Source organism: Diospyros lotus, chromosome 11 (assembly GCF_014633365.1).
Source record: "Diospyros lotus cultivar Yz01 chromosome 11, ASM1463336v1, whole genome shotgun sequence".
Taxonomy (NCBI): domain Eukaryota; kingdom Viridiplantae; phylum Streptophyta; class Magnoliopsida; order Ericales; family Ebenaceae; genus Diospyros; species Diospyros lotus.
Genome location: NC_068348.1, coordinates 17,361,313 through 17,433,401, shown reverse-complemented (window position 1 = coordinate 17,433,401; position 72,089 = coordinate 17,361,313). Strand labels below are relative to the sequence as shown.

Below are 72,089 nucleotides of genomic sequence, written 5' to 3'. Positions count from 1 at the left end.
AATAATTAGAAAGAAAATTTAATAAACAGCTTTTTTATATTATTGTATCAAATACTTTACAAATTTCTCAAAAATACTTATACATTTAAACTTATACACTATTTACATTTAAAATAAAAACTATTATATATGTATCTATCTTTGTGTACTATTAATTAATTATAAAAATAATTTTATCATCTCTCTAAATACAGTAAGAGCAATAGTTTAAAAGCATTAAATATACTTATTTGTCAGATAATATGTATTTATTATATATTATTTTTAAAAAATATATTTATTTTAGTATAGACTAATAAAAAAATTTAAACTTAAAAATGAGAGTGATTAGTTAATAAAATATATATAATCAATATATTTAATATATTTTTAACCATTATAATAGTCAGCGTTGCCCTTGTGATCTTCAATAGAAATTCTTAATGAAATAAAAGTTCCATCTTTTGTTTTCCGGAAATTTTCAAATTGTTGACCGTTGAACCAACGGAAGCCAGTCTACCTTCTTCTTCCTCTTCGTCTTCCTTTTCGTTTCCACATGCATGCCCATGCCCTATATAACTGCAAATCCCATTCCAGCCCAAGTTAATTACAGATAAAGAAATCTCAGAAAACCGATAACGCCATGAAGAAGACTGCTTCATCGTCGTCTTTGGGACCGGGAGGCCTGGACATAGCGCAGGCCTTCTTCAAGCCAATCAAGGACACGGCGCCTCCGTCGCTCAACAAGCGGCAGACCAAGATCTCCGTCGTCGGCGTCGGAAACGTCGGCATGGCCATCGCCCAGACCATCCTGACCCAGGGCCTGGCCGACGAGCTCGCCCTCGTCGACATTGACCCCAACAAGCTCCGTGGTGAGATGCTCGACCTGCAGCACGCCGCCGCTTTCCTTCCCCGCACCAGCATCCTGGCCTCCGCCGACTACTCCGTCACTGCAGACTCCGACCTCTGCATTGTCACCGCCGGCGCCCGGCAGAACCCCGGCGAGTCCAGGCTCGGCCTTCTGCAGAGGAACGTGGCTCTCTTCTCGAAGATTGTGCCGCCTCTGGCCCGGTACTCGCCGGAGACGATCTTGCTGATTGTTTCGAATCCGGTGGATGTGCTGACGTACGTGGCCTGGAAGCTTTCGGGGTTTCCTTCCAACCGGGTCATCGGCTCCGGCACCAATCTCGATTCCTCGAGGTTTCGCTTCCTCATTGCCGATCATCTTGATGTCAATGCTCAGGACGTACAGGTAATTAATTAATGAATCCCTCTGGGCCTCTACTTCACTAGTACTCTGTCACAACATGAAGAAAATGTATATTCTAATTATGAACATTTTGTACACACACACACACACGGCTGGGGACTATGATGGGTTGTTGTTGGTAGTCTTACTCTTGCTAATCAAATTCTCTTCTTATGGTTACGGCAGGCGTACATTGTCGGCGAGCACGGTGACAGCTCGGTGGCGCTGTGGTCCAGCATCAGCGTGGGCGGAGTGCCGGTTTTGAGCTTCTTAGAGAGGGAGCAGATCACCTACGAGAAGGCCACATTGGAGCAAATTCACAAACAGGTGGTCGACGGTGCGTACGAAGTCATCAGCCTTAAAGGTTACACTTGCTGGGCAATTGGGTACTCAGTCGCCAGCCTCGCCCGAGCCATCCTCCGGGACCAACGCCGGATCCACCCCGTCTCCGTCCTCGCCAAAGGGCTTTACGGCATCGACGCCGGCGACGTCTTCCTCAGCTTGCCGGCGCAGCTCGGAAGGAGCGGCGTAATGGGCGTCACCAACGTTCATCTCACTGAAGAGGAGGCGACGCGGCTCAGGCACTCCGCCGCCACGCTCCACGAGTTGCAGAGCCAGTTGGGCGTTTGAAGGTGATCACTATTGCGGGCATTTATTATGAATAATTTGTTTAACTTAATCTGATCACTTGTTTGGCGAAGTTGGATAACAGCGATATGCAATTAAGATTTTAAGCAGACTAGTTTGCAGCTCTTATATAAGGGAATAACTTAATTTATTTGCGGGTTTAAAGTTGATGTAAAATTAATAAATTCTTCCAGATTGTTTTTTTTTTTTTTGTAAATTCATGGCATGCATGCTATGAGAGATAGAATCAAATTTTTATAATTATGAGGATATGCTTTGTGTTCTTTGTTTACTATCGTTACATCTCTTTTTATCAAATTTTTATAACCATGAAATTGTTTTCCATAAAAAAAAAAAAAAAGAAATCAGTTGTAATTGTACAGTCCTAAGTTTTATACCAAAAATGTATTTAATATGAGTGAGTCTAAAAATATATTTTTTAAATAGAAAACTTCACCCCTGTACCTCTAGGTTTCGAGTAATTATGAAAAATGCTCTTTTAAGTTTGAGAAAATATAAAAGAGTACTCTTGAATTTTAATGTTATTTAGTAATTTTTCTTCTATTGTTAACTAATTAATCACCATTAAAATTTATAAAGTGACTAAAATATTAAATCCATTATCCTTTTTTCTCATTTTCCTTTCTTTCTCTTCTCAAATCCTTAATTTATCTCTTCTATTTCTCTCTCAATCATTGATAAACGACGAATAATGATGACAATTGTGGTCGTTCGTTTTCTCTCTTTCTATTTCACAACAAAAAAATTAATTTTTTACGATGATTTTTTTGCAACGGTTTTAAAAATCGCCACAAAACACGATATTTTACAGCAGTTTACAAACAGCTGCAAGATATGTTTTTTGCGGCAGTTTTTTAACATTTTACAGTGGTTTCCAAAAATCGTCACAAAATTTATTAAAAAAATTAATTTTGCGGTAATTTTTAAAAAATCACTGTTAAATTTAAAAACTAATTTAATAACTAAAAATTAAAATTAAATTTTGTGGCGATTTTAATTTTACTGCAATTTTTTGAAAATTGTCGCTAAATTCAAAAATTAATTTAATAATTAAAAATAAAATTAAATAACATTTGTGGCGGTTTTGAAAAACAGCCGCAAAATTCATTAAAAAATTTAATTTTTCAGCGATTTTCAAAAAATTGCCACTAAATTTAAAAAAAAATAAGTAATTAAATAATTAAATTAAATAACATTTGCAACGGTTTTGAAAAATCACCACAAAATTCATTAAAAAATTTAATGTTAAGAAAATAAAAAGAAATTTAACAAAATTTTAATATATAAAATTTTAATAATTTTACAAAGAAATTTTAAAAAATATATAAAATCTTTTTTTTATTTTCTAATCAATTAATTTATTTTTAATTTATTCCATTATTCTTTTAAAAATAATCAATTAATTTATATTTTTCAATTTATAGTAAAGAATATAAATTATAATTCTGAAAAATATTGGTTGTATTAGTATATAATTTATATGCGTGAAGATTTAATAACAAGGCTTCATAGCTTAGCTGGTTTCGCATATGTATGTGCATAAGGGAGGTTTCGAGTTCAAGTTTGGGGAAAGGGAATGATTCTAGCATCGCCACATGGCACAGTGTGCTTGTGCGCGCGTGAGCCCATGCTGATGGGCAGATGGGCGCGCGGCCTGGCCGCAGGCGTGAGGTTTGTAGAAATTTAATTTTTTTGAAATTTCAAAATTTTTTAAAAATCTCTGGAAAAAATATGACTTAACTGTGGTTACTTCAGTAGTTGTTGAAAACTATCGTCAAATGCTCTGCGACGGTTGATATAGCGACAGTTTTCAAAACAACTACCGTTGAATTACTTAGCGGCAGTTAAAAACCATAGCTAAATACAAAAAAATCGCTGCTAAATGCCATTATTTTTTTGTAGTATCTCTCGTTCTCGGTCTATAATAGTGAATATTGGTCACGGCAACGATCGATGGGGGCATCCGCTCAAGGTGACAACGATGAAGACTTTCATGATAGCCGCAATAATAATACAAGGCATCTATTTTCCCTTTCTTTCTATTTCCTTCTTATTTTTTTTCTTCTTTCTCTTTATTTCTCTTTGAACCTAGGTTTAAATTTGAGATGAAATGTTTCACTTTTTGTCTCTTTTTAATTTCTTTTTCTTCTTATTTCTCTCTCTTTCTCCCTCTCTCTTTTCTTCAAACCCAGATTTTAGTTCATTGTGCGTCTTGAACCCATATTTGGATTCAAGATAATTAAAGTGTTTTACTAACTCTCTTCTCCCATCTTCTCCTTCTTCTTCTTAGCTCTCACTCTCTCTCTCTCTCTCTCTATTTTCTTTGATCACGCTGGCAATAAACCCAAATTTGGGTTCATCATGTCATAAAGCTATTGGGTACATCGAGAGCATTGACACAGAAATGGGTTTTGCACGTGGGTTATTTTTTATTTCTTTATTTTTCAATATAAGATGAAAAGAGAGAGAATGAAGAGTAAATTAATCATTTCATCTCTATATTTAATAGCATAGTTTGGGAAAATAGCATAGTGTTCATTCTCGAACATGAGAAACTTTCTTGAAATTTCTCAACACCCCACAGGTGTTCTTTTTAATAAAGACATTTGAGAAGTGAAAAAAAAAAAATGTTTTCTCCTATTATAAGACAATTTTTTTTTAAATAAAAGCGTGTTGTGAGTTGTTTTTTTTTTTTTTTTTTGGGTAGTGCTTGGCCAAAATAAAAAAAAGGTGTTTGGGAAAAATAAAAAAATAAAAATATTTTTTGCTATGCAACTAATGGTATTTGAAGCTTCTATTGTGAAAAAAAAATTAAAAACTGAAAATAAAAAAATTATTTTCAATCAAAATTATCCCATCAACATTTAAAATTACAAAAATCACATTTACTAAGCAGTATTAACTAAATAAACATTTTGTAAGGATATATAATTTCTATATATTAACTTTATTGCTAAAAGTATATATCTAAATAGGCATAACAATAAAATGATTCTTCTTTAATTTGGACCATTTGGTCAAATGATAAACTACTTTTCTCAAAAGTAATTGTCCTCAAAGCACTTTCTTAACACGAGTAATTTCCATAATAGCAAATTTCACAATAATGACAAAAAAGCATGAGGAAAAGTAAAAGGCACTTCAAATAATACCCTTGCTTGGGTGTAACTTATTTTTATATAAAATTATATGTAATATTTTCATCTTAAAATATTTGATATTATTTTTTGTATATTGGTGTATATGTGGTTTTGGTCTAAAAAATAAAAGTAATTTGTCAATTTTTTAAGTAAATAATTTAATATATTTTTATGTAAAAATATTTTTTAGGCTTTTAAAATCCAAATACAAAAAATTGATTTAAATAGTTTATCAAAAAAACATATTACTTTAAAATTAATAGAGCTGTATAATTTGAGCAAAATTGTTTCATTTTTTGAAAAGGTATATCAACTAAATCAAAAATCAAACTATAAATCATGATTTGAATATTTAAAATATTGTTTAGATATTTAAATTTGACACTTATGAACTTGAGTTGGCCTAGGGCCAGTAGAAAAGGTCCAAGCATGGTCAACCCTCCACTTGAGTTGGCAAGATACGTCGAGGCTATGGAGTTCTTCAGGTGGGAAGTGATGCATATTCGCATATTTCTGGCATTTTTTGCATCTTTTCACATATTCCAAACACTCATTGAGCTTGGTCAGCTAATAGTACTCGGCCTGCAATATTTTTGTTGCTAAGGATCGACCCTTAATATGGCTTCCACAGACCTCCTCATGGACCTTAGCCATTACGTAAGCTGCCTACCTTTAGTCAACACACTTGAGAAGTGGCATGGTAAAACTTCTTTTGTATAGCTGATCCTCAATCATAGTATAAAGATTGGCTATTCTCCTTAATTTCTTGGCCTCCTCCGAGTTGTCAGGTACGATTCCTTCCTTTAGGAACCAGATGATGAGGAACCCCCAGAAGTCGGGGTCTGTCTCCACGACATGCACTTCTAAGTCAATGGTTGGTGAATTCAAGGTTTCCTGTATGATCAACTGATTGTTTCCTGGAGCCTTGGTGCTAACTTTGCTAACAAAATAGATCGGTCGCTGTATTTTCCGTCTTTCCTTACTAACACGGAACTGAGCACGCTTTCAGAAGCGGAGAGGTAGAGTAGAAATTCTTCACTAAGCTCTAGCCTAGAGAGAATGGGTGGGGTTGTTAGGAAGTGCTTTAGCTCTTGGAAAGTGGCTTCACACTGTTTAGTCCACTGAAACTCAGTTGCCTTCTTTAAACACTAGAAGAACGATTGAGCTCAGTTTGCTAACTTTGAGAGAAAGCGGGAAAGGGCAGCTATCCGGCTTGTTAGCCGTTGGACTTATTTCATATTATTAGAGCTGCATATTTTGAGGATAGCTTGGCACTTGTTGGGTTGGCTTCTATCCCCTAATTGATAAGCATGAATCTAAGGAACTTTTCGGCCTGCACACTAAAAATGCACTTTTCTTTATTCAACCTCATGTTGTGTTGTCAGATTTGCTCGAAGATCTTGACTAGATCCGAGTAATGATCTTCGTTCTCGAACATATTAGACACCATATCATCAACATACACTTAGATGTTGCATCCTATTTGATCATCAAATACCTTGTTTATCAATTACTAGTATGTAGCCCCTGCATTCTTTAATCCAAACAACATGACTCTGTAATAGAAATTTGTGTCCTTGGTGATGAAAGCTATTTTTTCTTTGCCATCCGGGTGCATTTAGATCTGATTGTACCTCAAGTAGGCATCCATAAAACTAGGACATCTATACCCCAAGGCTCCATCTATAAGTTGGTCGATATTTGGTAAAGGGTAGGAATCCTTTGGACATGCTTTGGTTAGGTCGGTGAAGTCTACACACATCCTCATTTTTTTCGAGGAATTCTTTACCATCACCATCTTCTGGTACTGAATTTTGGGCCCCTGCAAAACTTTGCTAACAAAATATATCGATCACTGTATTTTTTGTCTTTTCTTACTAACACGGAACTGAGCATGCTTTCAGAAGTGGAGAGGTAGAATAGAAACTCTTCACTAAGCTTTGGCCTGGAGAGAATGGGTGGGGTTGTTAGGAAGTGCTTTAGCTCTTGGAAAGTGGCTTCACACTGTTTAGTCCACTAAAACTCTGTTGGCTTCTTTAAACACTGGAAGAACGGTTGAGCTCAGTTTGCTAACTTCGAGAGAAAGCGGGAAAGGGCAGCTATCCGGCTTGTTAGCCGCTGGACTTATTTCATATTGTTAGAGCTACGTATTTTGAGGATAGCTCGGCACTTGTTGGGGTTGGATTCTATCCCCCAACTGGTAAGCATGAATCTAATGAGCTTTTTGGCCAGCACACCAAAAATGTACTTTTTTGGATTCAACCTTATGTTGTGTCATCAGATTTGCTCAAAGATCTTGACCAGATCCAAGTAATGATCTTCGTTCTTGGACATATTGGACACCATATCATCAACGTACACTTCGATGTTGCGTCCTATTTGATCATCAAATACCTTGTTTATCAATTGCTAGTATGTAGCCCCTGAATTCTTTAATCCAAACGACATGACTTTGTAACAAAAATTTGCGTCCTTGGTGATGAAAGCTATTTTTTCTTTGCATCCGGGCACATTCAAATTTGATTGTACCTCGAGTAGGCATCCATAAAACTAAGATATCTATACCCTCGAGGCTCTATCTACAAGTTGGTCAATATTTGGTAAAGGGTAGGAATCCTTTGAACATGTTTTGGTTAGGTCAGTGAAGTCTACACACGTTATCTATTTTTTCGAGGAATTCTTTACCATCACCATGTTTGACTACTTGGTGGTATAATGTACTTCCCTTATGAATCTAGCTTAGAGGAGCTTTAATGCCTCCTCGGCTATTACTTGCTTCCTTTTCTCACCCAACTTTCTTTTCCATTGCACGGCCAGCCTCGTGTTAGAATCTAAGACCAACTTGTGGCAGATGAAGGATGGGTCAATGCTCGGTATGCCTGTAGGCTTCCAAGTGAAAATGTCAGCGTTTTGCTACAATAACGTGGTCAACTGCTCCCTAAGGTCATGGGGAAGCGCAGTGCCGACTCTAGTTATTTGCTCCAGGCGAGCCCCTAAGCTCACAAGAAGTACCTTTTTCGTGGCTTATGGTCGGCTATTTGAGAATTCACTCCGTGAGTTTAAGTCAGCCATGTTTATGCCGTGATCTGCAGATCAACTACTAATGGCAGCGATCTAGTTATTGTGGCTCCATAGTTATGAAATCATCAGAATACGTAGGACATCTTCTCATCTTGATGATAAGTGATGAATCATGTATCGACAATCATAAGTCTTCATATGTGACAAGGCCATGCCCGGTGATAGTTTTTCAACGACTCCTTTAGAATACAAAAAGTACCAAGGCGTAACCAGTCAAATATAAGACTATTATGATGTCTCAAGTCTAAGAATCAATATCCATAATTGCAACACAAGAATTTCAATTCAACATTAAACAATAACCATTAGGAATTCTATAGCAAGTCAATTCAGTATACTTATTCTTATAATAAGCACCCACATATATGCACTAGTGTTCTCACACCAATGTCTATGAAACAAGACATTCTTTTGATTGAGCATGCATCATATGTGCTAGTTTATCTGAGTTATTAGTGTTCATTCCTAATAACTCTATGACTAGGAACATTTAAGATCAATACTTATAAGGAATATGTTTCATAATTGTCATCTCTGTGCATGACCATATTCCATGAGCCTATCTGATCTATGGACTCTGTCAAGTATAGATCACAATAAATAATGATGACAACCATTAATGACAAATAAAACATAATGCCTTGCAATAACAATTGATTGAAGAAAAAAGAATCCCAATGAAAAGTATGATCAATTACATAAAATATAATTGGCTTGTGGGGGCATAACTCCAACAATCTTGTTGTAATGTCTTGTATAAAATCATTACCAAGATCTTGACTAATAGGATTAAGCCAGTGCTCTCACGCCTGGTGGAGGTGTCTTAATCGGCTTTTGTGCCTAGGCGTTTTATTGGGGATAATGTTTTGCTTGCCCAAGAGTTAATTTTTCAATACCATCTTCATAAAGGGCCTTCTCGTTGTGCCATGAAAATGGATTTACCTAAGGCTTATGACACTATTGAGTGGGATTTTCTCCTAATGGTGCTTCACTTGATGAACTTCCCTCTTTAATTTTGTAGTTGGATTCAAGAATGTATCATGACTCCTCGATATTTGGTTAAGATTAATGGCCAGTTAAATGGTTTTTTCCCTAGGGGTAGGGGGTTGAGGCAAGGGGATCCTCTGTCCCCTTATCTCTTTGTTCTGGTTATACAAATCTTGCAAGGCATTGTCAGGCATCACTAGAGGTCTTCGAATTTTTAGTTCCACTGGAAATGCCAGCAGACTAAGCTTGTAATGCTTATGTTCGCTGACAATTTTCTCTTGTTCTCTCATGGCGACCCTACCTCGGTTAGCATCTTAAAGTCTTGCTTGGAGCATTTTTCCTCATTGTCTGGCTTAAGGGCCAATTCCTTGAAGAGTGATTGCTTCATCTCGTGCAAGGATGCTTCCCTTCGTGAGGCTATTTATAACGCCTCGGGGTTTCAAAGAGGGATTCTGCCAATTCGATATTTGGGAGTTCCCCTACTCTCTACGAAGCTTTCTTATAAGGATTGTCAACCCATTATTGATAGAGTAAGGAATAGAATTTGTGCTTAGCGTAACAGGGCTATCTCATTTGGGGGCTAATTGTAGTTAGCTTAATTGGCCCTTTCCACGATATACGTGTACTGGGCATCAGTGTTCATCCTCCCGAAGAAGTGATTCACGAGATTGAGCAGCTCATTTATAACTTCCTCTGGAGTGGCAATGAGGCTAACCCCCATAAAGCGAAAGTGGCTTGGCGTGACATTTGTTGTCTTAAGAATCAGGGTGCCCTGGGTCTTAAGCCTCTTTTTGTTTGGAACCAAGCATTGGTAGCCAAGCTTATGTGGCGTTTGCTAGCTAAGGATAGGGAATCCTTATGGGTGTAGTGGGTCCACACTTATAGGATTAAAGGGGCATGTTTTTGGCTTCTCAAAACTCTGTATGACTGCTCGTGGTATTGGAGGAAGTTGCTTTTATTACGGGGGATTCTGAAACCTCTTTTCAGATGGAAGGTTGGGGATGGTCGTAATACGTTCTTTTGGTATGATTAGTGGCACTCGTTGGTGTGCTCATTGATCGCTTCCCTCACCAATTGCCCAGGCAATTAGGCATTTCTATTTTAGCTAAGGTTTTGGATTTTATCGAGAATGGTTTCTAGACTTGGAGGGAGACTTTTCTTTCTCAATCTCCAGACCTTTTATGGAATCATCTCCCCATCCTGCCTCATCCTGGTTGCCCTGATGAGCCTTATTGGCTTCAGGCCTCAAATGGAGTCTTCTCAGTTAGGGTTACTTTCTAGGCGATTCAAGCTCAACACCCCCAGGTTCCCTGGTATCGTTTAGTTTGGTTGTCCGTTGGTATTCCTGCCCATTCATTTGTTATGTGGTTAGCAATTCGAGAACTTTTATTTACTCTTGATCGTATTAACCTGTTTTTGTCTTTTTCGAATAAATGTTTTCTTTGCAGGGCGAATGCTGAGAGATATAGCCACCTATTCTTCTAGTGTAGCTACTTTAGAGAGGTGTTGTCCTTCTTGCGTAGATCAAAGAAATTCAATTGGCCTTGGCTTAAATGGGATATTGGAGTGCTTTGGGCAGCTACTAGATGTAACAACAAAAGCCCCTGGTAGATGGCGAACAGATTGGTTCTTCATGCCCTGGTTTATTTCATCTAGAGGGAACGCAACAATAGGTGTTTCTGAGATCATGAGAGATCCATATCTTAGTTGGCTTATTTGATTTAGTGTGCTGTGTGGACCCGACTAACGACCCTTCGCTTCGAGTCATCTCTTTAGAGTCATGCTCTTCGTTATGTCTGGCAGCTTCCGAGAGACTAGACCTCTTCCCCCTATTGATATGTTTTCGCTTTGGAGGCAAATTGTTTTGTTCATGGCATCTTACCTTTGGTGTCAGGCCCTCCTATGCTTATGTTTCGTTGATGCTTTGCTTTCCCAGATTTGTCTGCTGATCAGTCTTTGGATTGTAAAAGATCCCATTTGCCACATCATCATTTCGAGATGGGATTTTCATCTTTTCCAGGCATTGTATTTATTTTGTACATATTTCTTTTGTCTCCTTTCTTTCATTTCTCTTTATGTTTATTATTATTTTTATTTTTCTGGCTCAGAGGATGATTATTGTTGTGTTGTCACCCTTGATTTTTTGATGGTCCGGAGTATGCCCTAACTTTAGTTTGTAGCCTTTTTTGGTGTGTTTTATTTTATATAATTTTTATTTATAAAAAAATAAAAAATAAAAAAATAAATTTAAAACTCAAAATTAAAAATTAAAACGCAAAAAAAGCAGACCCTTATATTTAAATTTTTTTAAATTTAATAAAATAGCTTTAATGATTGCAAAAACTAAGGTTGCGTTCTCTTTACTGCTTTCAAGTCATTTTTAGTTTTCAATTTTCTAAATTAATGAAAACGCGTTCTCTTTACTGTTTTTAAAAATGTATTTTTGAAAACAAAAAAAAATTATAAAGAAAACCAAAAATAACAAAAAGTTGTTTTGAGTGTTTTCATCCAAAACAAACTCAAAACTCAAAACATTTTTATTTATTTATTTATTCATATTTTATTATTGTAATGGAAAAAAATATTATAAAATTCATTAACTTTAAAATGTATATATATTTTTAATAATATATTAATATTAAATATTTATAATTTACTTAATAATCAAATTTATTGAATAAAATATCATTAAAAAAATATTTTCAAAATTTAAAAAAGAACGCGTTTTTTAATTTTCTATTTTGAAAAATAATTTTTCAAAATGTCGAAGAGAATGCGTTTTCAATTTTCTAAAAACAGAGTACCAAAATAGAAAACTGAAAATGAATTCAAAACTCAAAATTAAAAATTGAAAAGTAAAGAGAACGCACCCTAAAATTTGAGTGAAGTAAACTACATGGAAATTCTGCTATAGGAAAGAGACTATTAATTAGTACAACTTAAAAGGGCACTTAGAAATGATAACTAAAAAATGTTATGAACTTATTAAAGACAAAGAAATAGTCGGAAAAGGGCCAAAATTAAGAAACCATAGAACCACCACTTTTGTTGATAGGGAAATGCTTGCAACAAAATAACAGAATAAGTTTGTTTTCCCTTAAAATTATTAACCGATTGAAAATTTATCTTGAAGTCAAAGTTATATTAGACAAGTTTTATCCATGTTTGAATTGCCAACATACAAGGAAATTACTTAAAATATAATATCCCTTGAATTATATTTAACTAACGAATTAATTAATCTTTAGTAGATTAGGGGGGCGTTCCACTAATGACTTGGTCTGTAACAAGTCTTAAATTATTTATAGAGTTTATGTATCTTAATTTTGTAATTGAATCAAGGTGGAAATTAAAATGTAATTACCCCCTTAATTTAACGATGAAGCCATTTATTTGGGTTTCTTTTTTTTTTTTTTTTTGGAAGATTTGGGAATGTTAGGGCACGTGGTAGTAGATGACATTTAATATTAGAGTTACTGGATTAGTGGACTATTGGATAGAATGGGTGCATCTGCTTGCTTTTTCGAACAGAGTTCAATCAAAGGTGCTAATTAAAACAAATAATAGAAGAAACAAGAATTATTCAAAAACTTCAATGTTATATTGTAGTGTGCAATAAGAATTACTCAAAAACTTTAATGGTTTTCTTATCCTTTTATTTAATATATAGTAAGAAAAATTATTGTAATTTCTAAAATATGAGTAATTCTTGTAATCATATCTAACCATAAAAGTAATTACAATAGTTTTTTTAAAACATTTTGAGTAATTCTTGTTGCACTTTGTCACATACGAATTTAGAGACGAAAAATTTGTGATTTTGAAAATTCTTTTCATTAAAAATGGAATTAAAGTTAAATTTTTTTTTGTCTTTAATTTAAATAAAGATAGATATTAGAGGCAAAAAATTTCATTTTTAAATCCGTGTTTAATTTGGTCTCTAACTTTGATATATATATATATATATATGTCGGCGCCCGTATTTCTCCACCTTTTTTTGGTAAAGTAACACACACTAAACCCTATCACCTGACCGACCGACCGACCAATCGACCCGATTGGTCACCATTGTGCACTTCCCACTATAGCTGTCGACCACAGTCCGTTGCCATTGTTTGCTGCCGAGCTGTCGCCATCTACTGCCATTGTCGTACTCATCCGCTGCCACTGTCTTTAAAATCTGTATGTGACCACCATTCCCGTACTTTGTTGGTATTTTCAATACTTTACCCATACACTCTTTGTTAGTATTTTTTTTGCTATAGGATCATTTGGGCTTCTGATACAAACTAATGCATTTTTGGAAGACATCTTCCTTTAACATAGTGTAATGCACTAATTATGAAATAGGACTATACAAATGTAGCTAGGTTCTTTGATAATTGTAAAAATGCAATAATATGAAACTTGTTGGGGATTTTTAGGTTTTTTTTTTATTAGTTATGTGAAGGCATGGACAGTAATTTCATCTTTTGCGGGTTTGCCAAGTAGCACAAATATTGAGGGTTTGATGACATAGGTAAATGAACATAATTGACATCGTCATATTCTATCTTATAGTCGATACTGTAAAACTAAGCTATGTAACATGGAAAGACAACATTGAGTATATATAGCTTTTTAATATACTTAAAATATACGAGATATATTGCTAACCATTTTTGAAATAAAGGCCCAAAATGGAAAACCTTTTTTACCTTTTTAAAAAGGAAAACTACATATGTTAGTGTTAGTGTTTTACTAGATTTAGATGACATCTAGTATGTATAAAGGAGACTAATCATGTATTCTTGTAGATTAATAAAATATCATATCTTCATTCATACTCTCCCTTTTATCTATGAAGAAGTCCTTAGATGTCTTGGTAAAAATCTTATTTTTAAGTTGTTAAGAATATGTGACAAAAATATTTAGTTTAGGATTTCTTAAAAAGATTCCCAATCCTCAGATTTATCAAAAGGGCAATATGATTAATCGATTATAGACTGGCATACGAGTTACTACAATTGATTAGCATGAGATGTTAATGATAATGGATGGTAACTCACATGCCATATTACATGAGATGCAGATAGTAGACATGTAGGTAGCTATTAGTTGAACATCTACTGAATGTGATACTTATAACATATGACATGACTAAGAGGATTAATTATTGATTACTGGTTTATGATTGTGTTTCTGGTCTTTTAACTGGAGGTGACAAAGTTTTCTTGTACACTAGTGTCAAGGATTTTTCATTGAGCGAAACCATCCAAAGTGAGAGGTAGGGAAGCTTTCTGTGTGGTTTCTGTGCAGTGGTGTATGGAGGCAGATATTCACTAATAAGATCTATTATCCTTCAACGTGGGGTGAACCTCTTATGTGGTCACAATTTGTTGTGGTTGGAAAACCCTTGGCCATGATATGCACAATTGAAAATGAGTTTTCTATGTAGGAAGAAGTTTCGATGTGTCATCTTCGTCACGCCATACTGGATTGGCATAGTTATCGAGTCCTACGAGTTTAATCCGTCCATAGCTCTCACTCAGTCGGGTTGTTGGTTAATGGAAGGATTACAATGCACATAAATTAAGAGTCTTAATAGGTTTACAAAAATATTAGCTTCATTTCCATTAAGATCATTTTGAGTCCTAGCTATAGAGAATACTTAAGATTTTTCAAGATATTTTGGGGAGATAGAGAGATCATCTTAGTAGATCGAAGCATTTGATCGGTGTTAAGGAGTTAACGTGTCCTGATTGTTACATGGTTGTGAACTTAAAAAAGTTACACGCATACTTAGTAATGCGTTGAATTAGTCAACCATTGCTGTTAATATGTTTTTCACTATTAAAAAGTTAATAATGTTGGATATTGTTAAGAGTTAACAAAATGATCAACAAGATTATGAGATCATTAAGAGTTAAGGAGGCATGTCCTTAATAGTTGATGGGGTCTTGGTTCTATTAAGAATTAATAGAAATGCTATTAAGAGTTAATAGCAATGTTTAGATGTAATAACCTAAAAGTAATAGTTGCAAGTGAAAGATTACTCAAGAGAAGGGCGAATTGGGTGTTTTGAGACTTTTAATAAATAATGAAAATATTTTGAGAAATAATGTAGTGAAGTTATTTAAAAATAACATTTTTAAAACTAGAAATAGATGCAGCAACAAACAAGATAAACAAGTAATTGTGCATTTTAAAGAAAAAAAATATAAGAAACCTTTTTGAATAAAAAAGAAATAGTTTAAATAAACACACACACACACACACACACATATATATATATATATGTGTGTGTGTATGTGTGTGTGTGCAAGTATAAAGATATGAAAAGCTTTTATGTATGTAATGAAAACCGAAACAAGTATAATTGATGATGATTTAATTAAAACATAAATACATATTGTATGATATTATTGAGAAGATATTTTTATGAAAACTTATTATAATAATTTGGGAATAATTAATGATTATTAATTTGATTGGGAACAATTAATAATTGTTAAATTAATTGAGAATAGGAAATATTTAGTAATTTAAATAGGGAATGGTTAATAATTATTAATTATTGTAATTAAGGTAATTATTAATTGTTGTATTTATGGTAATTATCGAATATTTATGAGTTTAAGGGAAATATTAATTTATTTTATGTTAGAGTAATGGGTAATTAATTGTTGAAAAATGTGGGTATAAGAGTTATTTTTTTATATGGGGGTATGTGAGAACTTATGGAAGTGTGGGGGTTTACATGTAATTTTCGGGAATTGCTGTGGGATCACTTTAAGTTTAATGTAGTGTATATATAAGTTGAGCGAGAGCAACTAGCGCGGGTGGTGCGCCCGCGAGAGGTCCATGGGCTGGACGTGGGTTCAAACCACAGAGGCTTCGTGCGCTGGGGGAGAAAAATTCTAACTTTAATCAGCAAACTAGCCCCAAAACGATGTTTTGGGGTTAGACGGTGGCATCAGCTGGCTGCCACGCGGTAGCTTTTGGTGGCCCATTTCTTTTGATTTTTTTAACTCGATTTCAGTGAGCAATTGGTCAGGTAATTGAGCAGTAACAATGAGGAAATTTGGGAGAAGAAAAAGTCGCGCACAGCCATGAAATGGAGAGAAAAATTCAAAGAAAAAAAAAGAAGAAATGCAGTTTAATTAAAGTTTAAATATACAGGTAAGTTAAATAAATTATGTGAATAAATTTGTACGGTTTGAAATTTTATTTAAGGTCACTACAAGAAAGAAGGGATATTGCCTGCGAACTTTTTCCAGTGGTTTAAACAACTGTCGGGAATACACCAAAATCTCCGACGATTTTGACAATCGCTGGGTATGGCATGCACATCCCCGACAGTTTTTATAACCGCTGGCTACAGAATACACATCCCTGGCAGTTTTTATAAATCGCCGGCTATGGAATACACATCCCCGGCGATTTAAAACTGCCGGTTATGTTGGCCCATCCCTAATGGTTTCAAAAATCGTCGGGGTTATGATTTAATATAACCCTGCGAAAATTCCCCCCTCTCTCTCTCGCCCCCGCCCAAATCTTCCTCTCCATCCCCTTCTCTTCCAAAATCCCCCCTTACAAATCCTAGAACCCTCTCTCGATCCCCTTCTCTTCCAAAATCCCCCCTTACAAATCCTAGAACCCTCTCTCGCTCGAGCCTCGCTGTGTCTTTCTCATTCGCTCACTCGCCCTCGCTCTCGTCGTTGCCTCCCTCGCCCACTCTTAGTCACTCTCGCTCGCCCTCAATCGCTCTCGCCCTCACTCTCACTCGCTCTCGCCTTCACCCTCAAAAAAGGTTAGCCTTGAAACTTCTGCTTTGATTTGTCTGTTGTAGGTTTTCTTTTTCTTTTTTTTCACACTTTTGGAAGTAGATCATATATATAGATTTGGATTTGACATATATGTGACTTGTTTTTGGATAGCAACAGAGCTAATGATGTTGGTTTCCCACCTGAAGAAGACAATTCCTTTCATGAAAACGACTTAACACAGTAGACAAAGTTTGTGGATTTTGTGCATATTGAACTGGGAAAAGCAACGAAAATAAACTCTGCATCGAATCTCGTATATTTTTGTGTGTAGATACATACACACACATATATATTAAAAACTAATTAGTTTGTTTTGAGGAGATTTTCGGCTTTACATAGCTTTTTGCGGTTTTGAGTAACTGCGTTATGTTCCGAATCTCTGTACCTATATATATATGTATATATGTATCCATTTAACATGTGTTTGTTGTTGAAATCTCTGGTAGTTTCATCTACACTAAGATAGTTTACAGTTTGTTTTGCTTTGATTACAAAATGTTTCGCAATATCATATGTTTGTGATTGCTCTGTTTCTACTTGATCATTTCCATTACTAAGATATGATATCTTTTCATTGTTTGTTTTGAGGATGTTTTTGGTGTATCGTGTACATATATATTAAGCTGATTATTGTTTAAGAATGGCTCTGGAACAATAGCAATTTTATTATGCTTTTGTGAATTTTCAACTTGAATTTTCAACAGAAATTGCTTTTGGAAATGGTGAAGATAACTCTTGTTTACCCCTAACATTGGGGTATTTTCAGAGTATTTTTTAAAAGCAGTTTCTGAACCTAATATGCTAAATTCTTCACTTGAGTATACTGAGTTTTCATTTACAAAATAGCACACACGTTCTATTTCTTCAATCACTTCCATGTAGGAGTTCCAAAATGCCATGTACTATGTGAAATAGCAGCTAAGACAAAAACCCCCTTTAAAGAATTTGAAACTGGACAAATGTTGTTGCACAAACAGAAGAGAAAAGGTATTAAATTCTTATAATCATTTTAAATGTTAAATTTTCAGAGCCTTCACAAAACTCAATTGGAGTTCTGTGCAAAAGCCGTATCAGTTTTGTCAATTACAAGTGATGTGAATAACTAAAACGGAGCCTTATATAGATAAGTCGAATAACAACTTGAGGAAACAATCCATAATATCATAAGCGAAGCAGTTAAAATGAAAGTTTACCAGAAAAGTCAATGACTTATTAAGTAAACAAATCCAAATATTCTAAATGAACATATATAGCAAGATCAATGAGCATGGTTTTGTGGGACTAACCTTGATTTGTTCTCTGTCGTTTCAAAGGTTGGCATGGGCCACTGCAGTTTCTTGCAGAGGCTATAAAGAGATGTCCGAGGACCACTTTTCTTCATGTCAATCGATGCAAGAACTGCCCAAAAATAATAATAATACTCAATTATGAAGAGCAGTGCCATAAAACGCCAATTTTTTTATCATAGTTAAACAGGAAAACAGCAACATAAAACGCCAATTTTTTTCCCCACGAGACAATCCAGTTTATGTGGAAGAGCAGTGCCAAGCTTTAATTCAGATGAAAGCTCAAAGCTGATACAAGCTAGCAGGCACCCAAACCTTTTACACTATTTTTGAGATAAAACTATATCAATAGACTGCTAGAAATGGAGCACAAAACCCTGCATAAAAAGAAATAATCTTTCTACATATAGGTGCAAATCATCCATGAAAAAGGAGCTGGCAGAGAAAAGAGCCCTCTCAATTGAAAAAATAGAGAGGTAAGGATGTAAATTTTCACACAATGAATCAAACTATCAACTTCATTGAGAGCTCTTTTAAGTTCCTCTCCTATCAGATACAATACATAACACAAAATAACAGTGTTACAGTCATGGCTCAAGCCCCTTCTTGGGTATGCACAACCCCAAGAAAAAATGTTATAAAACTAAGGACCCACATCAAAGCTAGAATAAATCAAACTCCAGTAATCTATAGCAACCACATAATGTAAAAAAAGGTGCTTAAACAAACATGCAGCCATCTTACACATGTAACAGCAGTCAGTTACCGCTTGACCTTAGATTTTCAATGTTGTAAATGAACCCCAGATTGGTGCCCAAACAAAAATTAGCAACCATAGGGGCGAGTCCTTGGATCTCTGCAGAGCATTCTAGAGAAAGTCAACAAACTTTTTGCTAGTTAGGTTGTCAAGTCATATCTTGGTTTTAAAAATTGTCAACGACTTTTGGCTTTTGGTGGCGGTTAAACTTTACCGGTGGTTTTAAAATCGTCGGCAAAATTATACCTTTGCCGGGGGTTTTAAAACTGCCGGGAAAATAAATCTTCCTTTGCCGGCGGTTTTAAAACTGCCGATAAATGTAGAATTTTCCTGACGATTTTAAAACCGTCGGAAAAGTTATAATTTTACTGGCGATTTTTGGAAACTGTCGAGAATGATTAATTTTACAGGCAGTTTCATAAACCGCCGGTAAATAATTTTTTCCGGTGGTTGAAAACCGTCGAAAAACTTTTTCGACGGAGGTATTTCCGGCGATTATAATTATCGCCGGTAAAAGTTTTATTGGTGGTTTTTCAACTTTTTTCGACTATTTTTTCATCATCGAAAAAAGTTAAAACTCTTGTAGTGGGTGTAATTTTAATAATTTTGGTTGAATTTAACTAATTTGCGGCATGTAGTAATTTAGCGACGTGTGGGCGTATAAACACTAAAGTCAGTTAATTTAAGACAAGCTCTTCACTCCCTTCGTGATTCTCATTTGATTTATGAATTCTATGTCCTCCCTCAACCCGATTTGGTTATAGAAATTAATTGTATACGTTATAATTAATTATTATTAGGATTTTATTAAATTAAATTAAATAGAAGACTTCCGGGGTTTAATTCTGTAAATTCTTACGGTGTATTGTATTGCCCCCACTTCCTTAGGAATGATGTCGAACCTGGTCGAGGTTAGATTCTTAGTGAGTCAGTGGTGGTTGTGGATACCCTCCGGGGTAAGTTGTTGTAACCGGAAGTCTCGGGATTTGCTTGTGTGAGTCGTAGGGTGTGAGATATACAGCTACTGACCATCGATCATTGGGTCGTGGCAGTTGATGGCTGGATGTATGGACGTCAGTTATCAGCTGTTGCGATAGACTATAGATGGGTCGGGCAAGTTGGTACTGCCAGACACCCACCCTTGGTGTGTGCCTGTCATGATGTGGTTATGGTTTTATTTTGTGGGTGTGGGTGGTAATAACAGGCGGCGTGAGCTGTCGTTTGGTGAGGTAACGTGTTGGCTGTTTGATGACACTAGGACGAATCGTCGTCAAGCTAGAGGCGGCTGTTGACTGGTTGTTCCTAGTCATAGATTGTTAACCGGAACTTAGTCACTGCCGACCAACTCTGCCATTATGTGACATTTTGCATGACATTAGAGTGCATGAGATTGAGCTTACATTCATTGGGGGTCATGTTTTGTATGTACGGGCAAGTGTGTACATTGGCATAACCCAATTGGCCTATTGAGTACCAACTTGGGTATGATAGGTGATCACGTGCATTTAGAGCATGTTGCCTGTATGGGTTCCTATGTGGGCGTAGCATGGCTTGATGCTTGGCTTATGGGGACTTTGTCATCACGTTAATACTGTAAGAGCCATTGCATTTATTATCTGTTGCATTGCATGGTTGCCGTTTGATTTGGTATGTTGTTGTGAATTGTGGTATGGAATTGACCCTTGATAGCTATGAGTGTGAGCTAGGCTACAGATAGCTATGATTCGGGAACTCTGGTATTTGATTACGATGGGAGCCTCGGGCTCGTGTGGACCGTGTTGTAGGAGCCTTGGGCTTGTGAGCTTTATGCCAGCCAGTTTATGGCTGTGGTAGGTTTGTATGTCGGGACTTGGGTGCCAGGATGTGCATTTCCTATGTGGGGCCCAAGGACTATTATGTGCATTGTTTTATTTATGCTGAGCATTGGTTATTCTGTTGCACAGCATGGCAGGACATGTTCATATGTTACATTGCACTTTGTGCGGGTGTTTCTCGGGTGAGGGATGTAATCCCAGCATTGTCATTGTTGTGTTGCAAGGTGTACTTTAATTACAGATTATTTCTGGTTTATCATTGTCTAGCGAGGTATATGTCGGGTATGGCTATTTTTGGTTTAGGTCTGTTTTACCTGTATTTGGTGGATGTACTCCAGTGTGGAAAGTCTATACCCAGCCTTACCTATATTCATTTGTTATGCTTGCTGAGCCTTGTGGCTCAGCTCGTTTTTACCATCATTCCAAGTGTGGAAGCTGATGCCGTGGTTAGCCTGTTTGGCGTGTTAGTCGTTGATAGCTGTGTGTACAGGGCAATCCTGATTAAAAGATCCGTGAGGTGCGAGATGTGATCAGGGGCTCGGATATTGTGGGATGTTTGATTTGATTAGTTGTGATGTTGATATGTATGATTAAGCTTCTGAGCGGTGTATTTCCTTTTCATTTGAGCTTTCGCTGTTGTATTATTTAGGGCAGAACCCCAGCCCATGAATTTGGGATATTAGCTGGATGTAATTAAAAGTTAGGTAATTTCCAGATCATCACACTTATATTTAAACATGTTTCAATCATGAAGAATGTATGCCTTTAAGAAATATGAATGTAGGTAAAAATATTTAGATAAAGTTCTTTATGATAGGAGAAACAAATAAAAGTTTTAAGATGATTCCAACCAAAAGACATTTGAATGACAACTAAAAAGCAATGCAGTGAGATGAACTTTTGCAAGAAAATATTTGTATACCAGATGAAAATAATACTATTAAGAATATAAAAAATGAGATAATACAATGAGGAGGATTTTTGAATGAAAACATTTGTATGGAAGATTAAGAATAAAGTTGTTTTATCATAAACAACACCATAGACACAACTATTTTTGAGTGATTTAGCCAGCATATTTAGTCTACTACCTTAACTTCTCACTAAGGATTTAAAAATTATATACTGTGGTATTTAGCTTTTAGGGCTTAGGTATAACCCATGCATAATTTTTACATGTTCAACTATAACCTCTACTTTTACAGGTTAAGTAGAAACCCCAACTTTTATAGGCTAAGCTACCTCTACTTTTCACGGACTTAGTAGAAACTCCAACTTTTACAGGGTTGGCAGTAACTTATTATACTAGGCCTTTTCACATTTGACTTAACCACAATGAAGACATTGTTTTTGAAAGGTACAAGCATAACCTTTTACATGTTTCATAATACATGTGAAAGGATTTCTCAAGAAGAAAATGTAAGATGTACAATGATACTAAGAATTCTATTGAGTAAAAGAGAGTTAGGTTGGCTTTTTGTTGCTCGAACAGTAGCCATAATTTCTTAAGTCGCAGCTATGGCAACAACCTTCAGTTATTCTCTAAGCAGTTGCCTCATCTCTTGCTACTCTAGGCCTTTTATAGAAGCTTGAGGCTTGGAATTTGGTATTTAAACCTGCACACACTCACAACTTTTTTGATTTAACCAATAACAGTCAAATTTGTTAGAAACCATATGCATATTATAAAGATAACCATTAAGCACCCATGCATATTCATTTTTATCATTCTTATATATATAAGAGAATATAGATAGACTTCATAGAATAAAAAATTAAAGCTCTAACAGTTAAATTTGTTATTTTTTTGCTTTCTAAGTAACGACTATAAAATCTGAAATCAAATGCCTGTTACTCAACTAACTCGTAGAGACACTAGACTAATATACGAGCATACTCGATTGGATATCTCGTGTAATCAATTATATAGAAGGCTCACTCGAATATGACCATGTCATTATTTGACTAACTTAGAAGCCGTAAAAACTTTGCATTAAGCACTTGACTAATACAAGCATATACTCGAGTACATATAACTTATACTCGATTAAAATTAGGCATAAAGACTTATTTGGATTCAATCCAATCTTTACTCGAATAAAATATATAGATACTCGATTAAGAAAAATAAATTAGTTGATTAGGAGAAAGATATACTCAACTAAGGAGATACTTGAAAATTCTGATACCAAAAAGATACTTCATTGAAAATCATCCTTACTCGATGGATTTTTGAAATACAGAGAACTTGCATAAAATACTCGAGTAAGAAATTTTAATAGTCGATTGAAAGAAGGTTTTGCTAGATATATAATCAACTTATTTGAAAAACACATAAAACATTATTTGACTAGATATATGCTCAAATTTCAAAAGATACTCGATTATAGAGATACCATACTCGATTGTAGCTTTAAGAAATAAGATTTTGTATAACACATACTCAAGTAGGTTTTTGAGACACTCGATTAATTTGAAAAATATATTCAGCAATACTTGAATAAATCAAAACCTATTTTTAGACTGAAGGCAAGTGTGACAGCTTTGCAAGAATGTTTGAATACTTTGCCTTCAAAAGCTTCAAAAATACATATACTTAGTTTAACAAAAGTCTTTTATACTTACTCGATTTTTGATGCAGATTTTCATAATACTTGAACACATGCTCGACTATTTTGAAATGTATATTTATATAATCCTGAAGTTCTCCAATTTAAGAAAAAATATTTTCATAAGCTTCAAACACCTTGATCAATGCAAAATCATGCATTTCATCATGTTCGACTTATACAAAATACATTTTTCTTATTTTGAAAGATATAACTATATATAAGCATTAAGTTTTCTAGTCTAAAATAATTTATATAAAATGTTTTGAAAATCATCAATAAACCAAATTTACTGAAAATACATTTTTTAATATTATTTTTTCCATAAATCAAAAAAACAAATTTATCAACAGTAGGCATAAATAATCGACAGTGGCCTATGGACGATCGACAATTTTGTTTAACAGAACGGTCGACCAGTTCACTTAAATAGTTGACAGTTTTGAGAGCGGGATTAATCTAGCATGTTTTAGTCTTCTATCACTTCTTAGCAATAGAGCATTAAATGCTTTATTACCTTTATGGTAATGCCTTTTGCAGGGAATTAATGAGGAGAAAGGTAGAGATTAAAAAGAATAGAAGAAATGAGAAATAATGAGTGATCGTAACTCGTGGGTTTGGAAGCTTCAGTTGATTTGATGGCTTACTCTCTTCTTCTTCTTCCTGTTGGTTCCTAATGATGGCAAATATATCCCAAAAGGGGGGTGATTTGGGATTTGAGTAAATTTTTGATAATTTAAAACTTTGATTGATGGCAAAACACTATGTTTCGAAATATAGGATATATGTTTCGAAATAAAACTTTCTATTAAGTAGGTTTTGAAACCTACTATATATGTTTCGAAATATACCTCACTGTTTTACAAGTTTCGAAATATGAAATGTATGTTTCGAAATCTACTTCACTATTTTGCTTGATTCGAAATCTTTTATCATGTAGTTCAAAATAACAATCTTTGGAAAAGATGATTTATGTAATTAAGAGTATACCAAAGATGTTTGTATATCAAAGATATGTTTTCTATGAATATGTATAAACTTGTTCTAAAGAAAACTATTTTAGCCTTTGATAACAAAACTTATGATAACATGTGCAATGGGAAATAATGATAAGCAAAAGCTAAAGAACACTTGCACACAAGATGTATAGTGGTTCGGTACCTAGCCTAGTCCATTACCTTCAATCTTACCCACTTGAAGGATTTTCAATCCCAATCACTTTTTACTAGTGATCACCACAATAAGGATTTTACCACGGTTCACCCTAAAACTTTACAAAGTGAGTTTTTACGGGCTCAACTCAAACCTAGCACCAAGTGAGTTTTTACGGGTTTAACTCAAACCTTACCCCAAGTGAGTTTTAAGACTAAACTCGAACATTTGACACAATGAGTTTTAGGCTCAACTCAAACCTTTACACCGCAATGAGTTTTAGGCTAAACTCAAATCTTACAACATTTACAAGATAATAAAATTTATCTTTACAGCTCAATAGAATGTATAACGATTAAATGCCTTACCATATGGTTGTATAAACCTCTTAACTTGAGGTGAGGAGAGCTGAAGAGATGAGACTCGTTGTTTGCACTTGCTTCTCCTTTTTCATATCACAATGCACATCTTAGGATCGTATGAATAGATCTTCTTGAGAGCTTGTCAAATGGATTTAGATCACTTGTGCTTGTGTGTGTGTCTCTAGTGTGTGCTAAATTGTTCTTTCTTGTTGTCTTTCTATCAATCTCAATCAATCTGTTCTTGTCTTCAAATACTTGCTATTTATACCAAGAGATAGAAATCTGGCTGTTTATAGCCATTAGAGACAAGACAGAAAAGTAGGTTTCGAAACATACTTAGTAGATTTCTAAACATCACAATTTAACACATAGGTTTCGAAACATAGACAATAGGTTTCGAAACATACAACCTTTCCAGCTATACTTGCACTTAGAGACAACATTGAGTGGGAGATAAAGTCTTATGCCCACTTTGAATATTTTAAAATCACTCACATTCAAATTTGAATTTGAATCTCATAGCATGGAGAATGCATTTAAAAAAAACATGATTGAGAAGCTTTTAGATGAATACAAAAATGCAAAGCAAAATGATGCGATCACCAATCAAGACTCGGCCCAAGGCCGACCCAACCAAACCGGAACAATATCACCAAAATAGTATTGCCATAACGTTATTTTAATACTTCTTAAGTTTTAAAATCCTACTTGAATGATGCGGTCACCAATCAAGACTCGGCCCAAGGCCGATCCAACCAAATCGGAACAATATCACAAAAATAGTAGTGTCATAATGTTATTTTAATACTTCTTAAGTTTTAGAATTCTACTTGATTTAGGATTCTACTTTATATTTCTACTTGATTTAGGATTCTATTTCATGTTTCTACTTGATTTATGATTCTACTTTATGTTTGATTAGGGTTTTATTTTTATTAGGATTCTAGTTGACTTTTATTTAGGATTTATTTCTATTAGAATTCTAGTTGGATTTTGTTTACAAATATTAGATAGATTTGGATTAGCCAAATACTATAAATATGCCTAGGATCTAGAGTTTGTAATCAAGTTTTCTCAATACAAATTTCAACAACCTATTTGGGTTTTCTTAGCAAAACAAGTCTTGTTTTTGCGTCTTCTTGAAAGCCAAGCTTTGGCCATTGAAGTTTGCTCTTTCAAGGGTTTATTTTGGTGTATTTTCTTCATATTCGCGGTACACGCTGCGTCACAAAAGCATCTCGATTTTGAATAATCTGCTGACAGAATGTTAGAGGTTTCGAAACATACTATCATAAGTTTTGATACATAATATAATAGGTTTCAAAACATAGTCGAAAACCTAGAACAAATGCTAATACATAGATGTTTTGAAATAGCATATGCACTTGAATGCATTGAACACCTTTTCAAAGGGGTTTCGAAACATTCATAGAAACATGACAGATATTCAGAAGAATATACTTGAAAGCATAATCCACAACATGAATACATCACAGCTTATTTATATTTCTTTAGTTTAAGTAAATGTCCATTTACTTTAATACATAAATGTAAATAATGAAATACCCTATTTTTGGATTCAATAAAAATATCTAGAAAATCAAAATCCAAAACAATAAGAAAGTAGATTTTGAGTTTTAGTACAAACTCAAGATTTACCAATATTACCACCTCCAAAATATATACTTTCTATTTAATGAAAAATTCATTAAAAATCATTTTAGCACTGATGGATATTAGATATCAAAATATCGGGAGATGGTTTTCTAAATAGAAAACATTTTCTTATATGTCTCCTTATAAGGTGCTAACATTCCAGACTTAGTCAAAACAAGGTTGTGAAATCTTGATACTTGAAATTCATTTGGTTTTCATTTTCATAAAGTAATACTTGATATTGAAATTGATATATGTTGAAAACTATACACTTAATTGACTCATGACTTAGGGATTAAATAAAATATTATTTTTCATCATCAAAATTAATATACAAAAAGGTGCAACAACACTTCCTCTAGCTTTGGTTCACTTCTTCTTCTTGCTCCAAGAAGTTGAACCTTCTCCCTTTTTACCCCCCTTTTTTTTCTTGTGTTGATCCAAGGTTGTGAGATAGTTGTTCGGCATCCTAAAGAATCGTAGACAACATTGGTTCACCTTCGTTGAGACAATCCTAGCACAAGTTCAATAAAGGGTTCCAGTGTAGCTCAGGTGTGGATAAACTAGGTCCCCTACATTTGCAGGGGTGGTCTGGTCATCCAAGGTTGTAGGAATAGGAGCAGCTTATGGCAACTTGGAGGAGTCGAGAAGCTTGTAGCTTCGGGTGCATCGGAGAACTGGCTACATCTTCATCCGGTTTAAGGTATATGATACTTACGCCTTATGGATAAATGCTTTTATATATGCATATGAATGTTTGATATTACGTCTTGCAAGGGTTTGTTTGCTTCCATTGCTATAAATGGTATATGATGCTTCATGAAATCTAGACAGTAAGTTGCTATCATGTTTAAGATGGCAAGGTAGGAGAAGAAGATATATAGGGTGTTTTATGGAATTTGAGTTAAGAGAGAATTTTTTAGGGAATCCTTCAAATTCATATATCGAGATAGATGTTTTTTGAGTAAAAACATAATTTAATTGTGAATTAGAGATATGGATAAGATTCATAGATTTATACTCATTATAGGTTCATAAAAAAAATCTAATTATAATTGCCATTTATAAATAGGTCCCTTCTAACAATTAGTTATTGATTGAACACACAAATAACTTGAGATCATACAATCAATTTATGGTGGTTGTGTGTTAATTTTTTGCTTAGAGGATGTGTCACAAACAAATAAGGTGTTGGGAACAAGCAGAGTCGGCCCAATGAAGTTAGGGGTCTTAGATGAAAAGATTTGTCAAGACTTTCTCAAGAGTATTAATTTTTTTATAAAAAAATAAATAGTACACTTTTTTACACAATCATTTTATCATTTTATTAAATAAAAAAATAAAATAAAATAAAATTCAATCAACTACAAAATATAATAATCTCTTAACGATAATAAATTTTCAACTAAAATATAATGTCTTAGAGAGAAAAAAAAAAAAAAAAAAACAAACAACTTACTACAATAAACAAAAAAAAAAAACAAAACTAATTTTTTTTAAACTTTAAGAAGGTCAGTGCGAGCAAAAAATTATACATTTCTGATTCTCTTATAAAAGAAAACAAAATAAAACATTAAACTGATAGCATTAAAAAGATAAAATTCACCAATAATGAGCAACTTTTCATTCTACAAATATGTGTTGAACTATATTCACCTTTATGAAAAATCAATTTTTCTTACCTCTTGAGATGTAAAATTGTTGATTAAATCTCCATAATTAAGTTTATCTAATAAATCATGTTCAATAAATAATATAGCTAATCCATTCAATATTTCCTGCGATATAGTTGATCTCAAATATGATTTTATCAGCTTCAATTTTGAAAAATTTATTTCTGCAGAAGTTACTGAAATATGAATTGTCAATAATATTTTATAAATAATATGTAATGAATCGATTCTTTTGATTTATAATGTTTTGTATTTAATTTTTTAATAAAATATTTATTATTAAAATAATATATATACATTTATATATTACAAATTTTTAAAATTAGGGGTATTTCAATTTTAGAGATTTTATGCCACCGCATATATGACTTCACTATTAGACTGGCAGTAAAGTAGCGAAAGTTGGGATGGTTTTCTTAACAAGGAAGAAAGCAAGATATTTTTTGTTGAAAAATTTCGGTCTATTTCTTGGATTTGAAAGGTGAGACTGGATCTTACTCCAAGCTGGTGTGTCTTAAATCTTTAATTCTATTGGTACTTTCCTTTTATTTTATTGTTCTTGGTAACTCTCAAGTTTTGTTAATTCTTTTAAATTTGCTTTTAGGATCTACTTTGGCGTATGCTGCCTTTGATCTTTCCTTGCATACACTTGGGGGATTCGACCGATCCACTACCAACTATTTGATAGAAAGTCATAGTGAAGACCTGCTTTCAATTTAATTTTTCAAATGCAGTGATAGTAATTTTTTACTCGAATGAATGCTCAGAACTTGTACATTTTGCTACTCCAAAGTATGGCTCAGGCAAAACAAATAGAGTGCGAGTTTGATGTTTGTTGCATGTGGGTTTTAGCAGTTATTTGGTTTAGAGGTAATTTGATATAATTCATTAGTCAAATTAAAATTTATAGTCTTGTCCAAATGTAAATTTTAGACATTACTACAAAAAAAGACGACACCTTGCTATAAGTTTTTTTTGGTAGTTATCAAAATCACGGGCAGATTTAGGGGAGACTGGCACAAGCTTCAGCTCCTGTCGGCCTCAACCCCTATGTATGTATATATATATATATATGCAGAATCAATGGCCAAATGGGTCATTACCACTATTGTTCCATCCACAAACAGATTTGGGGAGGGCTGGCATAGGCTTCAGCCACTCCTAGCCCCAACCCTTGAATTTGCCCTTGATCAAAACAGCCTCTGTTTCGGATGCATTCCGGTGATTTTTCAAACCGTGCGAATAAAGTTTGGAGAACTTTGGTTGGATTTTTTGCTGATGGTCTTTTTTTTTTTATAATAATTTTTCTATTCTTTTGTGGTGGTTTGTTCTTGTCTTGAATTTGCGTTGATATTTTAGGATTTTTTTAGGTAGTTTTTTTTTTTTTTTAAACATTTAAGTACAATAAAAACAATCTAGGCTATAGTTTAATTTTGCATTGATAATAACTATTCTTTTATTACCAACCAGTAAAAAGAATATTGTATTCTTGTGTTAGACATTGGCATATATCCATACTCGTAGAGGCGAGCAGCTAGTGAATTTAATCTAGCATAAATAAAGTAATCTCCAGGATATGTGGTAACAAATACATGCAAACCATCGCCCAGTTCAATCCAACTGCCACCCGGTGCTGCCTTCACATTTTGTTGCCTCATAGTGGGTCTCACTTCAGATACCTCTTTATTTCGACCAACTGCACCATAAACGTTTGATATTAATATATAACTTCCACAATGCTCTAATTGAAGTTCAAGTGCGCCCTCTGCAACTACTTCAGCCAAAATTGCATTGCCATGGAGTAGATAAGTTGCTAGGGAAGCCCTCTACACCACTAGGTTAGCCTCAATTGGCGTAGTTGACACTAGTTCATAAGCCTCTTCAAGTTGCCCTGCCTTACCAAGCATGTCTATCACATAGTTATAATGCTTAATGGCTGAACCACCCCATATTGTGCCTACATTTGTGTAAGAAATGTTAGTATTAGTGTCGTAATACTATATTTAAATGATATCTAATATATGTAATGGGGACTAATGATGTAATCTTGTTAATTAATAAAAAGTCAGATTTTCATTCATATTCTTCTCTTTATTCTATGGATGAGTCCCTAAATTTTCTATCAAAGATCTTATTATTAAGTTGTTAAGAATATATAATAAAAATCTTTAGTTTAGAATTTCTTAAAGATGTTTCCGGTCTTTAGATTTATTAGGTGAATATGATTTATCGATCATGGATTGGCACATAGGCTACTACTATTAATTAACACGAGATATTAATGATAATGGATGGTGAGTCACATGCCATATTGCAAGAGCTGCAGTTAGTAGACATGTGGATTGGTGTTAGTTGAACATTTAGAGTATGCAATACCTAAAACAAATCACATAAGTGGGGATTAATGATTTGTTACTAATTTTCTATTATGTATCTGGTCTTTTGACTGGAGGCTACAAAGTTATCTTGTACATTGGTGTTGAGGATTTTCCATTGAGTGAAACCATTCAGAGTGAGAGGTGCGGATGCTCTCTATGTGGTCTTTGTGCAGTGGTGTATAAAGGCAGATACTCATTAATGGCATCCATTATCCTCTAGCGTGGGATAAATATCTTATGTGATCTCAGTTGGTTGTGGTTGGACATGGTATCCATAATCAAAAAAGAGTTTTGATGTTGGAAGGACTTTTAATGTGTCATCTCGATCACACCTTATTGGATCTTGCATAGCTACCGAGTCTTGTAAGTTCAATCAGTCCATGACTCTCACTCAGTCGAGATATTAGTCAATGGAAGAATTGTAGTGCACGGTAATTGAGAACCTTAATAGATTCAACAAAAGTATAGATTTCATTGCTATTAGAATCGTCTTGAGTTCTAGCTAGAGGATACTCAGGATTTTTCAGAATACTTTAGGGAGATTGAGAGATTCTTTTAGTAGAATGAAGCATTTGATTGGCTTCAAGGAGTTGATGTCTTCTAATTGCTATATGGCTGTGAACCTAAAAAGTCACATGCATAGTGAGTAACGTGTTGGATTAGTGAACCTTTGCTATTAATGTGTTTTTCATCTTTAAGGAGTTAATAATGTTGGATGTTGTTAAGAGTTAGCAAAATGATCAACAAGTTTGGGAGATCGTTAAGAGTTAGCTAGGCATGCCATTAAGAGTTAATGGAGGCCTTGGTTACATTAAGAGTTAGTGAAAAGGTTATTAAGAGTTAATAGCGGGACTTAGATGTAATATGTTAAAAGTAATAGTTGCAAGCACAAACTATTGATAGTTGTCTATGGACAGTTGACAGTTTCTTGTTTGACAAAAATGGTTGACAAATACCCCCAAACAGTACATAGTTTTGAGAATGGGATTAATCCTGCGTGCTTCTGTCATCTTTCAGCCACAGTGATGAGAATCATGGAGTGCCGACTAACAATGATGCATTCAGTTCAGTCAATCCAATCAACTGTGTCGAAATTGGATGAATAATATGTATTTTTCAAGCAGAAACGAGCCTTGAACCTAATGGTTTTGTGGCCAAATCCCATCACTTAGTGTGTCAAATTAGCATTTTAATTATTTAGGTGGAAAATTTGTTATTTTTCCTAAATTTTTGGATTTTTGTTTCCTTTTTAGTTTAGAAGTCTAATTGTATAATTTTTAATTCATTTTTACTAGATTCTTGTTTAGTAAGTTATTTTCTTATTTTCTATGTAATTTAGGATTTTTATTAGTTTTAAAATAGAATTAGGATTTAATTATTTTTGTCTATTTAAAAGTTTTTCCATTGTAAACATTGGAGAGAGATTATGAATTGAATTTGAGAAATTTTTCTTTTCTTTCTTATTCTTCAATGAACAAAGGTTCGAACCTATTAAATAATTGATTTCTTTATGGCGTTCAAAACTAGGGGTATTCAAAAAAATCGGTGCACCGCGGAAACCGGTCAAATCAAACCAAACTAGACTGAATCAGTCGATTTTTTTTTTTTTTTTTAATCCAAAACGGTTTGGTGGTTGTACAAACCGCACAGTTTGCAGTTTGTTTAGTTGGTGGTTTAGTTTTAAATTGAACTGCCCAAGAAAATAAAATATATATATATATTATTATAAAAATCACCCCAACAGCCTCTGCAACCCTTATTATTATAAAAATCACCCTATATTTTTATAATAATATATAACAAGTTTATTATAATATATAACTATTATAATTGCCAAAGATTATAATAGTTTATAATAATATATAATTATTCTATCTAATATTTTTATAATATATTATATGTTGTCAATAGTTATTTTCAAACCGCGGTAAACTGCACCAAACCAAATCGCAAATGCGGTGTGATTTGGTAGGGTTTGGCCGCACCCAAACCAGACCATCGAAAAATCGCACCAACTGTTTGTCTTGCTGAAAATGGTTCAGATCGGCCAAACCATACCATGCACATTCCTAAGGAACTTATCAAAGATCTGGGTAGTTTTTGTGGTGTTCAACAGACACAATTCTCGATTCTTGTTTTCGCATATCAACGGGTCTAAATTTTAACATAGTCTAGGCTCTTGGTTTGTGAATCAACGCATCAAAAATTCTTTGTCTTATATCTGATTTTGACTATTTTTGGAGTTCATTTTAATCTTTTGTGTATTCATTTGATTTCGTTTATTAGTTGGTATCAGAATAACAGGCTCACATCAAACAAAGTATTAAATGCTCTGTTGCCCTTTAATTATGCCTTTTATAGGCATTAATGAGGGATTTAATTAAGGGAGAGAGAGAGAGAGAGAAATTGAAAAAGAGAAGCTGGACATGGCATGACATGCCCCTCTTAATTATTGGCTATGCATTAGCATACATATCTGGTCTGGATGTTCAAATTATTGGGTGCTTTACAACCTAATTTGGCTAATTAATTAATAAAATGTCACGGGGGCAACAGTTGATCCCATCCCCTCTGCCAACCTTGCAATGTTGTCCTTTGTGTGCGTCCTCTACAAGTTGCACGAAAACGACCACCGCAACTGCTGGCTTGATGTCTGAGAAGACTTCTTGATATCTTCTTTGCGTGTATATGTTATCCTCCTCTTGTTTGTTACTCAATAAATAACAAAGAGATTCGTTCTGATTTAATGAGTGTTCACATTATTTGAAGGCTTACTTAAACATGAAATAAGATGCAATTAGTTTGAAAATTAAAATTCATAATATTAAAATTTATAACTGCTTTTGTAGCGTCAAATATACCAATGTTACGGAATATTTATAGCTTTCTTGCTTTTGAGCTTCCTGCTGAACGCATGCATTCGTACATTCTATAGGGTGTTAGTGTGATTGTGTCTTCTTACCATGTGCGGGTGTCATAGCAGATGGCTACATTCTTATAACAATCATGCTAAATGTACGTAATTTTTGTATATCTTGAACTATATAAAAGGGTATTATGATAAAAATATCCCCCATCTTCATATGCCTCACGCGCCTCTATGTATCTCATGAGGGATATTTTTGTCATTGATACACCTTTGTGTAGCCCATGATATATACAAAAGTGTACCAATAATATTATTCTTCTTATAAGGACTTTATGACTACATTCTTATGGACATTCCTATATTATTTGAGAGGTTCACATTCAATTTTACATATACACGTGTAATGATGAAAATATCTTTCATCTTTGGCTCTCTTATCTCTGCTCTCTCTTCTCTCTCTTTCATGGCTGTTGTTGGCCACTTTCTTCGTTGTCTCCTCATCTCGTGCCGACGAGGAAGGCGACGATGAGGAAGGCGGTGAGCGATGGCCATGAGAAGGGAAGAAGAGAGAGCAGAGAAAAGACAGCTAAGGGAAGGGGTGAAGGGTATTTTCATAATTTGATTGTCAAAATAGTGCATTTAGTCATCATCTGAGTCATGCAGTCGAACAATATAGTATTTTCTCCCTTATAATTCCAATTCCTCTATTGGACAACACAAGCATCCTACTTCCACACAACTCTAGTTTTTTTTTTTTTAAGTCTCAAATGCTTGTTTTTTATAACCCTTTTGTCGGGTTTAGATAAACTCTAATAAGGTTGGACACACTTAAGAAACCTGGTAAGTTTTCGTGAATCTTTATAAACTCTTTCACCCATAAATCTAAAGACACTTATGGCGAGGGTCAACACCGCGACCTAAATAAAGGAGCAAATTAAGAGGCTCGAGGACTTGAACATGAAATCTCTAATACAATAATATGACATTCAATCGTCTAAATACCACCATTGGATTGTCAAGGCTTTTGCTTTTCGCCTTGCTCGATTTGTTAAGTCATTATGTTTAGAAATATACTGAGTGCTTAATTATAAACCTAAAAAATAAAATTACATAAATATTACTTCAAACAATATAATTTAAAATTCAAATATTTAAAATAACTCAGGAAATAGGAAGAATAATTAATGTTATATTGAGTTTGCTCGAGAGAAGTAGATGATCCTTGGCGATAGTTTCAGATCTCATCCCCCCCCCCCCCCCCCCCCACGTCCACGTGGCTGTCTAATTATTTTGTATATTATTATGATTCACGAGAATATATATTCTCCGAATAAAAAAGGAAAAAAAAAAACACATCATTGTTATGATCCGTCTATAAAAGCCACCCCAGTTCTCCATTTGCATGCATCAGCCAGCCGAAGCCATATTCAACGGCAAGCCAGCCAGCCGCTCTCAAACAACTTCCGTCCCGCGGCTTCGAGATGGCTTCAAAGTCCGTGGCTTCCACCGCTCTCCTCCTCTCCCTCAACCTCCTCTTCTTCACTCTCGTCAGCTCCAGACACGTCCACTGTCCCCCGCCGCCGCCGCCAAAGGCTCCCCTCTGCCCACCTCCTCCTGCGACGGCCACATGCCCCAGGGACACCCTCAAGCTGGGCGTCTGCGCTAACGTACTGAAGAGCCTCTTGAACATCGTCGTCGGCACGCCCCCGAAGATGCCATGCTGCAGCCTCATCGAGGGCCTGGTCGATCTGGAAGCCGCCGTCTGCCTCTGCACCGCCATCAAAGCCAACGTTCTGGGGATTAATCTCAACGTCCCGGTTTCGTTGAGCTTGCTGCTGAATTACTGCGGCAAGAAGGTCCCAACTGGCTTCCAATGCGCTTAATGGAGGATTTAATTCTGTCAATCTTCTTTGTTGAACTCTTAAATTTTCGGTCGTCTTTACTTCATTTGTTGATCCCTGTGATTGAGGTGTTGTGGAAGATATGAATAATGGATCCACTTCTGATGTGAACGTTTCAAGTTTGAGTTGTTTCTGAATGCATCGAGTGTTGATTTGACGACATGGGAGGATTCTCTTTATCGCCATGTTAATTTGTGGTTTTCTTATTTTCTTTGTCCCTTGCCTCCTAAATTAAATAATCAGAGTTACAAGATGTGCACTATTATTTTTATTTGACAAAAGTTTTGCCATAAACTGGCGTAAACTGGTTTTTCTAATGGTTGTTTTGTTCCGTTAGTATAAATCAAAGATATATCAATGAAAAAACACAATCTATTAGTAAAAGTAAGAATTTTCATTGGTAAAAGTATAGATTTAAGGTGTTGAGGAACCACATTTTACTAACAAAAAAGAACAAAATATTTCCATAAGTATAGATAAGAAATATACCAACAAAAAACACAATCTATTACTAAAAGTAAGTCTTTTAGTAACGAAACAGTTTTTTATTGGTAAAAATATAAGTTTAATGTTCATAACCATATTATACTAAATGGTTTAAGTTTTTTCCTTGGTAAAATGTTGGGTTTCCCTTCTATGTAAATGATGGCCCAAGTTAGTTTGGGTGCTTGTATTTTTAGCATAAACTTTTTGGTGATTTACTTAACCTCTTTTGGCCCACTTACTACGGGGCTTATCTTTATCAAGCAGATGGTTTAAGGTTGGAGTGTAAAAAAAAAAAAAAAAAAAAAAAAAACAAATTTATTTCACGAAAGGAGAAAACATAGAGAAGAAGCCAAATGCTACTATAGAATTTTGGTCCATCAAACGAACTTCAAGTAGGTTAATCCATGGTGCAATTGATCCAAAATTTGATGTGCGCATAAAGAACATATTGAAGTTTATTTTGAACAATGAGATTGTGGATTAATTGGTTCACTGTAACTTCCAAATTTGATGTGTGAACAGTGGTCATGAATTTGGTGAGATTTATTCGTTTTTTTCTAGTTTTGTGATATTGAATTCTTTATTGTTAGAATTGGAGTTGTGTAATCTGTGCAAGTTTGAACAAGGTTTTTTGTAACCTCTTTGATTGTAGTGGAGCTCTTAATAAACTCTTAGTTCTATTGTTTTCCCTCTTTTATTTTAGAGAGGTTTCCTACGTAAAAATCTTACTTGTTTTTGTTTGTGGTCATGCTTTGCTATTTTTGAATATTTTTTAGTAGACTTGGAATTTTCTTCTCTTAGGTTCAATCTGATGTTTTACTCTTAGTTATAAAATGGTTTTGATAATTACTATATGAAAATCAATATCTACCATATGGATTATATGAATGAGAAAACAAATTTGTAATACATGAATCTTGAAGCAAGATATGAAAACCTATAGAAGAAATATTGAGTTTGGTTGAGTGTTGTTTATTTCAAAATATACTTTTGATAATCTCAACTTGCTTTCAAAAATATCAAAATGAGGATTTATTAAGTTTTCAATGTTTTCAAAATGATAGTCGACTATGTGGTTTTATGCTGTTGACTATGCCTGAAAATAGTCGACTATGTTATAAGGATAATCGACTATGCATAAGGATAGTTGACTATGCTGATTTGATCTGTCGACTATTTAAGGTTTCTGTCGACTATTTTTCACTTTGTCGACTATCATGTAAGGATAGTCGACTATGGCTTTTCATCTGTCGACTATTTTTGTTCTTTAAATTCAAAATTCTCTTCATATTTTAACATCTGTCGACTATGCCTTTGTATCTGTCGACTATGGAAAATTTGTGTTAGAAGATAGTCGACTATGCTTTTTTGTCTATCGATTATGTTTTGTTTTTCTCGTAAAAATAGTCAACTATGCATTTTCTTCTATCGACTATATCTTTTGCAGAAAGCTTCCAACGGCTAGTTTTTCAATCTCTAACGGTCACAAACGGCTAGTTTCCTCTTCAATCTTTTTGGATGCCTATATATACAACTCAAGGATGATCAATAGAAGACTAATGGATGGAAAGGAAATGATTTGAGTTTACATCGTATACACATTTGTATTTATATTGACTGTGCTTTAATTTTCTCTCTTCAAGACTTTGATCTTCACTTGTAACTATTCACTTCAAGCCTTATATCATTTTTGAGAGACATTGTAACTAAGAAATTTATCTCTTAGATCCTCTCTTTGTTATACTTCTTGTATTTCCTAGCTTGTGTAGCTAGAGGGCCTACTTGATTTAAGTAGGAGGTTGTATTTCCTAACTTGTGTAGCTAGAGGGTCTACTTGTGTAAGTAGGAGGTTTTAGTGAATTAGTTTAAAATCCTTAGTGGGAGATAAGGTAGTGGATTAGGCTTGGTTTAAGCCGAACCACTATAAATCCTTTGTGTCATTTATTCTTCTTGCTTTACATTTGTCATTTCATATGTTCTATGTTTTAAATCACTAAAATCTCAATTGGGTTAAAAAGTTTACAAGTTCTATCAAGATTTTTTTAAAATATCCAATTCACCCCCCTCTTGGTGTGTGCCATAGCACCTACCCGTTCTAACAATTGGTATCAGAGCCTTGTTCCCACTATTTTTCATTGGTTTAACAACCTAGGGAAAAAGATCTTGTCAAATGGCATATATTTTCAGCTCATCAATAGTTGAGGGTCAAAGTACCACTCGTTCACCTTTCTTTAATGGTACTAACTTTAATTTTTGGAAAACAAAATGCTCATTTATCTTATGCAGGATACAAGCCTTATGAAAGTGATTAAGAAAGGGGTTACATTGGTCGATATGGAAAATATGGAGACTTGGACGATAAAGGAAAGAAGAGATATGGAGATAAATGCAAGAGCCATGAACACTTTGTTTTATGCTCTTTGCGTCGAAGAGTTCAACCGAGTCTTAACATGCAAAATGGCCAAGGAGATTTGGGACAAATTAGAGGTCACTCATGAAGGCACCAGTCAAGTGAAGGAATCAAAGGTAAATTTACTAATTTATGAGTATGAACTTTTTTCTTTGAAATCTTGGGAACCTATTAATGAGATGTTTACTAGATTTAATAATATTATTACAAATTTAGAGGCCTTAGGAAAAACTTTTTCAAATGGAGAGAAAGTTAGAAAAATCCTTAGAAGTCTACCCAAGAAATGGGACTCCAAAGTGACAGCCATTCAAGAGGCTAAAGACTTAGATAACTTATCTTTTGATGATTTGGTTGGATCTCTCATAACTCACAATATCATGATGAAGAGAGATGATGATGAGATAAATAGAGATAAGAATCTTCTGTTCAAAGTTTCACACTCATCTAGTGATGATGATGATGATTTGATGATAATTACTAGGAAATTCAAAAAGTTTCTTAGTAGAAAAATGTTGAAAGAATTGGAAAGAAGAAACCTAAGGAAGAAGAAAGATAAGTTTGACGGGGAGAAATATAGAAATGCAGTTAAATGTTATGGATGTCAAAAGTATGGGCATATCATATCCGAATGTCCATCATTTAAGAGGTATGGAAAAAAGTTCAAGAAGAGAACATATGATTCATCCTCTAGTGACGAATCTCAAGTGGAGGAAGTGGTCAACCTATGTCTTATGACCAACATAGAAGAGAATCATTCCCATTCTAGTGATTTAATTTTAAGTTTTACTTTTGATGAATTGCATGATGCATTTAATGATTTGATAAATGAATTTGAAATATTAGTATGAAAAACAATGTCTTAAAGAAGAAATTAAAATCTTTAGATAAAGAAGTGAGCTTATTAAAAGAAGAAAAAGATTCTTGAAATAATGAGAAGAAAATGTTGAAAGCTCAAAATGATGAACTTCAAGAGAAACATAAATATTTAAAATTATCTCTTGAAAAAGCTGACAAAGAAAAAGAAGAATTGAAAAATGCTCTTGAGATTCAAAGAAAAGATTTTTATAAAAGAAGAAAAGGGCAAGGTGGCTTTGTGAAAAGAAAATAAAATTTTGCCTCACATTCTAAAATCACTTGTCATTATTGTGGTCAATGTAGGCATTCTGTAAACAAATGCTTTATAAGAAACCATCCTACAAGATATAAACAAATATGGGTTCCAAAAGGAAATTTCAATGCTAACTATGGTGACCCCAAAATGGTTTGGGCACCAAAAGCTTGTGGATGAGTTATTTTTGCAGGTTGCTTGACATCCAAATGAAACTTAAAGTGAAATCCTTGCGGATGAATCAAGCGTGAAAGAAAAGGGGATGAAAAAGAAATTCAACCCCAAAAGATGCTCATTTGTTTTTGCCAACCAAGAGTAAGAAAGATTGTTAAACTCAATCTTCGTGGTATATTTTCTATCCCTAAACTCTCTGTTTATAAGTTTTGATGATCTTGAGTTATAAGTTTGCCTCTATGATTTTGTTGAAGATCTTTATTAATAAGGGAGAATTATAGTGTTGTGATATATGCATTGATTAAGGGGGAGTTTTCATTTAAAGAAAATTAATATTTTACTCTTGCCAATGAATGCTTGCCTCTGAATATATGCTTAAATTGATGAATGATTTCTATGAGGATTTGGTTTAAGGGGGAGCCTCTTTTATTTATGATCTCAGTATGTTCCAAAAAGGGGGAGTATTAATCTTTTTGATTTTGACAAAAAGGGGGAGATAAAATATGAGTGCATTGATTTTCATATTTTTCATATTTGTTTTGTCATTATCAAAAAGGGGGAGATTGATATTTTACTCTTAGTTATAAAATGGTTTTGATAATGACTATATGAAAATCAATCTCTACCATATGGATTATATGAATGAGAAAACAAATTTGTAATACATGAATCTTGAAGCAAGATATGAAAACCTATAGAAGAAATATTGAGTTTGGTTGAGTGTTGTTTATTTCAAAATATACTTTTGATAATCTCAACTTTCTTTCAAAAAGATCAAAATGAGGATTTATTAAGTTTTCAATGTATTCAAAAGGATAGTCGACTATGTGGTTTTATGTTGTTGACTATGCTTGAAAATAGTCGACTATGTTATAAGGATAGTCGACTATGCATAAGGATAGTCGACTATGCTGATTTGATCTGTCGACTATTTTTCACTTTGTCGACTATCATGTAAGGATAGTCGACTATGGCTTTTCATCTGTCGACTATTTTTGTTCTTTAAATTCAAAATTCTCTTCATATTTTAACATCTGTCGACTATGCCTTTGTATTTATCGACTATGGAAAATTTGTGTTAGAAGATAGTCGACTATGCTTTTTTGTCTATCGACTATGTTTTGTTTTTCTTGTAAAAATAGTCAACTATGCATTTTCTTCTGTCGACTATATCTTTTGCAGAAAGCTTCCAACGGCTAATTTTTCAATCTCTAACGGTCACAAACGGCTAGTTTCCTCTTCAATCTTTTTGAATGCCTATATATACAACTCAAGGATGATCAATAGAAGACTAATGGATGGAAAGGAAATGATTTGAGATTACATCATATACACATTTGTATTTATATTGACTGTGCTTTAATTTTCTCTCTTCAAGGCTTTGATCTTCACTTGTAATTATTCACTTCAAGTCTTGTATCATTTTTGAGAGACATTGTAACTAAGAGATTTATCTCTTAGATCCTCTCTTTGTTATACTTCTTGTATTTCCTAGCTTGTGTAGCTAGAGGGCCTACTTGGTTTAAGTAGGAGGTCGTATTTCCTAGCTTGTGTAGCTAGAGGGCCTACTTGTGTAAGTAGGAGATTTTAGTGAATTGGTTTAAAATCCTTAGTGGGAGCTAAGGTAGTGGATTAGGCTTGGTTTAAGCCGAACCACTATAAATCCTTTGTGTCATTTATTCTTCTTACTTTACATTTGTCATTTCATATATTCTATGTTTAAATCACTAAAACCTCAATTGGGTTAAAAAGTTTTCAAGTTCTATCAAGATATTTTTAAAATATCCAATTCACCCCCCCTCTTGGTGTGTGCCATAGCACCTACCCGTTCTAACACAATCAATTAGGGAAGTTGATTTCCTAATTAATTAACAAGTGTTATCAAAGCCAATTTCATTGATCTTTGTTGTATTGTTTTGGTAAAAAATGGTGGGAAATACAAGTAGAATGATACTAATTATATCATGTGTGGAAAAGAAAGGTGAAAGACCCATTTTGCTCTTCTTTTGTTCTTTTGTGGATTCACGATTGTGAGACAACCATTTGTTGTTCTAAAAGGATATAGACAACCTTGGTGCACCTTTGTTGAGACTATCCTAGCATGAGTCCATTGACGAGTTTCGATTTAGCTCAGGCGTGGATGGACTAGGTTCCCTTCACTTGTGAGGTTGGATTGGTTATCTAAGGTTGCAGGAACAGGATCATCTCGTGGTAGCTTGGAGGAGCTGAGACCTTGGAGCTTCGAGTGTATCGGACAACCAACTACATCTTCATTTGGCTTGAGGTATATGATACTTCCCCTTATGGATGAATGCTTTCATTTACGCATACGAATGTTTGATACTGAGTCTTGCAAGGGTTTGTTTTACTTCTATTGCCGTTTCATTTTTGGTTTTGAAAACGTTTTAAAATTTATATACCCTTTGCATATATCCACCAAGTGTTGGCCTTTCTCATTCCCTCCCTTTCACCTACATGCAATTATTTCTCAAATGAGATGAAATCGACGCTTGATATGTTTGGATTTCTGATGAGATCACTTGGGTTCCTTAACTTGTGTAATAACTCCATTGTTGTCGCATAGAGATATGAATGACTAAATTGATTGAACCACTTCCAGTTTAAGGACAAACATTTTTATCCAAATAGTAGCTTCTTTAGCAACATCATATGTCACTATGTACTCGACTTCGGTAGTGGAATCCGTAGTGATTTCCTATTTGGAACTCTTCCAGCTTATTACTTCGTCATTGCAAACAAAATTAAATCTCGATGTCAACTTTTGATCATCAAGTTTTGACTAGAAGTCTAAATCCGTGAATCCATTAATATGGAAATTAGCATCTCTATACAATAATAACATATCTTTAGTCATTTTCAAGTACTTCAAGATATGTTCAACTGCAATCTAGTAATGCTCACTAGGATTTGATTGATAGTAACACCACATATGCAGTACTAAGCCTTGTACATTGTTAGTGTTAGTGCCCAAATACTAGATTTAAATTATGTGGGATGTATTTAAGTGGCCCTAAATGATGTAATCTTGTTCTTATAGATTTGTATATATAAGGTCATAACTTCATTCGTTCTCTCCATCTTTATTAATGAATGAGTCCCTAGATTTCCTAGACGGGATCTTATTCTTAAGTGCTAAGAATATATGATAAAGATTTTTAGTTCAAGATTTCTTAAAAGAATTCCTAGTCCTTATATTTATCAGAAAATGAATATGATTTATCAATCATGGATCTGCACATGGTCCGATACCATTGGTTAGCATGAGATGCTAATGAGTATGGGTGGTGAGTCACATGCCACATTTCATGAGATTCAAATAGTAAACATGTGGATAGGTGTTGGTTGAATATCTACTGAATGTGACGTTTGTGACAGATCATATGCTTGAGAGGAATAATGATCTATTGCTCATTCTCAAATGTGTATTTTTTCTTTTGACTAGAAGTGATAGAGTTGTTTTGTGCACTGGTGTCAAGGTTTAGGCATTGAGTGGAACCATCCAGTGTAAGATGTGGGAATACACTCTATGTGGACTCTAGGCAATGTTGTATAGAGGCAAGTATTTGGTGATGGGATCCATTGTCCTCCATAAGATAGGGGTGAACATTCTATGTGGTTTAAGTTAGTTATAATTGGAAATCCTCTGACTAGGGTGAGCATGATTAGAAAGGAGTTTCTAATGTCAGAATAGTTTCGAATGCTACCTTAATTACATCGCACTAGATTTGGCATAGTTACCGAGTCTTGTGAGTTTAATCAGTTTATGATTCTCACTCGATTAAGATGTTAGTCAATGGCGGGACTATAGTGCACGATAATCGAAGAACCTTAATAGGTTCATATGAAATTAGACTTCATTAATGCCATTAGGATCGCCCATGATATTTTACTCTTGTATTTAGTTTTGATGATGAAAAACAACAATAAGTTTTACACCTTAAGTCATAAGTCAAGTATATGGTTTTCAAACAGAAATTAATTTCAAGTACTTTGTTGAAATGAAAACTAAATAAATTATAATTATATATATATATATATAAATGGAGATTTGTTAATAACTTATATTTTGATTTAAACAAATCTCCTATAATGTTTTTAAACCATTGGTCAAAATGGATCAAATTCTTTTCAAAATGGAGCAAAAATTTTCAAAGGCAAAAAGACCATCTATTGACTGACTCTAGAAGCCTGTCGACTGTTTTGGTATTTTAATCCAAAGTGTCGACTAACTAGATGGAATCTGTAGACTAGTATGGCAATTTTGATTATGTCTGTCGATTAATCCTTTATGATCTGTCAATCAATGCTTGCATCTGTTAACCGATTTTGAATCTTAAGCTTTTAGTTGTTGACCGACAAAATGTATGTTATTGATAATTGATGTTTTGCCTTTAATATGATTTTAATTATAAAAATTAATTATATTTTGATGATAAAATTATTTTATTAATGATTATTAACTAGGTGCTCTAAATTATTTTTATATAATTTATTAAGCACCAAAATAAAAATTAATTTCATCATGTAATTCAATGTTAAAAATTTTGTGATTAAATTTCCTGATGATATTTGAAATATTATGTTATCATTTGATTAAAAATGTTGTATCATAATTTTGATAATAATTTTGAAGTGGAGCACAAATTTAATTTTTTTTTTTTTTTACGATTCCTACAATGATCTTTAACCATTACTACAGTAACTCTTGATCGTTACAACAATGACTCTTGATAGTCACTATATATAGTAACCTTGACAGTCGCTATAGTGAATTTTTACTACAATTTGGTTGACCAATTTCTTCTTATTTGTCGACTGACAGAAGCCTTAAACTAAAACTGTCGATTGTTTTCTCCAAAATATCGACCGATTTTCAAAATTATACTAATATGTCGATCGATACTTTTCATCTGTCGACCATTTTCTTCGTAGATAGCATGCAGTGGCTAGTTTTTTAAACTCTAACGGCTATAAATGGGTAGTTTCTTTTGAATATCTTGGGATGCCTATAAATATCATTAAGGGAGCTCTTGAGAGGATTGGTGAGCAAGAATAAATTCATTTGAACTAACATTTATATTTATATTTCTTCATTATACTTGCACTTTCATTTTTCTTTTAAAAGGCTTTGATTATCATTGGTATTATTTGTTCAAGTCTCCGCATATATATTTGAGAGATTATTGTAACTCAAAGTTTCCATTCTCATATCTTCTCTTGTACATCATTCTTATTTTTGTTAGTTTGTTGCTAGAGAACTTGCTTGTTTTAACAAGAAGTTGTAATATTTAGATTTTTATTAGAGGATTTGTTTGTTTAAGTAAGAGATTGTAAATTCTTAATCTATTGGTAGAGAGTCTATCTAGAGATATAAGAGGGTTATAATGAATTGGTTGAAAAATCCTTGTGAAGAGACAAATATGTAGGCAAATATGAATATACGTTGAGTATAAAATTTACCTCTAGCTATAGTTATCCAAGAGCAAACCTTTAGAAAACCATGATCATCAAATTTTCAGCCTCTTATTATTGTGTCTTCTAGTTTATATCTTATAAATGGATCTTCTAAAAATCTTGGAGTTGATTTTCACTCATATATAAAACACGCTAGACTAAGGACCTATTGTATTCCATAAATCCCGTAGATTAATGAATTTCTTACATCGAAAAATTAGGCACAATTAATAAATCTGATTTATGTCTAAAAATTCTCAAGAATAAATAATGAAATTGGCCCACCATGTTACTCAGTAATTAATGAGAGTAATCCATCACATTCTATAACAACATTTGTCTTAGTTCGTTTTTTTTTTATGCTTTTGTTTGAGGTCCTCGATTGCAGGTTACACTCATGGTCATGGGCAGAGCCGGCCCTGCGCCAGGGCTACTAGGGCCACAGCCCAAGGCCCATAAGTGAGGGGGCACATTTTTTTTTTAAATTTATGTATATGTGTATAAAAAATAAAAAAAAATTAACAAAAGAAGTTACCACTTGTACCTTGTCAAAAGAAGATTTCATTGCTATTTTTATTTTATTGGTACATGTGATGATTATTTTTACTTCGATTAATTGTGGAGGATAAAAGTAGGGGTGCCAATGGTTCAGATTGGTCTGGTTCTATAAGAATCCAGTAACTGAACAATTACATATATAAAACCAAGCCATGACCAATCCGTCATACCGGACCGGTTTCGGTTCGATTTCGGTTCTATCCAATTAACATTTAACTTCTAAACATTTTCGAAAAATATGAAATTACAAACAAATTTGTTAATTAAAATAAACCCATAATTTCATTAATACTTCAAGTTTTGAAGTAAAAGTAAAACAAAATAATTCATAGACTATCTCATCAAATGAGATTACATCGACTATTTAGTATAGCAATAGCGCATAAAAGGTTAGAAATAAAAGAATTCTTGAATCTTGCTAGTTTTCTAAGAAGTGATACTATTTATGCATATGTATATATATATACTTAAAAAATTATAATATATATAAGTATAATATCGATTCCGGTTCAGTTCGGTTCGGTTCAAACCATGGTTTGAAAAAAAAAAAAAACCAGTAACCAAACTAAATATGTTGATTCTTAATTTTTTAAAATTAGAACCTAACCATTGAACCATAAAACCAATCCAAAAGGCATGATTCGGTTCGGTTTGGTCCAGTTAATCGATTTTTGGATATTTTTTGACAACCTTAGATGAAAGGAAGATTGATCAAATCAAGAAATGCTTACGGAGATTCGAGAGGAAATATGTAGACTCAAATATGTTGTTTTCATTTTTTAATGTAATATTTATAATGCAAGATACTCTTTTTTCTTCATTTGGGGTTTTGTCTCATTGAATTTTCCCCAAATAAGGTTTTAATGAGATGCCAAATTATTTTTTCTTATCTTTTGTAAATTCTTATAATTCTAATAAAATTAATTAATTGATAAGTTTTATTTTTCTTATTTAATTTGTATAAAAGGGCACACTTGAAAAATTTTATCCCGAGCCTCCGAAAACCTAGGACCGGCTCTGGTCATGGGACACCCTTCTCTCTCTCTCTTAGCGATTGCAGGTTAAGTTATATTCATGGGGTTCCCCAACGACTCCTATTCAGCTTGGGAGCTTCTCCCATGGGAAACAAATCGTTCGCCATGCACGGTCGACAATGATCGCTGAAGACGTCGAGGAGTTGCTACTGCCCGGCCGGTAAATCTGTTAAAAGCCGTTGTTTATTGAGTTGATTAGTGGGCAAAATAGTTATTTAGCCAACAAATTAAGTTCAGCTATACTCAATTCAAATTTACTATACCAAACAAGGATGGTATTACTTAAAGATTGGTTATATATATACCCGATTTAAACATGAGTCGAGATTATTTATTCCCATCAGTAATTAGTCTAGTCTAAATACCAAACGCAAATATAGAAAGCTAACAAGGGAAATAAAATGACAGACAGCATCTACAAACAAATTTCCCTCTTTATAACTCAAATCTTGTTAAGCAGCAGGTTAATTAGATTCAACTACAGAATATACTCGTTGCAGTATTAGATTAGGATTAAATTTATGGAATATATATATACAGATCAGAAGCATGGAATGGAAGGCATGTGCTTTCTTGAGGTGTTAATGTTATATGGGTACGTACATTCTATAATTAATCTCATATTTGTTGAAGTTTCAGAACAATGCTTGCAGGCTAAATGATAACACAACCATCCTCGCCCACATCATATGATATGATCTATTGGTTTGAGAATCCATATTTTGAATAACTAAATAAATCCTAATAGTTTTTTTTTTTTTTTTTCATATTTTGTTGAGAATATAGAAAGAATTTAAGTCAATAATTATGTTTTGCATGAGAGAAATGACAGCTAATCTTGAGCACGCAGATCACTATTATAAATAAATTCCTTGGGGGATCATTTCAGATCTCGTGTGCCCACGTGGCTGTCCCTGTTATTGTCGAATTATTAATTTTTATATTATGATGATTCACGAGAAATATCCACTAAGACTAAGAGAATATTTTTCCCCCCAAAAGAAAAGGAAAACAAACCACGACTTCCGTCTATAAAAGCCACCCCAGTTCTCTATTTGCATGCATCAACCAGCGGAGCCATATTCAACGGCAAGCAAGCCAGCCAGCCGCTCTCAAGCAACTTTCGGCGCGCGGCTCTGAGATGGCTTCAAAGTCCGTGGCTTCCGCCGCTCTCCTCCTCTCCCTCAACCTCCTCTTCTTCACTCTCGTCAGCTCCAACCACGTCCCCTGCCCCCCGCCGCCGCCGCCAAAGGCTCCCGGCTGCCCACCTTCGCCGGCGACGGCTACTTGCCCCAGAGACACCCTCAAGCTGGGCGTCTGCGCTAACGTACTGAAGAGCCTCTTGAACATCGTCGTTGGCACGCCCCCGAAGATGCCATGCTGCAGCCTCATTGAGGGCCTGGTCGATCTAGAAGCCGCCGTCTGCCTCTGCACCGCCATCAAAGCCAACGTTCTGGGGATTAATCTCGACGTCCCGGTTTCGTTGAGCTTGCTGCTGAATTACTGTGGCAAGAAAGTCCCAACTGTCTTCCAATGCGCTTAATTTGTTAAGCTTAAGCATTGTCTTCTCTCTTCTTTGTCGAACTACTTTAATTTGAATTGTCTTTACTACTTCGCTGTCATGTCATTGTGGTGTTGTCGAAGATCGATTCACTTCTGATGTTGTATTTGAAATTTCAGTTGTTTTTTTGGTATCGAGTGTTGGTTTGATTAGATGGGAGGGATTGTCACCTTGTTTGTCGTCTCTTGCACTGAAACAATCAGAGCTATATTTTGTATTTTTGTTTTTGAAGGGAATTAGATCTGGAAAAACCTGAAGAACTTAAAAGCGGAATATCTTTTGAGACACGAATCTTTCACTTTTCGTTTCACCATCATTGGCTGTAATCACCACTGGAAAGCAACGATGTTTACCACCCAAATGCTGCCATTAGGACTTAACTGAGAATAAGAACTCCTCAAGCAAAAACCAAACTCACTTTTATGTATTCTTGTTGTCGTACCTGTTAGGAAATATAAAACCAAATGGTGTACAAAATTGAAACTGGATTTACTTAGTTTCGCACAACGGAGTTGGGTTGGATTAGGTTGAATTACAGGTACGAAATCACAAAATAAAAATCACTTGTTTTATCACGGCCTAAAACCCTTTCACACAGATTACTTAATTTGAAAGTTTGTTCCTTCTACATAAATTGGAACACAATCACTGCAATGTTTCTCAAATTTTCCAGCAACCTTTCAATAGATATTCAACAGCCATTCTATTGTATATACCATCAATATATATACTAACATACACGAGCATGTTTTTCTCTCATTTACTCACTTCCTCCATACTTGGAGAAAGTGGGTTCTAGATTACAATTGTTCTCTCTGCAATTGCACACAATGATTGTAAATCCAAATCTGGATCCAAATTTGAAGTTATATCCATAGCCTATTATGGGTAGACTGACCTAAGTACACCTCTCGGATTTACTGTGTAATACCCATGAGTGATTTGAGGATATAAACGGTATTTAATGAAGGGCATAAATGAAATTTTCGGAAAAATGAGTTTATAGGATACACTAACGCAGCTTTAGACGACAGAATTAGACGAAGGGAGTACTCTGGGCCCTAGATAGCCAAGGAAAATGGTATAGTATTGATGAGTGATTCGAGTTATGATTTTTGGTGATAAAAGAAATTGAATCGGGAACAGTTCTCGGTACAGTTGTCGACTGGACTGAGAAAATCAAATTGACTTAGGGATCATCTGAAAAGTCAACAGAGCATGTTAATGACCAATATTTTATGTATAGAACAACCCTTAAGTGATTTTGAGTTGAAACAAATGGATTTAAGGTCAAATCGACCATCCGGTCTAAAGTGCAATTTTTTAATTTTGTTTGAGGAAGGTCAAAACAGTAGATTTTTGGGAATCTCAAGGATGAAATGAATAGTACAAGACTTGTGGGCTCTAATGGTGGTATTGGAAAGATCAGGGGTGATATATATGCAAAGGGTAGAAATGACATTGGAAGAATTTAGGGGGTGAAAATGCAATTTAGCAAAAATTGCAATGTGAACACAATGAAGGAAAATCGGCCGCCACAAATCCACGCACATGGAGGCAAAATCCAGCGATGGGATGGCCAAGGGAGGTTCGGGGGAGATCGTATATGGCCTGGGATTTCTTGTAGACCAATCCATAGCCGCTGATTGGCCAGATTTTTGCTATAAATAGCAAGGGTTTCGGCCGAAACTTAACAAGTAAATCGATCGTGTTTTTGGGAGTTTTGATAAGGGGTTATTGGTGATTGCATCAAGGGGAGATTTTGGGAGCATTTTCATCAAGTCTAGAGGCCATTCGAAGCTTGGCCAGAAGCGGGTGGCGGTCCGTATAATACCCCATATTTTCGTGAAGATGCCACGTATTTTAAGTGAGTTTAAAATATCGAAAAATATGCTTGAAATGACAACAAGTGACTGAATCGGTTGTAGGGAGTACCCTAGAGCTTAGATACATAAGGTTAAAGGTATATTTTTGACGAGCGTCTCGAGACGAGATTTATGACGTTGAAAGAAATCAAATCAAAAATGATTTTCGGTTAAGCTAAGTTGTGGCCTAAAAAGACTGAAGGATGATAAGGGGCTTCCGAAAAATCGTATATATTGAGTAATTTTGAGTTATTAATTTTGGAATTTTAAGTATCTCGATAAATTTGATGTTTGAGGGTGTAATTGTAATTAGAGAATTATCCAAACGAAATAAGGATAAAATTAAGAGCTTATGTGGTAAAAATTGAAGTTGAGGACTTGAAATAAGAGCCAAAGTGTTATTTGAAAGAAGTTTGGGGTTTTAGCTTGGATGTCAAAAGATCAATTCATTCTAGTTTTGGATTTCAAAAGCCACTCAATTATGGCTTTGAGTCTTTGGAGTCCATGGCTAAGATTTTGACAAGTGACATAATGTGATTGGTTGGAGAAATCTATAAAAAGGCACCATGAGTTCTTCTCAAATCATTCCAACCAAGTTTGAGGAGTGAATCACTCTAAGAGGAGGAGCTTTCTCTAGAGAGAGAGAAGGGAGTTCGGCAAGAAAGCAGGAAGAAAGCGGCGAAGAAGCAACGGAGAACGAGCCTCGTCGGAGTTGCGGGTCTTTGCCGGAGTTTGCCAAAATTAGTCAGAAAAAAAGCGAGATAAGTCCAATTTTTTTGATAATCCTGTAGAGGGGGAAGAGAGGGTTGCGTAGGTTCAAACGAGAGTCGAATCGGAGTTAAATCGAGGGAGATATGGCCGAAATACTAAAACGACGCAATCTTGTCCGAAATTTGGAAGCAGCGCGCGAGATACACGCGCCGGAAGTGGCTGCGCATGATCCACCTTCTTGGGCCGCGTGAGGGGTCTGTTTTCCTTCAAATTTTCCAGTTATGCCCTTACTTTAATACCAATGAACCCTATAGAAAAATATTTGGGTTTAGGTTTACTGAAACGCATGTTTTCTGTAGAAACCTAGGTTATTTGCTGTGAAATTATACCGATGAAGAGATAAACCAATAAGGTGAGACTTCTATACTCCAAATCCTATTTTTTATTCTCTTAGGAGAGACTTCTATTGCATGAGACGTGTTTCGTGAAGTTCTTACACATAAATGCTTGTTATTCTCTTACGTGAAATCATGTTGCATATATGAAATGTATTTTTCTGAAAAATATATGCTATTGGCTTTTTAACTATTGCATTTATAAAATTCGTGTGGCCATACTGTTGTACCTATTTGTTGTTGACCGAGGGAAAAAGTCGGATATCCCCCGAGAGGCACTATGCGTGCGCTATCGAGAAAGCTCTCGTGGGGAAGACCGTGAGCCTAAGGAATAATGGATGTGGTGCTTGCATGAGTGCTATGAAGTCGGGCTAAAGTGACATGGTTAGGGACCTCCCAAGAGGCGCTATGCATCCGCCATTGAGAAAGCTCTCGTTGGAGGAGGCTAACGTGTTCACGAGGCACTTCGGAATAGTTCTCGTTGTCTTCTCATACATTTTATACCTGATCATGCATAGATATAGACTATTTTTGGAGTTTCTCACTAGAAGATTCATCTTCTAATTGGATTATGTCCCTGGAATATTCAAACGTTCCAGGTTCGACGAGCGGCTCTAAGGGAAAGAAGGTAGCTGAAGAATAAGTTTAATTTGCTGTCTGTAGCATGTTTAGAATATCTTCATTTATATGTGAACCTATGTAATTTTGGATATGTTTAAGATGTTCAGTTATCATTTGCGAGAGATGATGTAATACATTTTGTAGACGTCTTGAACAATTTTATGATAAAGCATTATGGTTGTGAACCATATCAGGTTCGATCTAGCTTCCGCATTTGAAATTTTAACACCTGCCTTAGCTATTCGATTATTGGGTTTGTTAAGTTGAGAAGGTGAAAATTAGGGTTTTTGGATATTGTGTGATGTATGATAGTAAATGTGATATGAAAAATTTTTATATTCCTGAAATCCTAAGTTATAACATGCTCAAGAAATTTTGGGGTGTTACAGTCCGTCTACTGCGGCCTGCAACTATCTGTTTGGGGCATTTTTCGGTGGCCTTTCGGCCTGAAACTGGTGGCGTTGTGATCGATTGAAGAAGGGCTTCAAGGGGGTACCCTTTTCGTGCCCATCAGAGCATCTGTCGGTGGCTGGATCAATGAGGAAGACGGTGGCGCGTGGCTGTACACGTCAGCTTTCACGCACAGCCACGCGCTAAGCACCTGAGGGCGCGTGGATAAGGGCTTTTCGGTAATTTTAATTCCAGAATTTTCCTTTAATTATTTTAGGATTTATTCTGTTGAAATATTTGGGAAAATGGTTGAGGAAATAATTATTTTGGAATTATCGAGGTGAAAATTGGGAGAAAATAAAGGAAATTATAGAAAAATTAAGGAAAATGGATTTTGATGCTTCCTTAACTAAATATGGTGTTTAGGGAATATCTTGGCTTGAGGTTGAGAATAAATTCAAGTGTCTGTGATTTAGCACGCAAATCGAGATGGTGCACGAGGATCGAGGCGATCTGAATACGTTGAGATGAGTGGTTCTATCCCAAAAGTTGGTTTTGACTTGTGAGTGTTCTACTTGGAAACTTGGTTTTAAGTTGTGAGTTGTTCGCTATCAAAACTTGATTTATTGTGGGTGTTTCAACCCTAAAAACTTGGTGTTTATTCTATTTAAATGTGTTGTGACTTCATGCAAGATGGTTTTGTTGCATGGAAACGGTAATCGGTAACGGTTGGTTTTATGAGGGAGGTTCGTCCCTAAATGTTTTAAACTTGTGCATTGCATTTTATAAAATGTTGGTTATATGATGCATTGAATTATGAAATATGGCATTGTCTTGTGTTTTGTGGGTTTGTATGGAATGTCAGTCTAAGATGTTGTCTGGATAGTGTAGCTATAATTCTCAAGGGCGTAACGGAATAATAGGGGTATCTGATGCTGGTGTGCATGACAGGATAGCCGTCTTGGTTTTCGTGCCATGCCATTTGGTCAGGGAAGTTGCACTAGGATAACTAGGTGGTCCATATTGTGTTGTTCATGTGGGATGTCAGCCTAGAATGTTGTCTGGATAGTGTAGTCATAATTCTCCAAGGGCGTGATGAAATAATAGGGGTATCTTGTGTTGGTGAGTATGTTGGGATAACCACCTTAATTTTCGTGCCAGGCCTTTTGGCCAAGGAAGTTACACTAGGATGACTAGGTAGTCCATGTAAAATTTTTGAGTTGCGATTGTATGGTGGTTCCCGGATGCATAGAGTGGGAACGTAATCTGGAGAGATGCGTTGGATTGCCCTCTTAAGCTAGAATCGCGTCGTGTCGGTATGGTGGCATAGCTTTTAGAGATATTGCTCTTTTCCCATGGTAAGGTTAAGCGCTTGGGATTCTCTTGGGCTAGGGCTTATCGAGTGTATTGGTTTATTTCATGTCCTGCATTCATTCATGAAAAATGTGTTTTGAATCTCACTTAGATGATTCATCATCTAATTTGGACTATATCCCTAGAATATTCAAACGTTCCAGGTGAAGGCAGCAGTGCGAAGGGAAAAGAAATTGTCGAGGAGTGACGATGATTAGTGGATAATTTACTTTATGTCATTTTCAATTATGTTGTTACTTTTGATGACGTTATGTAAACGTTTATTTGACTTTATAATATGAATAAAGTGGTTTCGGTTATGATCTGTTAAGGTTTCGATCTAGCTTCTGCATTTGAGATGATGTACCTGTCTTAGTTTATTGATGGTTTATAATTGATATACTGAGAAGGTGTAACGGGATCTTCGGGGAACAGTTTTTGTGATGGGTTTTTGTTTGGAAAAAAATTTATATCCCCAGAATCTTACGTTACGTAACGCTCCAAGAATTGGGGTGTTACATACTGCATCTCCCACTCGCAAATAACGGGCTCACATACCAATATACTCTCATTTCTCTATAAGTTCCATAGAGACAAATAGGCCATATGGCTAGCATACTCTTTTCTTTAAGAGCTTGTTACTATACAACTATTAGGTATATATAGTAACTCCATTGTTCAAGTAGAGTTTATATGCTATACCCCAAAACTATTAGGTCACATGTAATCATAATTAGATCTCAATTTGATTCATCACTTATTCAATAAACTCTATATTCACAATTATAATTCAACTAATGATTATAATTGACCGATCTGTGAATATATCCAAATGTGACAATCAAATAAATCTTTCGTTCTTCTTGAAATCTTTCCATCATAATTCAATTGATTTTTCAAATATACTCCATCCAACTGAATCATACATGGTCTTTGATAGCATTTCAAAATAGCTTCATTGAATCATAATTTCAAAAAATAGTTTAAAGTCAAAGGGTGTTTTACTAGATCCTTATGATCTCGAGGGTATCACACAACTAAAAGAAGAGATCCATGTCTTTTGTTACCCTATTTGGGTCGAACTTTGCACACATGATATGAAACATGTGCTACGATATTATTCTCTTTTTCCCATGGAGTGTATGTCTCTTTTTATATAAATACCTTATAAGTGATAGCTCAGATACACTCAGTATCTCTGAATTGAATTCACAACTCTACTTTTCACATATTTGTTAATTAGGAATCTCACTTGGCATTCTTAAAGAGATAAAATGAGAAGTGGGATCTTCACCTTTTGACTAAGTTTAATGGCCTCATCTTGATAACTCATCAAGGAAATTTTGTTTTGACGTTGAGCTCTCATTAGCTTGCCTTTGTTATATTCTTAAAACTATTTTTCATCTTTGCACCACTCAGTCATAGATGTGGTTGCTTATGTGAGAAAGCCAACCATTTGTTTGACATACCTTTAATTATTGTATTTAGCATTATGCACGAAGCATTGTATATATGTATGCATGCATTAACTAATTTGTGTATTAAACACAATTGACATTAATAAAAAAATAACATGAATCATTTATTGATGTAAATTGGGAAAATAATGTTACACATCAATGTTCACAAAAGTACATTTAACATTTACGCATTCCCAAAGATTTAACATGACTCTGGAATAAATCTCTTAAAATGGATTTTGTTAATGGATCTGTTATCATTTTGTGTGTAGAGATATACTTCAAGTACACCTCCTTCTGTTCAATAATATCTTTCACAAAATTATATCTTCTGTTCATGTTTTTGCTCGTCAAATGATATTTAGGATCCCTAGTGAATGCTATTGTATCTTGACTGTCACAAGCCCATATATTAATTAAGTAACAATTCACCAAGACCGAAGCCCTTAATTTGGGTAGCCTAGTCCAACTACGGTTTCAGGTGAATTATGAAAAACTTAATTAATAGACTTATTTATTATAAGTTCTAAATTATTAACTATTAATATTTAAGAACTCTAGCTCCTCATTAGGATTTCCCAATCCTAATCAAGCCCACCATTATCTTGTAATTGTAAATCCTTATTGCGTGGGACCCATTAAGCTTCTATATATGTTGGCCACGACTTTATTGAATAAAGCTATAGACCATGAGCGGAGTCTAACAACCCATTATGGCCCCCAATTGGTAGAAGGATCAATTTATGATCACTGCCTTTCAATAATGGTCTTCTAATGTAATTCAATCCCTTCATCGGTTTAAAGTGTCTCAATCAAGCAAGGACATGGATTATGCATCAATCCCCATTTAGTGCCTGATTATTATATTTTTTTGGTTCTTGGAAAGTATAGCTTCATAGGATCTCTGTCCTACTATGGCCATAGACTTACAAGCTATATTTCCCCAAAGGGGCCCATGAGACATAGCTCCCCAAATTAGGGATCAATGAATCATGTCTTGGCTCACACACAGCCTCCACATGCTTCATGGCATACCCAACAACTGCCATACTCACGCCCTTTATTGAGATGTTTCCTTAATAGTTTCAAAGCATACGAATCCACATGCAAGACATAGTGGTGACCTCAAGTCAAAGGATCACTTGCACAATCGCCACTAGAGGTTTCCTTAGACACTTTTGCAAGATCCATAAGGAATCTTTTTGGTCGGGTCACAGTCCAGTGTACTTATACTCACCAACAAGCACCCGTGTACTAGCTTAGGTATCCTATACTAGTAGTCTGTAAGATCAACTACTACCTTTCCCAAAGGTAACATCATAGCACACACCGGTCTCTTTGTGTCATTGATGTCCCATTTCAATGACACTTTTTGACTAGGGACAAGTTTAAGGTTATACTCTTAGGTGTATCAAGGACCTTACAATTGAAGTCAGACCTTAATTCCTTTCTACACAGAGTAAACCTGGGGACTTTGTCTTTAGGCATATTGTATTTAAGTAATTGATGAATAAATAAATAAATACAAAAGACAAAGTTTGCCAATAAATAACATGAACATGAAACAACTAGATATATTACTCAACAGATACATCATATCTTAATGTATCAAGTATAACTTAACTCTTGAGCTGTAAAGCATACACTAACACTCAGGCCTTGCAAACGACCGTCATTAACTCCCTCATTGCCTACTAATTTCAATTAATTTTTTGTGTTTCTTTATCTAATTTAGTATATACAAACATATAACCAAAAAACATTTGTACAAAAAATACATATTGCCTTATACATACACACTAATTCCATTTTTGTACATATGAATATATGTATTTTTTTATGTGTATACGAATGTGTCTAATGTATATATATATCTATATATATGTATGGATGTATGTATACTAATTTCAGTATATGCATCACTTGACAGACACATATACACTGATTTCTACTAAAAAAGAATAGAGACAACTTTGATACCAATGTTAGGAAATATGAAACCAAATGGTGTACAAAATTAAAATCGGACTTGCTTGATTTCGCCTAACGGAATTAGGTAGGATCAGGTTGAGTTATTGGTACAAAAAACGAAATCACAAAACAAAATTTGCTTGTCTTTCCATAGGTTATTAAAGCCTTACACACACAGATCACTTTGAGAGTTCGTTCCTTTTACACAAGTCAAAACACACAAGCACTGCAATGTTTCTCAAATTTTTACCAAATTTCCCCAACAACCTTTCAACAGATTTTTAGTAGCCATTCTATTGTACATACCATCAATATATATACTTGCGTGCACGAGTTTGATTTTCTCCCATCTCTCCATACTTAGAGGAAGGGGGTTCAACTACCAATTGCAGTTGTTCTCTTTGTAACTAGACACAGATATTGTAGATCCGAATTTGGATCTAGGTTCAAATTTGGATTTGGAGCTCATTAGGGGTGGACTAACCCAGGTACACAAGTTGGATTTACTATAGTAGCAATGCAAGACCATTAACTCCCATTTATAAGCAAGTTACTATAATTCTAAATTATATTAAAATTCAATTTGACTTTTAAATTGAAACTAATATGCTTAGATGACAATTATCCACGTCTATGATTGATAATTCATATTGAACTTGTTGTTGTCAGAATACAATAATTAAACTTTGTTTGTTGTAAGAAAACTCAGTGAGTAGGTGGAAGAACTTGAGGTGCCTCTTGGCCTTTTTGCCTTAACCATAGGATCCTGGAGGGAATGAATTCATATGGGGTCGACCCTAATCTACTAGCCTGAAGAGACTTGATCCACTGGTTGAGAGACCTATGGAGCCAAAAGAAATGGGGTAGTTAAAAGGTGGTGGGAGATCCATTATCTTGTGAGTAGATCTGCAAGAAAGAAAGCAGTCAGGGGCACACAAGGATTTCTCCTACATGGGCCCTCTAATGCTAAAGTCATATGAGGTCTCCATGCAGCAAGGAATGCAAAAGAATTTAGAAATGTGATGTGGGGAAAAAGTTTGATGAATGAGAAAGGCATTGCTCTAGGTAGTTGCTTTGGCTCTGTCACACCTTGCTTGTCCCCAAAATTCAAGAGTTTGGGGCTATTTATAGGCATTAAGGGGGACAGAGACATGTGACATGCATGTGCAAGGGTGCGATGCTTTTTCTTGAGAAAGAGCGATGCATCTCCCCCTTTAGTGGTGTTGTCCTAGGGTTAAGCTTGGAAGGCCCATTGGGAGAACCCCTTCTCCCATAGGGAAGGACCCCTAAAAGGAAACATGAAATTTGCATTGTCGTGGGATAATACGGGGTAATCTTGGTGTGGGACATATCTCCCTGGGTTCCTCCTGGGAGCATAACTCAACTAGGAGAAACTTATGCAGGTTCGAGAACTAGTCCTAGACAAATGATGGGCGATCAAAGGCCTTCTCAAGGGAGAGACTCTAACCCTGAGAAGGTCTTTCACTAAAGGGTCTATTTCCTCTGGGATTGCTAGTGCACTAGCTACTTTGGAAAGACTCTCCTAGTAGGCTATGCCATGATAATGGCTCCCTACTCTTGTTAGAGGAAAAAGTAGAAAAAAAAGCAAGGGAGTCATTCCAGAGGAGTCAGGGCTTACTCTGAGCACACACAAAATCAGGATGGAAGAAAGAAAAGGGCATTATTTGAGAGAAAGAATGCGAGGTGGTTGTACAGGAAGGAGAATACGAATAGCTCTTTTGGAAAAGGGCACAAAGGAGAATCAAAATAGGCACATGCGCAATGATAATGTGTTAATTCGATTTTTGGTTGTGGAGGTATATAAATAGCTAGTGGTCCCTAAGGGTCCCCACTATCTGTCTACTTTGATAAAGCTTTTTGTGCATAAGGCGCATTCGAAAAAACCTCATTTCTTGAAGAGAGCTTAAGCCTATTTCCTAGAGTAGTGATTATGCAGTATGATTCCTCTCAAAAGGAATTAATTCACCTTCCAGATAACACATTGTCTTAAGGAAAAAAATCAACTAAAGAGCACTATAAAGAAGTACATTACGCAGAAATGTCCTCGTTTAGGCCAGGAGCATGAGTAGCGAGCGAGGGTTATTGAAGATGAAGGTTCCAGGAACCTTTTACGAAACAAAAGACCAAGGCAAGAGGTTGGCTCCTCCTACCATCTGACATCAATCCCTTTACCGATGATACCATAGCCAACAAGGGAGACTCGTGAGTCAACAGGGGGAGAGCTTTTGGAATCTTCACAAGGCATCACTATCTTTGTAGAGCAGTTAGAGGTGGAGATAGAGAAAGCGTTAGAACAATTGGATGTCAAAATCTCAAATAAGCAATGACTTCTTTGATTAATGAGGGGTCCTTTATGGCATTTAAACCTTTGTGAAAGGAAGGTATTACAGCTAGAGGATCCTTAACAGCTACCAATATAGATGGAGTTTCCCTTTGTGCAGAGGGAGATGACTTTGGTTGATGGTCGTCATCTTTGTAGCGAGGACTTTCTCACTTGCCTCGGTGTAATGGATATGGATTCAGTGACTAACCTAGGGATCTAGAAAAGGCTAATTTAATCAACCATTCTCTCCCAAGATGAGACAAGGTTTTTCAAGCAGGCTCTCAAAGATATAGACTAGGTAGAACGCTTGCTTGTTGAGGTGAGAGCTTCGTGCTCTTTGATTTTCTTTAGGGGCTCATTCTTGGAGACTGATTTTGACACAATTATTTTATTCTTTGCAAGGGGAAGGCTATGGTGTGGAAAATGTGATGAACTATGCTCACCTCAATAAATGGGCCTTTTCGATCAGGATACAAGAATGTAAGGTGGAATTCTCACAGCTCCGTGCCATTGATTCTAGGCTCGCATTCGAGATTTGGGGAAGGAAAAAAGAAATTTTTAGGGTTAAAGGTCCGAGAATGAGGACTTGAAAATAAAGCTCACATCCATGGAGGACAAGCTAAAGAGAATAAAGGGTGCCAAGGAGACGTAGCAAACAATGACGAGAGAGACTCAAGAAACTTACATGACTCTCACCAAAAAGCATAGCCATATTTCAGGGGAGCTAGAACATTCATGCATGAACAACATGTACCTGCAAACTTGCCTTTAGGAAGAAAAATGCTCTTTTTAGGGGATGGACGTGATTGAAACCCATGCTTAAGTCATCAAGGAGTATCAACTTTCTTGGAACTATCATAGAAGAAATGAGAGATATGCTCAAAGCTATGAGAAATAGGGAATCTACAAAGCTCAGAGTGTATTGGAGATGCTTCATCCTGAGGAGGCGTTCCCTGAGTTGGTATATTCAGAAGAAGTTGCGAGGATGGAGACCCCCAGATTGGAGAGGGTATGATCTAGATCTGCGTGCCTCAGAACAAGTTTTGGAAATGGATGCTCAAGATGACTTGGAAAACTTGTTGGGGCCTTGGAGTCCACACTTGTCGGAGCTTGATCCTTCTTTGGAACTATTAGAGCCTTCCAGAGCAAACTAGTCTGAGGATTATTTCTAGATTCTAAAGGTGCCTGATGACTTTTTTGACGAGCTCTATCCCTTAGAATAGGTACCCATTGCAGGTGATTTTAGAATTAGATAGAAAAGATTTTTTATAAATTGTACTGAAATGAAGCCTAGTTAATGAATACAAGATTTTTTGGGGTTTAAGGAATTGCTTCCTAATGTGTGGTTAATGCATGCATGTATGCAAAATGCAAGTGACAAAATTCGGAATACCTAAGACTTGACTGTTTGATTCTTCCAAATCCTGTAAAACCATAGAGGTTAGAAAGAATAGGAATTGAAGAATTGAGTTTAAATGATGCCTTACCTCAAAGTGGGGGCATGCTTTACAACAAAATGCATACGCTATCATTTCCTTACCATGACAACAAAAACAAACAAAAGTATCACAGTTCCCCAGCCATGAGCTAAGGTATACAAATGGTTGCTTTATAGAGAAGAGGGTTAGTTTTCATAATGTAAGGGATAACATAAAGCATATACTATGTCTTTTGGGTGTACCTTTTAGGTTAACACTGTGAGAACTTTGGGATTTTATTTTTGTTATTTAGGTTTCCTTACGTCCGCAATAGGATTTTGGGAGAAATTTTGTTAAGGTAATTCAACATGAGGTGCCTACCTCCACAATCATAGTGTCATAAGGAGATTTATGTTTTCATAGTTACACTCGCTCTACATCTGCAAGGAGAATACCAAATATTTTGTTATGGTGATTTGACATATAATGCCTACTTTCACGATAAGACTCTGAGAAAGGGTTTCGTTAAGGTAATTTAACATATAATGCCTACTTTTGCAACAAGAATACCAAGATTTTGTTCAAGTGATTTAGCACGTAATGCCTACTTTTGCAATCAAGTTTTGTTGAGGCAGTTCGACTTTGCGCGTACTTCCACAACTAGAATACTGAGATTTTTTTTAAGCGGTTTGGCATGTAATGCCTATTTTTGTAGTTTGGAAAATTTTGGGTGACACGATTTGGACGAAGCCTACATTCACAAGGGATTGCTTTTGGTGATGGGATTCATATCCTTGGATCTACTCTACGAATTTGTTATCATGGTTCCAAAGAACCCTACATCCATGGTTGGAGGCACCTTTTGTGTAACATAGTTTAAATGAAGCCTACATCCGTGGGGGGTAATTTGGCAACACGGTTTAGCAAAAACCAACCTACATTTACGCTTTTGGTGGCACAGTTCAGGGTTACCTACATTTACGGGGAGGCTTATCTCGACATAGAGTGAGATTTTGGTATACGGTTCTACCCCCTCAGCCTAATTTGCAATAAGGTTTTGATATCTCAGTTTGGCCAACATTGGGCACTGGTAAAGTGGACGAAAGCTCCAAGTTCCATATTCTTATCAAGGTTAGAAGGTCTTTGCAAGGTCAAAAAGTCCTGAGATTTTATTATTGCAGTTTGGATTGCCCTATGTCTACATATTTTTCATTTTGTTTGTCGAGGTTCAATAGAAAGACAGTGTAATACCTGAGAATTTCAAAAAGACTCAAAAGTAATTTATTTTGGGGCAAAAAGGGAATTTTTAGATAAATTGATGGTATAAGGGTAATTTATTACCGTATGAATGATCGAATCGACTGCAGCGAGTGCCCTAGAGCCGAGATGCCAAAGGAAAATATTATAGTATTGATGAGTATATCGAGACATGATTTATGGCATCGAAAGAAATGGAATTCGGAACGATTTTTGATACAGCAAAAATGCAGTTGCTAGTTAGGTTATAAAATCGAATCGTTATAAGAGACTTCTAGGAAGTCAACGGAAGCTTGAGAGGGCTTCGATTTTTCATGAGGAATAACCCTTCAATGGTTTTAGGAAGGAACGAAAGGGTTTGCGGCCAAAATGAAGATTTGGGCCTAAGTGCAGTTTTCCAAAATTGCCAGAGGGAGGTCAAAACGATATTTTTTTCAGAATCTTAGGGGGTCAAATGGATATTTTAGGACTTGAGGGTCTTGAAAGAAATTATGGAAAGTTAAGGGACTACGTGAAATGGGCCGAAGCATAAGAGACAAAACTTGGAGGGGCCAAAGTGTAATAAAGAAAAGATTGGTCAATGGGAAACCGACCAGCAGGTCATTGATCGCCGATTTTGGCCATTTTAGCCACAGGGGTGGCACGGGGGTTGGTCGAGGATGATTTTTTGTAAAGGGCTTGGTTAACAACAACCACCGGGGTGGTTGGATTTCAAGAAAATCCTACCAAGAAGTTGGTCAGATTGTCGCAGCACATGCAAGTGGCTTTCGTGGTCGGTTTGGGTTGCTTCAATGTCAATCTTGGGGAGGTAGAGACTCCTAAGGGGTTGGGTTAAGCCTCCAAAGGGGTTTCAAGCTTCGGATTTGCCTATAAATAGCGATGGGTGGCCGAGGGTTTCAAAGAAATGGAGCTTCAAATTGCTCTCGATTTTGAACGAATTAAGGGTCAAAATTAAGGGGCTTTTGTTGCCCATGAGGTTTAGATCCATTCTGGAGAATTTGGGGCATTTTCACGGCGGTTTGGAAGGTGTTCGAGGGTTGTCGGAGATGGGAGGCAAAAGCTTTAGCCGAGGCTTTAAGCCTCAAGTTTAAGGCCTTCTGGCCATCCTTTGGAGTAGCAAAGCATGCCATGTTAATTGAATGGAAGAGGAGATCGAGATGGTGGAGTCGACAAAATTTTTCGATGTGCCGTGGCCTGGGAAGACGACTGGCGCGTGGACCACACGCGCGGCCAGACCCTCTAGCACGTGTGGGAGTGTGGGAGGCTGTAAAAATCGGGGAAAAATGTTGAAAAATCCAGAAAAATGTTTTTATGGGGATTTATACAAAAAGATTTGGATTTGGCCTTCCCTATGTCTCGATTTTTGCACTGAATAGCCTCGTTTTGCGTAAAAACGCAACATCCGGGTAAGTTCATTAATTTTTCCTTTGAAATTCATTGGATATTATGAATTGTTGTGCAAAGAGATTTGAGGAAATAGTCCCAAGGGTATTTATTCGGATTTTTAGAAAGGAAAATGGAAGAAAATGAAGGAAATATCTAGAAATTGGAGTTTTGAGATATTTAGTGATTAAATATCATTTATAAGATTGTTGTGCTTGAGGAATAGAGATTGGTGTAACTTTTGAGGTCGGCACGAAAATCGAGGTTGGACACGCATATCGAGGCGATGCATGTTTTTCGAGGTGCCTGATCTTTGGGAAAATGTGAGTGGTTTTATCCCAAGAACTTATATTTATGATATGATTGTTTATATATGTATGATATTTATGAATGATATGATCTTTTTGTCATATTGCATGGAAAGTCGTGATATTTGCATGACACGATATTATTGTCATATTGATATTTGTGCATGGGAATGGGATGTCGCCCCGATAATGTAGCCGTAGTTCCCCAATGAAAATTGATGGAACAACGTTAGGCTTATCTTGCAGAGGTTCAGGATTCTGCCTAGGGTTTTGTGCCGGGCTTGTGGGCCAGAGAAGTTACATTAAGGCAAATGTTGTTCATGTTATTGCATCATGCATTCATATATATGTTTTTGGACCCTCACTAGAAGTTTCATCTTCTAATGGGTTATGCCCCTGAAACATTCAACGTTCCAGTTGAGACTTGCAGCTTAGGCAAGGACGGCACGGGGAGACGTGTCCGATGGATTCAACAGGTGGTTCCAATAATTTGTCTATCCAGATATGTTTAGATGTTATCTCTGGAAAAGAGTCTCCATGTATCCATGTATTTACGTATTAAGGTTTTTAGAGATATGATGCTAACTATGGTATGGATTCTGTATTATGATTGCAGTGAATTGATTATGTATCATATTAGGTTTCGATTATTGTTTCTGCATTTGTAAAGATATGTTGGGGATTTCTCTTTGAAATACGGTATTTGAGGTATAAGGAATGTATTTAAGAAAAAGAATATGTATTTATATGATGGACCCTAGCATAGTGACAACTCGAGAAAAGCGGGGTGTTACAGACAGCCTATATCTGCCTCAGACTTTGGTAATGAGGCTCAATGCTAGCCAACTTATGTTCGCTAAGAAAGATTTTGATTGGTGGTTTGACATTGCGCCTACATCCACAAAATGAGATTGTTTAGCTGCCCAGCCCGCATGATTTTGATTAGTGGTTTGACATTGTGCCTATGTCCTGATATTTTACTAATGTTGGTTTTGATGATGAAAAATAAATGATTTATATCTTAAGTCAAATATATGGTTTTCAGGTTTTCAAACAAAAATCAATTTCAAATACCTTTGTGAAAATGAAAACTAAATGAATTACATGCATGGAGATTTGCAAAGACAAGTATTAAGATTTAAAAGAATCTCCTTAATAATTTTTACAAATTGGTTTTGAACCATTAGATAAATGAAGCAAAACAATGGTTACTACCTTGGTTTTAACTCTTGTGTTTGTTTTTGGGGTCAAACTTATTATCTGATGTGCTATTCGAAATGGTGAGACTATTCAAAGCTACTCAAGAGCTGTGTGGTGAGCAACGGTTGCTGCCCGGGAAGATAGCCTTTACATCGAATCAAAACCACCAGGAAGGTATACCTTCTAAACTCGCTATGTAATACTCGAGATTTCTAGACTCAAATTTGAGGTAGTACTCAAGATTTTCAAGTTCAAATACTTGAGAAAATAGGTCATTTCAAAGGATTATAGAAGCCTTGAGACAAAGGTTTAGTTTCTAAATCAGCGGTAAAATCGTAAATATTAAAGTTCAGGTAAAAGTGTAATTTATCCAAAACCTAGGGGTATTGGCGTAATAAGTCCATTTTTTAAAGACCAAAAAGTGTAATTAAAAATAGCCCGGGGACCAAGTTACAAGGGTTTAAGTGCGGTTACGTGAAAAGTTCGGGCCAAAGCGTCGTTTTTTGAAACCTTAAAATATCTTGGATTTCAAACTCAAATCAAATGTAGCTTTGGATTGTTTTAAAGTCCAAGTCTTTGCTTAAAATCCAAGTCTTCTCAAAGTCTTCACTAAGTCTTTGCTTAGCTTCCAAGCTTGCTTAGCCTCCAAGTTTGCTAAAGTCTCCAAAGCTTATCCATAAGGACATGTGGCAAACATTGATTGGCCACTTAGAGATAGGATTTGAAGTCTCATGATGACCTCGCAAGGTGGCGACATGTGATTGGCCCAGGAAGTCTATAAATAAAGCCATGGGTTTGTTTACAAATCATTCCAAACATTTCTAAAGAAAATCTCTACCAAATTGAGGGAAGCAAGTGGAAGGGTCTTGTTCTTGAGAAAGAGGGGAAAGTTTTGCCAAAAGAAGGAAGAAAATTCTACTAAGAACGAGGGAGAAAAAGGCCCCGTCGGAAAGTTTGGGCTGCCACCATAGATCTTGCCAAACGGTGTGAAAACCACAAGAAAACCATTCCCACTCGTCGTAAATAGTGCTTCTTAGGTAAACCTTCAAGGTATAATAGACGTGCCAAGTGATCCAGGTTCCAGTTCGAGCAAGGGTAAAGAGATGGTGCTTAGCTAGCTTTGGGTTTTGCAGCTAGCTCTGGGTTTGTTTCATTATGTACCTTTATAATCCAAATGATGTATTGTAAATAACGACTAGGATACTCAAGGTTGTAACAGGTACGTGTGAGTGTCTTGCAGTTGCACCTGTAGTAACATGTTGTGTCTTTTCTGGAGTATTGAAAGCCATATGCATTTCTTATGCTTGTGAAGGAAATCTAATGGAAACCCCTTTATTAAGCTTTGGTTAAGCTTGCAGGTTCAATCCAACACTTCCGTTGATTAAGGGTTTCCAATAACGCCCTAGGTGATGTCAGTTTATATTTAGCGATATTTTGTATTTTGGAAAGCAGGGCGTTACACGCTATGGTTTGGTTTTGATTTATATTGCATATGGTTGCCAATACCGAGTCTTGCAAGGTGATATTGATTTTATTTTTGCTTCTTATTATATGTGTTTTCAAAAAAGTTTTGAAAACTAGTAAAACCCTTACATGATAGACCAAAAGTTAGCATTTCCCTTCAGTGGTATCAAAGCCTCAGCTTTGTATTTAAGACCTAAGCTTGATGTTATTTTAATGTGTATGTGTTTCGAATAACCAATAGCTCTATGTTTTACAGGTTTATGCAGAAACGATCAACCATGTTCAGCAATTGGTCGATTATTCTTAGCTTTTGGCCTTGAGAACGATCGACTGGAGGTAGAATCAATCGACTCAAAGCAAAGAGCTAGTCGATTGCTTTGAGAAAGCAATCGACTAGTCCAAGCAACCTAGAAATTGATCAATCGGTGGCCTTGTTGTTGTCTTTGGTTCAATGGGAGGTTTTTAGGTTGTTCTTCAGAATAGTCGACTAGCCCATCGGTCGACCATTTAAGGCATTGGTAAACTATTTTAGGTCCTTTTTCGATTGCTATTTTAGTGTAACAAGATTGCATTCAGGCAGAGCTGATTAATGTTCATGACATGTGATATAATGGTCCAAAAATGATGCATATTACATTAACATGAAAATTTTAATGCTCCATATTATTCAATGAGATTGAATGGATGGGTGATCATTGACTTTGTATAATGTGATTTTATGGGTGAATTGAAGAATGTTATAGGTATTTGATGGTCTATAATAACTATTTTTCATTATGTTTGGGACTGTAATGAGACTTAAGTCTCCTTGTTATTTTTATGTTAGTAGAAAAATGTATAGTACATCATTCTATATAAAATGAAGATGAAGCCATCAAGAGTTGGTGACTCCAAGGTGTAAGAAGGCTGAGAGAGAGATTTGTACTCATGAGATTGGCATTGATTTTGTCCCTAATAATGTTGTTGGTTAAATCCAAAGGCTCAAATTTAATTAATAGGCATAAAGTCCATGATCATTCAATGTGTATGTATGAGTTTGTTATGTATGAGATACATGATGGAAAACTTAATGCATGTGCAAAGTGAAATCTCCAAAATAAATTTAGATTTATTTTAAATTCATGAGTTTGTTATGTATGAGATACATAATGGAAAACTTAAATGCATGTGCAAAGTGAAACCTTTAAAATAACGACCAAAATCTTCCCAATATTGTGCAAACTAATATTAGATTAAAATGGTAAATAATATTTATCTAACCCTTCATCGTTGTATGAGATCGTCAACTCGATTGGGTGCACTCTGGTTGCCCATAGATGGGAGGGTTCATTTCATGAGAAGGGATCGATGCCTATCTAAGCATGTGATGTTGTTAGTATCTCCACACGAATATGACCAAGAAACCATCATAGTTTTGTGGTCATAGACATTCAAGTGGATCGTTGGTTAAGACGATGTGTCCAATCTAACCATGTCATTGTCCTAGAAACCACCACAGTGTTGCAGATTAATGGCATAGGGGTCGAAGATCAAACCTCGCATGAAATGTGAAAGGCAAGAGTTGCCTACTCGAATATGTGGGTATTCTAAGAAACCACCATAGCATTGCGGGGTATTCATGTATGAGAGAATTTGAACTTGATTAGTACACCTAACCTTTTCTTTTCTTTTGAATTTCCTTTTCGTAACACATTTCCTTTTAGGATTCTAACTTGAGCGTCGGAGGGCCTTCACAGGTGGCCATCCCCCGTAAGTCTTTGACCCTCTTGTTGTTTTTTTAGCCTAGTCGAAAGGGTCGTTTCGTCTTTGAGAGACCCAAAACCCTTGTAGACATGATTTTCTCCTTCTTGAAAGAACCAAGACATTCATCCTGAAAACCTCCTTTCTGCCTCCTTGAAAGACTTAAACAACTCTTTTGAGAATCCTTCACAGACACCCTAACCCTCTTGTAACATCCATTCAGGAAGACCATTCCTCTTTTCCCAAAAGACCACCTCTCGGGAAACAAAAGTCCTTTCGGGAATACTTAGCCACTTTAGGAACCATTTCTCTCCGTAAAAACCCTCACAAGGAAGCCTTATTCTCTCGAGAAGAAAAATTCTCTCAGGGAAGCCCAATTCTTTAGGGGAAGACATTATTTTTAGGAACCTCTCTTTCTTTCCAAGAAGATCCTTTTGGGAAGAACCCTTTCGGATCTAGCCAATTTCACCATTGTTTGAGACTTGATCCTTCAGAGACCTAGATTTCAGACACACAAGCCTACCTTTGGGTCCTAGCATGTTGATTTCCCAACTTCACCAAGAAATTCTAATCATTGTATTTTTGGCAACAACAGTGCCTAAACTACAAGGTGGGAAAATTTAACCCTATAAAAATATCACTACCATATTATTATTATTTTTTTGCTTATTTTTGTTTGTTCCTTGGGTAGTTCTAAATGTGTTATTGCTTATTTTTGTGTGGGCAATTATAATAGGAAATTTAGCACGCTTAGGATATAAGGAGAAAAACATGTGTGGCACGACTGCATATGATTGGAGGATCTCATTTCAAATTACTGAGGTATATCAATTTTTACATGTGTATGCATTTGTAATATTTTGTTATTTAAGGTATTTAAACTTTGAATATATGCAAGTCATATAATGCAACAAATAGATTTTCAAAGGAAAATGTTATTGGTGAGGGTAGATATGGAGTTGTTTATATGGGCCATTTGATAAATGGGACTCCCGTGGCTATTAAGTTGCTCCTTGACAATCTATAAGTTTCAAACATATTTGTTTTCAGTTGCTAAACCCCCTATTGCTATCTAGTTATGTGCTTATGTTGGTATGTCTTACTCTTGTTACTTATAGAGGACAAGTAGAGAAGGAGTTCAAGGTTGAAGTTAAGGCCATTGGTTATGTGCAGTATAAGAATTTAGGTAAGCTCTTGGGTTACTGTATTGAAAGAACTCACAAGTATCATTTATTCATCTTTAAGTTCTCTCTATGTTTATGATATAGTTGACGATGCTTATACATGTACAAACAAGAAATAGAGTGTAAATATTTCTTCTGTAATATTAAAGAAATTAAGAATGCATCCAACTATGCATAGTAATATTTTACAAGGTAATTTGTCCTCTATCATTGTTGTACCATTATTTGTACAATAACAGGAGCCAGACTCTTAATGATATCTATATAAGATTGTTCTTGTTCTTTTCTCCTATTAGGTACATGTGAGTTTTAATTTGAATTACAAGAAATGGAGGTATACAAGAAATGAGATTGTCCTTAGTTTCTTTTTCTCTTATGGCATTTTTAATCTGATTCTTTTGTGGTTGTTATGTATACATGTTTGTAATTCATCTCTTATATATATATATGTCGGGTAATGTGGTTGGCATAATCTATATACTACATCATGAAACCATGCCAATTAGACATTTATTCATGCTTTGTTTCCCCCTGAAAATTTTAGGAGTATGATTGTTGCCTAATAGGTTAAAAGAGTACATTAGCTATTTAGAGGTTCAGTTAGATAAGATATTAGAATAGTACATTAGCTATTCAAAGATTCAGTTAGAACGAACTAACCAATCGAATTGGCCGGTTCGGTTCAGTTATACAAATGTCGATTTCGATTTGGTTAGTGTTTTTAATGAAAAATCAGTTAGCGGTTCGGTTTAGTTATCACATTTTAGAGTTTGGTTATTTCGGTTTTGGTTATATTGGGGTTGTTGGTCGGTTTGGTTCGATTATTACATACGATTCGGTTTGGTTCAGTTAGTTATAATACCCCATGTTGCAAAGTGTTAAGTAAGTTCAAGGAACTGAAAATCAATTTGAGAATTTAATTAAGTAATTGCCGAATCGACCGGAGGGAGTACCTTGGACCCTAGATTTTTAAGGGAAATAGTATGGTGAGGAAGAGTGATTCGAATTATGATTTTTAGTGATAAAAGAAATTGGATCGGGAACAGTTTTCGATACAACTATCTACCAGGTTAAGAAAACCGAATGATCATAAGAGATGTAATACTCGAGGTTTTTATATTCAAATACTTGAGGAAATAGGATGTTTTAAGGGATTGTAGATGTTTGGAAATAAAAGTTTAATTTCTGAGCCAGGGCAAAATCGTAATTTTTGAGGTTCGGGTAAAAGTGTAATTTACCTAAAAATTAGGGGTATTAGCGTAATTAGTCCATTTTTCAGGGACTAAAATGCAATTAAAAATTAATCCGGGGACCATGTTGAAAAGGGTCTAAGTGCAATTATCCAAAAGTTTGGGTCAAAGTGTAATTATTGAAACTTTTTTATTATGGGCATTTGGGAGATTCAAGAAAATCCTCATAAATGACTTTAGAGATAAGGATGAAGGCTCATGATGACGTTAAAGATAAGATGAAGGCTCATGATGACTTTAAGGATAAGATTTAGACAAGATTAGATAAGATAAGATTTGGATAAGATTTGATTCGGATAACAATGATTGCAGAATATCTTAGAAGATTTGGTAATGATTATATAATATCTTGGAAGATTTGGTAGTGATTGCAGAATATTTTAGAAAATTTGGTAATAATTATATAATATCTTGAAAGATTTGGTAATGATTGCAGAATATCTTAAAAGATTTGGTAATGATTATATAATATATTGGGAGATTTAGAATGATTGCAGAATATCTTGAATGATTTACAATGATTGCAGAAGATCTTTAGAAGATTTGGAATGATTGTAAAAGATTTTAGAAGATTTGAAATAATTGCAGAATATATATTTCTTGGTGGCTAAGTTTCCAAAACCTATAAATAGGGGTTCATAACCAAAGCTTTCTCCTTTGAAATTGTGAGAAGTTCGTGCCAGATAAGAGAGCTTCGGGTTTAGTGGATAGAGGATTTTTTTAAGCATACGCGAAGCATCACACACACAAAGCACTTGGGCAGTGCGTAAGGGCGGGTAAAAAGGTTGTTTGATCAAAATACTCGAGGAGTTACACAAAAGTTGAGGTTGGGCAGAAGATTTAAGTTGTTTAGAGTTTCGTTCAAGATGAGTGTTCGCCCCCAAAACTTGATTTATTATGCTTATTCTATCTGAACATGTGGAGATTTCATGCAAAATGGTTTTGTGCATTGAAATGGTAATCGGTGACGGTTGGTTTTATAAGGGAGGTTCGTCCCTAAATGTTTTGAAATTATGCATTGCATTTTATAAAACTGTTATTTATATGATGCATTGAATTGTGAAATGTGGCATTGTCTTGCGTTTTATGTGTACGTATGGAATGTAAGCCTCGGATGTTGTCTAGATAGTGTAGCCATAATTCTCCAAGGGCGTGACGGAATAGTAAGGGTATCTGATGCTAGTGTGCATGTCAGGATAGCCGCATTGGTTTTCGTTCCAGACCGTTTGGTCAGGGAAGTTGCACTAGGATGACTAGGTGGTCCATACTGTGTTGTTCATGTGGGATGTCAGCCTAGGATGTTGTCTAGATAGTGTAGCCGTAATTCTCTAAGGGCGTGACGGAATAATAGGGGTATCTGATGCTGGTGAGCATGTCAGGATAGCCACCTTGATTTTCGTGCCAGGCCGTTTGGCCAGGGAAGTTGCACTAGGATGACTAGGTGGTCCATGTGAAATTTTGGAGTTGGGATTGTATGGTGGTTCCTTGATGCTTAAGGTGGGAACGTATTCTGGTGAGATGTGTTAGCAGCCCCATTTAAGCTATAATCGGGTCGTGTCATCGAGTCGGTATGGTGGCATAGCTTTTAGAGAGATTGCTCTTTTCTCGTGGTAGGGTTAA

At 35.3% G+C, this 72,089-nt stretch overlaps 3 protein-coding genes across 3 annotated transcripts; all 3 read left to right on the top strand.

Moving 5' to 3' along the window:
• Window positions 1-543: 543 nt before the first annotated feature.
• Window positions 544-2,020, top strand: LOC127812581 (L-lactate dehydrogenase B-like). Its single transcript, XM_052353012.1, has 2 exons — window positions 544-1,231; window positions 1,415-2,020. The coding sequence occupies exons 1-2, from the start codon at window positions 623-625 to the stop codon at window positions 1,856-1,858; spliced, it is 1,053 nt and encodes a 350-aa protein (XP_052208972.1). The 5' UTR covers window positions 544-622; the 3' UTR covers window positions 1,859-2,020.
• Window positions 2,021-34,843: 32,823 nt separating this feature from the next.
• On the top strand, window positions 34,844-35,509 carry LOC127812626 (14 kDa proline-rich protein DC2.15-like). Its single transcript, XM_052353085.1, has one exon. It carries the CDS (start codon window positions 34,930-34,932, stop codon window positions 35,329-35,331), a length of 402 nt encoding a protein of 133 aa, XP_052209045.1. The 5' UTR covers window positions 34,844-34,929; the 3' UTR covers window positions 35,332-35,509.
• A 12,162-nt stretch (window positions 35,510-47,671) lies between these two features.
• On the top strand, window positions 47,672-48,372 carry LOC127813402 (14 kDa proline-rich protein DC2.15-like). Its single transcript, XM_052354356.1, has one exon. The coding sequence runs from the start codon at window positions 47,736-47,738 to the stop codon at window positions 48,135-48,137; it is 402 nt and encodes a 133-aa protein (XP_052210316.1). The 5' UTR covers window positions 47,672-47,735; the 3' UTR covers window positions 48,138-48,372.
• The last annotated feature ends 23,717 nt before the right edge of the window (window positions 48,373-72,089 follow it).

Coding starts and splice junctions, on each gene's coding strand:
- LOC127812581 (XM_052353012.1), top strand. CDS start 623: ATGAAGAAGACTGCTTCATCGTCGTCTTTGGGACCGGGAGGCCTGGAC. Junction 1,232..1,414: donor TCAATGCTCAGGACGTACAG/GTAATTAATTAA, acceptor TGGTTACGGCAG/GCGTACATTGTCGGCGAGCA.
- LOC127812626 (XM_052353085.1), top strand. CDS start 34,930: ATGGCTTCAAAGTCCGTGGCTTCCACCGCTCTCCTCCTCTCCCTCAAC.
- LOC127813402 (XM_052354356.1), top strand. CDS start 47,736: ATGGCTTCAAAGTCCGTGGCTTCCGCCGCTCTCCTCCTCTCCCTCAAC.